The sequence below is a fragment of the Tauraco erythrolophus genome, chromosome 1, assembly GCF_009769465.1.
Source record: "Tauraco erythrolophus isolate bTauEry1 chromosome 1, bTauEry1.pri, whole genome shotgun sequence".
NCBI lineage: Eukaryota > Metazoa > Chordata > Aves > Musophagiformes > Musophagidae > Tauraco > Tauraco erythrolophus.
The window spans coordinates 46,146,677-46,205,646 of NC_141465.1; the positions used below are offsets into that span (position 1 = coordinate 46,146,677).

The 58,970-nt window shown below is 44.0% G+C and overlaps 2 protein-coding genes across 2 annotated transcripts in view; both read right to left on the minus strand.

Annotated features, from left to right (window-relative positions):
* Positions 1–4,267, minus strand: part of LOC104384324 (organic solute transporter subunit alpha) — an 11,102-nt gene extending 6,835 nt beyond the window's left edge. Inside the window, exons 1-4 of the mRNA XM_086608874.1 lie at positions 4,189–4,267; positions 2,705–2,856; positions 2,515–2,588; positions 798–956 (exon numbers count right to left, since the gene is read on the minus strand). Of these exons, the coding sequence (XP_086465000.1) occupies positions 798–956; positions 2,515–2,588; positions 2,705–2,856; positions 4,189–4,267 (464 nt within the window). The remainder of the gene's footprint in view (positions 1–797; positions 957–2,514; positions 2,589–2,704; positions 2,857–4,188) is intronic.
* Positions 4,268–31,137: 26,870 nt separating this feature from the next.
* ZFX (zinc finger protein X-linked) lies at positions 31,138–55,387 on the minus strand. Its single transcript, XM_086618703.1, has 8 exons — positions 55,344–55,387; positions 49,187–49,275; positions 48,165–48,731; positions 39,183–39,332; positions 38,843–38,986; positions 38,615–38,749; positions 36,439–36,579; positions 31,138–34,966 (listed from the first exon to the last, which is right to left on the minus strand). Exons 2-8 carry the CDS (start codon positions 49,245–49,247, stop codon positions 33,780–33,782), a joined length of 2,385 nt encoding a protein of 794 aa, XP_086474829.1. The 5' UTR covers positions 49,248–49,275; positions 55,344–55,387; the 3' UTR covers positions 31,138–33,779.
* Between the last annotated feature and the right edge of the window lie 3,583 nt (positions 55,388–58,970).

A 58,970-nucleotide genomic window follows, 5' to 3' on the forward strand; every position in this document is an offset into this window, starting at 1 on the left:
GGAGCAGCGTGTAAATGACAGGGTGACAGTAGCCAGAGGAGGAGCTCCACCAAGCAGTGCTCAGAGGAGGCAGGGTTTATGTTACAGTATATTGTCTCCCAGAGATGCAGCTCTCCATCCTTACCCCAATTCCCAAAGATGCATTACTACTAAGTTTAGTAGAAGAAAATATTTGCTTTTGCCTCACCAGACAATGCCATTTCATTGGAAACAAAGCTTTCCAGGAATTACTTTTTTGTTGTTGTTCTAAAAATTATTTTAATCTGAAGTAGTTTTAAAGTCAAAATCAGAATGAAACTTTTCAATTTCATCCAAGTAAGAGAAATTTCATTTCAAGATAGCCTCAATTTGACAATTCTACTTGTGAAAAATACCCAATTCGGAGGCATTTGTTCCCTTCTGGCATGAAAAGAAACTGAACTCTCAATTATTACAGTTTCTAGGGTAGAAATTCCTCCTCCCACACACCACTGCTTACTACAGAAACGGTTTCTTGGAAGAGAATGGGATTAGCCGGGGGAGATACCACAGTGCTCAACATTACTACAAGTGGGAACGCTGCACTTAGTTAAACTGAGAGAGCTCGTGCTCTGGACTCTTATGCAAAATTCTGCATTATAAAAATGAAATAAATCAGTGGTGGCGTACAGCCCCAAAGGGATGGCACTGTTTAAGAGAGATGGCTCGAGACTGACTTTCGGGAAGCAGGGAGGCCCTTTGCAGTAAGCCTGGCCTTGCCAAGTTGGCTGAACTCCAGCAGCCGTTTTCCAGCTGGGAAATCTTAAAGGGCAACTCACCTAGTGATGCGCACACGAGGGAGGCAAAGGCAGCAGCAGCAGCAGGGGCCAGTGCTGATCTTGAAGTGACCATTTTCAAACCGACTGAGGAGCAGCTTTTGACCTCCGCACTCTTTAATCATCATCAGCAGGAACTTGTGGATAACTATGGCAAAAAATCTAGGAGAGGAAGAAAAGGCCAGCTTGAACTTGCCTGTGTGTCTCTCGTATGCCTGCACAGGTCAGTGCCGCCTTCTGTCCAGGGTTTTTACAGCTCATGCTTTGCAATCAACAAAAATTCTAGCACTAGCTGTGAAAAACCTTCCACTTTCCCTCACTTTGGAGGACCAGAACTGCCCTAACCTCTCCAAAAGAGGAATAAACTGAGGCACAGAGGAGCTGTGGAATTTCCCAAAGCCACAATGGTGGCTGGTGGCGAAGTCAGTATTGAAGCACAGGCTTTTCTGGCCCAAGTCATTACAGCCATATTTTTTCCATCAGTTATCTAGTCCTGACTGGTCCAAACGTTTTAGAACAAGTCCTCTTCCTCCTCTAAAAAAAAATGCCCAAACCAAACATGGCTAGGTTCATATATATATTTAGGTATGACCGAATGTGCTGGCCGTGTCAGGGTGTGGTTCCTCTGCACCCAAAGCCAATCCAAGCACCAACTGCTGCAACCCCACCTCTCCCTCCTTTGCCAGCTGCCCAGTCTCAACCCTTCCCAGGAACTACAGATTGTGCTAACAGCCTTCCTGCCCTGTCCCAAACTGATTTAGGGATCTGACTCACTGAAATCCAACTCCACCAAATAAAACAGGTCCTCTTCAGCTGCACTGCCTCCTTGAAGGAGCTTGCGGTGCAGCTGGAGACTCTATGAGGCAGTGAATGCAAGTGAGGGGATGGGAACCTGCAGCTTGGGCAAGGGAAGGGGGGGATTCGGATAGGCTTAAAATGCCATAGGACTGGATTCGTGGAAGTTTTTGGTAATCTACACTACCTGCACAAATTGCTGCATGCTCACAGCATCCCTTACTACTGTGTTTTCCCTCCTTTTTTACTCTGATCTCCTAGCGAATGCAGTGTGAAAAGGGGTGAGGCTATTCATGAGAGTCTGTGATACTGTCCTGGAGTGCATTCCAAAATCATCCCAAAATTAACTGTGGAGTGCCCAAGGCCATGGTGTGCCCCCACCTGGCTCTGCCTGCCAGGGCTGTGCCATCACCTTGAGAAACAAGGACCATGTTTCTCCATTCCTCTTTGTGCATGTCACAGCTGTCATGCTCATACAGAAAGTGCTTTTATCAGGACAACTGCAGAACATTTTTACGTTGATATAATCATGGGAGGTTCACTTGCCACCATTAATAACAGACCTCCACGGCTCATCATTAGTAAAAGAGCAGAGGAGTCACAGGTCAGAGTCTTATTCCACATGACATGGAGAGAGAGGAAAGAAAGAGTACTGCTTCAAAGCTACCGTCAATCCGAGGGATCAATTACATGCGAGTCACAGATCTTTCATACTGAGGTTCCCACACTAGGGGATTGTAGCACTGGGAACTGCTTCAGCATTTTCCACCTCCCAGAAAAGAGCTGCCAAGAGATTTCAATTCAAACCAAAAATTACTAAATTGTTAAATTTACAAAATTACTGTGTTTACCAAGAGCAGCAGATGTTTAAAGGGAAGAAATTCAGGGCTTGGGCCAAACGTCTAGAAACAAGCAGAACACTCACGCTGCTGCTGTGAAATCTGTAAACATCGTTGAGCGAGGAATCCACATGCCAATGCATGAAGTAGTAGCGATCACCTACAGAGAAAGGGAGGAGGGCTGTACAAAGGGCAGAGATAAAGCAAGTTCATGTGGATTTTCAGGGAAACTGTATTTGCAACATTCAATTTTATCTCTTTTCCATGGTAACTTACTGGAGCTGCAGCATTAATCCAAATTAGGATTGATCTTTTGGAGGAGGGGATTTTCCTGTAGATGTAGACTGCTTCCTCTATGAACACCAGATTGGCAACTAGCGTCATCAGAGTCAAGATTGCAAACAGAAATCTCCCTGGTAGGTCAAGGCCTGCAGAAAGAGAAAAGAAAACAGTTCTGATTTATTTCACAAGCATTCCAAACATTTAATGTAAAGACACTGTCTCTGAGGGGCTTCTTAGCCCTGTTCCTGCAAAGACTTGCACTCAGCTATGTAGATGGATCATTGACTCCGCAGGATGATTCAACTGCTTAAACTTAAGTTAATGACTACATCTTTCCAGGATCCACAGACAGCACACGGCAGTCTATGCCTCCATGTTCTCAAAGCACTATGCAAAAGTCCCCTTCAGAAAGGTGTAGTTACAGAACAAATGTCCTTAGATTAATATAAATACATAACAGAATATTAATAAATAAATACATCATACATAATATAAAGAAATATGGTAAATACATATCTTGGGAACTTTTCCAGGCACATTAAAAGCAAAAATGTATTTACTCTCTATTAGTTCTTTGCTTCCCTTGTATGTTCATAGGCATGTTTGTGGATAACTTCCTTAGGCATGCAAACTTTTTAGAGGCTCAGTGTAACTTTGTGGGGCACATGAACAATGTAAGGATAAGCCCCTGATATATCTAGCCTGAGACAAAACTTGATGCCTTCACCAAATTATTTTTTACTTCTCCCTTAACACTCAGTATGAATATTAACATTTACCCACGGCTGACGGGTTATATACATCTCCCTTGACACTGGGTACTGGTACCCAAACCCCTTCATTGTTGGATAACAGTACAGATATAAACTTCTACCCATGGCTGATGGCTGAAGTGGATTTTCTCCCAAAAAAGGTGCTTCTGGAGACAAAAGAAAACACTGCAGTGGAGCCATGCTTAACTTAGAAGAAGTTCATGGTCATCACTGGTACAAACTTCCGCTGTGGCCGTATCCTATCTAAAGGCATCCTAAGCCTCTGCCCCAGCTTCTTTAACCCATCCTGCTTCAAAAAAATTCCAACGCCTCTAGACTTGGCTGCAGGCAGAGCCGTCCACACCACAGCTCTCGCCCCGGGAGGCAAGCCTAGGGGCTTGTTCAGTGCTCGGTTCGGCGCGCACCGGGAGGCTCCGGCGCTTCCCACCGACCGCAGCTCCGGGCTGGGGGAACGGGCTGTCCCCTCCTCCCTTCCCCGAAGTCGGCGGCAGCTCGGCCCTCTGCCAGGCGGAGGTCCGGCCGGGACGGGCCGCCGCCCGCCTCCGCCCGGGGGATCTCCGCGCCCTGGAAGGACGGCGGCGGGGCGGGCAGGGGCAGGGGCAGCCAGCGGCCGGCCGGCAGGCGGAGGGGCAGCCTGGCAGCGGGCAGCCCCCTCTCCCTCACGCCTCCCCTCCTCGCCCGGCCCGGGAGCGCGGCAGCACTTACTCTGGAGGAGCTCCTGCGAGTAGGGCGGCTCGCTGGCGCCGCAGGACGGGTGGAGGGTCCCGTTCGCTTCGCCCTCCATGGCGGCGCGGCCGCCGGCCTCCGCCGAGGTTTCCCTGGCAGCGCCGAGGGCGCTGGAGGGGGACGGGCGGCGGCGGGTCCCGGTGCCCGCCTGCGGGTCCCGCGGCAACCGCGATGCGCAGCTCGGCGGCGGTTAATGATCAGCCCGGGAGCCGGGGCCGGGCGGGCGGCGCGCAGGGCGCGGCCTCCGCGCTGCCTCCTGGCGCCCGGCGGCACCGGGCACCGGCGGGGGGGACGGTGCCGAGCCCGAGGGCCAACGCGACCACCTCTGGCTCCGCTCCATCTGCGGGGAGCCGCGTCCCGGCTCTTCCCGGCTTCTGTGCTCGGCCTCGGTGGAGGAGCTATGGCGAAACCACCGAGTCCTTCCCCTCGTCCCCTTCCTTCGCGGGCCCAGAGTGCCAGGGCAGCTGAAGTCGAGTCCCGCACAGGAGCGCGGGCTGCCGACCGAGGAGGGATGGGGAATCAGCCGAGGAGCGGGCTGGATTCCCCAGTGCTGCATCTGTCTTCGCCCCGGCCCGATCAGAGCAGCTCTGGCTTCTCTGCAGGGGCCTGTGGAAGTGGAAAGTTGCTTGGTCAATGTAGCAGACATTGAAAGGGCTTACCGTGGAGCCCTTCACCAAAGACTTCCCAATAATCTTGGCTGCAATGAGGTGAAAAGCTGCATCTTCTTCTGCACTGGCCGAAGAAAGGCGTGTCAAGAGTAGGAATACACCGAGGGATTCTCCGCTTTCCCACATTTCACCTGCTGGAAGGATCCTTTCTGGAGCCTGAACCTTTTCAGGCTGTTTCCAGGAGAATGGATTGGGTGATGAAATGATGGAGTTTGATGACCCACTGAGTTGTTCTGGACGATCAGACTGAAAGCTGGCTGCAAGAAGCAGCAAAGGGATTGTTAGACCACTGGGTGACAAAATAGCAGGTGACACTCTGCAAAGTAGTATTCAAGGGGAGGAGGACAACTCTAACTACCCATGCGATGATTACCTATCGCCACTCAGTATAAAGGTCTTCACACCACAGTGGACAGTCCTCAGAAATGACAGCTGAGGAATCGGCATTGGAAAAAAAGTAATGCCAGGAATTAGTGGATAAACAAGGGAAGACAAAAACCAGCTAAAATATGTATGGAGGCCTCCCTTCATCAAAGTGGTATTCCAGGAACTTGAACAAATTGAGAGAAGATGGGGAATTTAGGGACTGTGGACATTCATAGGGCCTTGTGGTAAAACTTGCCATCTTGCAGTTTTCACAGGATCCCCAAAGGTTTTATGGGAAAGACAGGCTGGACATTGAAACGCTGCCAGCAGGAACACAGGGATGCAGAGGAGAACTGAACAGCTTAGTGGCTAACACCAGCAGGTACTTGAGTGAGAAAAGGCAGATCCCTTCCAGTGCAGCAAAATTTGGGAGCGAGACAGAGAAGGCTACTGACAGCTTGTTCTGTTACTCTCAGGAGGGCTTGGTTGCAGACCAAAGCCGTTTATATTGAGTCCTCCTTGGCATTGCTGTCATTGTTTTCACTGCATTGAAAGGTGAAGAGGAGACCTTTACAGTTTCACCGAGAGGGATGTGGCACTATCTGGCTGTTAGAATGCTGTATCTGCCCAGTTTTCACAGGCTGCCCAGAGCATCCTCCATCCATCTGCCCAGCTGCAGAAAGATACAGGCAAAATTCTTGAAATATCGTTCCAGCTTATTTTCTATTTGGAACTCTATTAACTCATCCTGAAGAAACAGTTGCTAGTAGAGAGGGAAATAGCCTTAATACACCACACGTTTTTTTCCCAGTTTGCTTGATTTTTTTATCAAACTATTTGAAGGTGATCACGTGTTCTGAAATGTGACCGAATACTCAAGTTAGGATTTTCTGAGATGGAAAGATGGCCCAAGGCCTTTGAAGGTTCTTCCTAAGCAGAGACAACGGGATTCCCATCTGCTGCTAGTTTGGTTGCCAGGTCCTTGTATTCCCTGAAAGCTAAAAATAAAAATCCCTCTCCTGTGAATCCCTCTTTTGAATGAGGCAGGTTTATCAGTGCAATGAAATGAATATTTAAGAATGTCAATGAAAAAATAGTTAAAGAAATTGACACATTGAGTATAGGAGTCACAAAAGTCATGGCTATTCTACTGTATTTAAAAGAAACCCAGAGTCTGCTTTGACTCAAGAATTCATTGAAGAATCCACACAGTAACAATTTGGGATTTGACAGTCATATTTTAGTCATTCGGTAATACCAGTTTGGAGCAAACACTGCAGCATACACTGGATGTGGCGTTAGAGAATTTTCCATCTCAAACCTATAGAAAAGTGACAGGTTGAAGTTTAGAGGTTGAGGATTAATTCTCAGCTGCTGTTGTAGGGATGCATCCTACTCTCTCTTCTACTGGAGTCTCTTGCGCAGAATAGAGTCTAAAACCCACGGATGTACTGAGATTCCTTTTCGTTAGAAACACCATTTGCCATCTTTGAGTTGAATGTTAGATCCACTTCCTTAAAAGCTGCCATACATCTTTGGGGAATGTGCATCACCTCTTCCTCACATTCTGGGCTATTTCTTGGCACTGATATTTGCTTGACAGTCCTTACATTTAATAAATCAAACTGAAGACCATGCCGTGACCCCTCAGCTACCACAGCTGGAGGTCTGCTGCTCTGTGCACGCCTTCTTAGCAAAATGCCGGATCTCTACACGGACAGCAAACCCTTTAAATCCCCAGGAGCCTAAGTACATTTTCCTCCCAGCTTCACTATTCCAGTTTTTGGTTTAAACTTTTTGTTTAATACATGATATTTACCACACACACAAAAAAACCCACCTTCAGCAACAGAAAGGTATTTATAAATGGATCACCTATCTGTTCAGATGCATTGAGAGATTTTCACAGTTCCTCAGAATAAAAACCACCTGTGAAGGCAGTTCCCTGCCTCTGCTTACCGGGGGCTTTTGAGTACTTTGTGGTTCAGCCCGCTTCCAGATGCTGTACTCAGATTTGTTTCTTCTCAAAGAACATGCCCCTTTGCTTCCACCAGCGTTCTCTTCTTTTAAAGAGCACAGCAGATGTTTATCTTTCTTCTGTTTTTACGATGACTTTCATTTTCACCTGCCTTGCTGCAGGAATAACTGGATCGTCTTAGCTCTGTGGAACAGGATGCCTGTTGTGATCGTCATCCCCATGGCGTGTGGTCCGGAGGAGCTGATGCCATCTGTGGTTTCTCCCCGAAGGAGGCATACTGGCCTTCAGAAGGTGACACAGCCCCTCTATCCCATAATGGTGGGCCAAGCCTATAGACAGAAATCCTGACATCAGCCCTGGCTCAGAAACTGAACAGCAGGAGATCCTGCAGGCTATCAGAGGACAAGCATTAAGCTCCATCACATAGGATATATAGGACAGGCTGACGCATTTTGGTTGTAGGGAAGTCTAGCAGACATCATCATCATCAGTGCAGATGGGAAATACATTCAAAGACTTCTCCTGGGGCGCAAATTATGTTCAGTTGAGTTCAAGCTAACAAGAAGTGTTTGTATTAGAAAAATAAATCAACAATTTTTGTGCAGCTTCCAAAGGGATATGCAAGTTTAATAATGAAATTAAATCCTGTTTCTTAGCTGTAGCATATTATAATGTTGAATTTGGATGCGACTTGGCCTTTTCCACTATAAAGCTGTTGACTTTTCTCCTACTGCCAGTAATAAACTGCCCATTTCAGAAAAGGTGGCTCATTAATGTAAGAGAAGGAACACATATCATTGTTGAAGAAATTAATAATGAGATTTGCTTGTTATTTGGATTCTGGCAGCTACTGTAAAAATAAAGAAATTTAGTGACTACAGTGAAATAAATCAAGATAACAAAACTAAATTTTAATTTTTGTACCTATTCAGATGGATGCATTTGTACATGAAAAAGAACATCAGGTGTGCCAGAAGCTTTACATCAGCACTTTTAAGAGGAAAGCTTAGACAAAAAAATCTTATCAGTAGACAAGCAATAAAAGAGAGAGAAGTTTCATTAAATCTAAAGCTAACAAGTTTGATTTTATCTCACTTCGGAAGTAGCAAATCAGTTTCTGGCAGTCAATATAGGGGAGAAATATAAAAAGGCAGAATCAAACTATTATTTTTGTGATATATTGGTATCATCCAGATATGAGTAATTATTTGCCTTGTCTTTTTAAAGTAACTTTTGAGAAATTGGATGTGGCAGTAGAACAACAGAAAGGAAATTCACAGTACTTCATAGTAGAACAAAGAGCTGAAAGAATCTGATAAAATTAGGACCCCAAATTGGTAGTAAGGAGGGTAGCCAACAATCAGCATCCTGAGGGAGAAGAGAGGCGGGCAGTGCATTTTCTCTGCCATTGCTGCAATAAAGTACATATATTTGATTGCCGAGCTTTTCAGCAATGGGGGAAGTTTTTCCCGAAAGGAGTGTTGATGAGCAGTAAGACAACTATGTCTAAAGGACCAAGTAAGTGCCACTTTGTGAGCATCTCATATGTGTTCAAGGGCACTGATGGACAAAGACAAACCTCACAGATCTTCAGCATCAAAAAGAATAGATTAGGATTAAGAATTTCTTTCCTTAGGGTAAATTTCTGTAATTTTTCCTTCTTAGTCTTGATTTATAGTCCCCAACTTCTACAGGAGGGCTGTCAAGAATTTTGAGAAGTTTTTGTCTCAAAAATGCCAGTTCATCTGAACCAATGCTTCTGATAAGAGGGGTGGTTTTTAAGAGACTTATTGACAGGAAATTATTTTTTAAATTTGATTTATTTTTTAAATTTGATTTATGTGGAAACATTTCAATTTGACATTTTCTACATGAACCATTCTGCATTTGCTGTTCAATGCAAATTTTAATATCTGAAATGTTTTGAAACTCATTAAAAAATAAAAGTGATGAAAATCAAAATGCAATGTTTCAAAATGAAGAAATTGCACACAAACTGACTTTTTTTTTTTGTTTATAGAAGTTTCTGGTTTTCAACTTAATTCAGGACAGCAGATCTTAACAAAAGCTAAGGACCTCTTTATGGAATAGGATATGTAGAGTCAAGATGACTATGCTCGAGATCATGTTCTACAGCTGTTTCCTGGAGGGGAAAGAGCAGTCTCTTTAGAAGTTACTGATGATATTCTGACTGGAAGATGGCATCTCAGGCACACTGCCGTTACTGACTAATTCTGCTTTCCCACAACAGTCAGGCGCTGGGCAAGACAGATCATGCATTTCTTCCCACAGGTCATAACATGACAGAAATGTCTTTTTGCTCCTTTTATATTGCTGTTACTGGAAAGGGGGAAAAAAACCCCCACCAAAACCAGAACATGCACACAAAACTGTAAAACTGTAATATATTAATAAAAAAATAATAATAAAAAAAAACCAGAACACCCTCCAAAACTAGTGTGTTGTTTTCTATAGATAGCAGACCACATGTTAGCAAACAAGGTGAAAAAATCGTGCATGTATGAATGCAAAATGTTGTCAGCATGGGTTTTAGTCACCATAGCAGCGAGACTGCCTGTGCCAGTAGCCTGGGCACGGGCAAAAGGCTGGACTATCTACCTACAAAATCAATGCTACAGCCTGAAATTGTATTTTTTGCCTTTATATGAACACAGCTTGTGAAATTCTGAACCTCAATTTGCAAGTAATTTTACAAGTAAACATTATCTGGGGAGCTTAGATTGTGTGCTTCTATTATCTGTTTCTTCTTCCTCCAGAATTAACCTTATTTCTGGCTGGACATACACTCCTAAGGTTTTTCCCTGTGAGTAATTATTTAATAGAAATTAGATCAAGAAAGTTACAGTCAGAAAAAAATATTTTTTTTTTTTGAGTTTGATGTTATTTGAAAACTACCTCAAATCTACAGCTGTCCCTACAAACATGGGAAATTCATGGTTTTAAAAACATACTGAAAAGCCATAGGCCATGTCTGAGTTTGCACTGAGCTGTGAAGGTGAAGGAAGGGCAAAGCCATCCTTCAAATGGCATTCAATTATGAATTTTGGTCCTGCGGTTCATACGCAAACTGAGCTAACAGGAGCCGTGAAGAGGCTTTGGTAGAGAAGCAAGACCGTCTGGAGCACAGTTTGGCTGGAAAGGAAAAGCAAAACCCGTCAAATAAGCATTAGGCACATGTTTGTAATAGCTGAAAGATATGCTGTCTGCAGATGAAAAGGCTTCAGACAAATACCAAAACCAGACAGGAGTAACTGGGTGATCTGAGATGTTATGAAATAATACACGGGTGTGATAGTTTGATGTGTGGGGGGGTGTTCTGGTGGCAGGGGAGGGGATTTGCTCCCTGTGCCACCAGATCTGAGTCCCATCCCCCCCGGGGGAGGTTGAGCCAAGGCGGCGCCTCTGCGAATTGCCCTATTTAAGTTGGGACAAAGGGGCGGGAAGGGGCTTTTTGCTCAGGAGCGAGGAGAGAGCAGGAGGGCGCTGCCCTCGCTCCCGGCTCCCGGCCGAGCGGCCGCTCGGGCCCGGGCCGGCGCCATGTGCTCAAGATGGCGCCGGGGAGCCACATGGGGGACTCGGTAAGCGCCCCGCTCCCGGGGTGCCCGCCGGGCCGAGCTCCCTCAGAGAGGATTAATATCTAAGAGAAGACAACCACAACGACCGGGTCAGCAAAGATGGAGCAGGAGGAGGTGTACTGGAGCTGAGGCTTCCCTTGCAAATCGGTGTGAGATGGCAGGCGGCCCCCCTGCAGCCAGGGTGTACTCGGCGGAGCAGCGACCCACTCGTGGCCCGTGGAGAAACCCACGTCGGGAAGGAGATGCCTGAGCCCAGAAGAGGTCGTGGAGCAGGGGATGCGTGACCAGGTACTGTTGATAATGGGGCATGGAATGCACGACGAGGTCGTGGAGGCATCTGGAGACCGTGGGACGACCCACGCCGACGCGAGTGGCAGTAGCTCCCTAAGAGGCCGAGACTGGTAAAGCCCGAACTGGTGCGATCCATGGGGAAGATTGCAATCCTGCGGGCAGGACTTACTTTGGAAAAGTTTGGGGACTTTTTCTTTGTGAGTAGGGGATCCACCGAAGCAAGGGAAAAATGGTGTAAAGACTCCTCCTCCTTTAAGAAAGGAGCGGCAGTGAACAACATGGATGAACTGACCTGTACTCCCCCATTCCCTGTCTCCCTGCGCCGCTGGGGGGAAGGCAGAGCCAGGAACGAAAGGAAAATAGGGGGTGGGGAGGTGTTGTTTTAAGATCGGGCCTTGTTTTCTCTTTCTCCTCTCAAGTAACCGGTTTCGTTCCCTTTTGTCTTTTGTTTAGTAACTGTTAATAAATTGTTTTGTTTTATTAAGAAAGCCTGAGTCATGTTTTGCCCGAGACCATGTTTGGTGAGTGCTCCCTTTCGGTTCTTGTCTCGACCCTCAGTCCAAAAAAAAACCTCGACAACGGGTCACAGCAAGCTAGAAAAAAACCCTATGAAACTATTAGCAAACATGAGAGACTGTGTGGCTGCCCCTTCCTTTGTGCAAATGGTGTCTACACCTCTGATCCATGTGCGTGGGATGAACACATTCCAGCCGTGAAACAGCTAAACCAGGGGCAGCTCTTCTCTGGAGGCTGGGGTGTCCCGTCCAGGAATTACAAATCTTGCTAAAATGTTGGTGGTTCTGCAGAACAGAAAAATTACCCAGCCCCCTAACTTGCACGACACCCTGTAGCTTTCTGGTATGCACCCCGGGCAGTTCTTACATTTGACAACTTGTTGCAACTCGTGAGGGGTTTCACCTTCGGGAGTTGGTGTGTTTCGTGTGCCCCCACTGTCGCCCCAGAGGAGGGTTTCACTGACTCTTCCCCAGCTCACAGACACTGTCAGGGGCAGCTCCGGCTGCCAGAGGGAAAGGAGATGTCAGAGAAAGGGACAAGGTCCTTCCCAAGGGGGTGGCCATTTTCTGTGTTTTCCAGTGACAGCTAAATATTCACATCTTGTTAGTATTGCCTTGATAACGGGTTTGGTTTATGATATTGTTCTCTTAAAAGTCTAATTCTATCTGCATTTGAACAGAAATATGGGTCTTGTGAGTACAATGAGGGAGATTCACAGCTGTTGCTCACCAGCCTGGGCTGCGGCTCCAAGGATGCCGTTGCATCTTCCGCAGCCAGGAGGAAATGGATACCATAATTCCCCCTTTTTGTTTTACAGTTTTTTGTTTTTAGAGTAAAGTGAAGGCTTTACGGTGAGCAGAGACCCAGTCCATTCGTTCTGACTCCAGCACACTTCCCTCCCATGAATACCACGTTGGGGCTTGCGGCTTTACCTTCTTTACCGAAGGACTCTCGCTCTGGCCCTGGCTCCGGCTCTGGCTACTCTGGCTCCGGCTCTGGCTACTCTGGCTCCGGCGAGGGAGTCGCGGTCCTCAGGGTCTCTCAGATGTATCACGTCGGGGTCACCAGATGTTGCTCACCAGCCTGGGCTGCGGCTCCAAGGATGCCGTTGCATCTTCCGCAGCCAGGAGGAAATGAATACCATACACAGCAGCTGTGGTGTCTTCTTGGTTTTGGCAAGGATTTCTTTCATCCTATTGTAAAAGTCATAGAATCATAGAATCATAGAATAGTTTGAGTTGGAAAGGACCTCGAAGATCATCTAGTTCCAACCCCTCTGCCATTGGCAGGGACACCCTCCACTATACCAGATTGCTCAAAGCCTCATCCAACCTGGCCTTGAACACTTCCAGGGATGGGGCATCCACAGCCTTCTCTGGCAACTTGTTCCAGTGCTTCACCACCCTCAATGTAAAAAATTTCTTCCTTATATCTAATCTAAATCTGCCCTCTTTCAATTTAAAGCTATTGCCCCTTGTCCTATCACTACTTGCCCTTGTCAAAAGTCCCTCTCCAGCTTTCCTGTAGGCCCGGTTTAAGTACTGGAAGGCTGCAATAAAATCACCCTGGAGCCTTCTCTTCTCCAGGCTGAACAGCCCCAACTCTCTCAGCCTGTGTGCATAGGAGAGGTGCTCCAGCCCTCTGATCATCTTCGTGGCCCTCCTCTGGACTTGCTCCAGCAGCAACCTGTCTGAGTCTGGGCTTTTCTGTCTGTGCAATGACAAATCTGCACTTGCCTGCAGAGCAGAGCGGTGGAGGGGTCCCTCAGGTGATGGTTGCAGGACAAGAAACATTAAAGTGTCTCTTGATCACCATACAAGTAGACAAGTGAATTCTTCTGATTCTTTTCCTATTTGGAAATGTATCGTCTTTCAAGGATTCTTTAAAAAGTAGTCACCGAATTCAAATGTTGAGCTTTGTGGGGCAGAACTCATATGATTTATTCTAAAGTATAGGGTTAAAGGCCTCATATACAGAGAAAGAAATGCTGCTTAATTGTATTAGCTGTTATTTATATTAGCCAAAAAGTGGGTTCAGATCAGCTTACCCCTTGAGCGTAATGAACCACAAATGACTATAAATGTTCACATCCTTATCAGCACCTGTCACCTCATCTTAGCAGCTGATAGGGAGTACAACTAGAAATCTGTGACTGTCCAAAGCGCAAAATGGAGTCTGAAGCAATATAAAAAGTCATCACCAAATAATTGAAAAAATAGGTTCATACCAGCCTTAAAAAGTAAACAAACAGCATCACTTTAGCGAGCATACATTTATATTTAGAAGTTTCATTTTCTGTGTGCTGCTGCCCTCTCAAACCTTTGAATGGAATCTGAGAGCCATGATTTCATTTCTGATGCTTTAAAGAAATATGCTAAAAAAATGCCACCTTCTCCTAATGTAGCTTTGCCTAAGCAACACTGACATACTCCTGGCAGCGTTAATTCTTGTGATCCATTGATACGGAAGATTATGCATGAAGCGAAATTGCAATTGCCACCAGAAATGAAAAGCAATTTGAAGTGGAAAAGGTGTAATGAGTATTGTCATCTAATATGTACATATCTGGATTTTATCTGAATGCAGTTTTCTTCCACTCCTCACACACATTCATCCTACTTGGTTCAAGGTGTTAATTTGTCATCCTCTTCCATCTAGAGTAAATATACACATAGGACATAAGCACACACCACAGTCACCCAAACTGGGACACCAGTTCCTGAGTGAATGTGAATTAGGGCTTCAGTTTGCAGAGCCAGAAGTCTGCAGAGCAGGACTTTCAGGACATCGTTATCCGGCTTAACTCAGAGGGGTTTCTTTGGCAAAGGCTAAATACCTATTTCGTTAGGTAAAACTCAGAGCCTGTCTTTCTATAAGGAAGCAAAAGTAGTATCTGCCAGTAGATGGCTTGGAAGTTCCTGGTTGTGTCTTTCAAGCTAACATAGAAATTCCTGCTCCAAATGTCAGAGTTTTGGTACTCCTGCATTTCCAGAAGGTCCACATCTGACCTGGTGGGAGACTGAGGAAAAAAAAAACATATTGAGAAGACTCAGCTTTGGGTAGGGTACACCTTGCACATTCCACTCCCGCAGCTTGTGTGTGGGTAGGCTGTTCTGCCCCCAACACAGCCTGGCAGCCCATCCAGGTCCAACTGCCAGTGCTACGTGTGGCAAACATGGCACCAAAGTGGCATCAGCCGGCCACAGGCAGGCTTGCAACCTGAGAGGAGGATGTCACCCCTATGCAACGCAGCACCCACTGCTTGTAATTATATGAACAGTTACTCTGGCACTTTCCCAGCAAACTCAAGAGGGTTAGGAAGGCTGGGACCGAAGAGCAGAAGGAGAGATGTGTGCGATGTTTCTGATGAGGGCTGGGACTTTGAGTGTGCAAAACTTGCTTTGGGCTCTCACCCAACAGCCGGCAGCTGAGATTTAGCAGAAGACCAGCCACGTCTCTCCAAAGCTTCCCCACTGTCAGGCTACTCTGAAGTTAGCAAGCTGATTTCCATGGCATTTCTGCATGACTGAGGATAGCTGCAGCAGTGTGCGCCAGATGTCCAACTTGGTTTAGTGTCAGCAAAGCCTCTTCTCATGCCTGTCCCAGGACACTATTCTCCCAGACAAACCTGTCAACGTAAACGCACACGCTTTATCAAGGTGAATTTCATCAGCATCTGTTTCAGGAAGGAAGGAGATGCTTTAGAGCAACTAGGAACTGTACTGCTGGCCACTTTCTCTTTATTTCTTGAACCATTTTCAAAACAGCTGTTACATATTCCTCTTACATTTCATCATCTCATCTCAGGACATGCAATAGATATATTCCAGAGTTCCTGAGAGGGCAAAGATCATTATAAAGAGATTGTTAAAAAAAAAAAAAATCATAGGAAAGAGAAAGAAAACCAGATGGTTTGCATGCTAGTGAGTCAAATTTGTAGGAAGAGATAAATTTATTAGCCTGACTTGAGTAAGCTGGGAAAAAACAGGAAAGCTTTGAGATGTGAGGAACCATCAGAGACAACAGTGTGTCAGTGACATTTTAATAGATACATTTGCTTCCCCAAGAAAACTTGTGGCTCAAATACCGTAACCTTAGGCAGCTTTTTAACTGCAACTAGACTCAATAAGCAGAAGCAGTTTTAACATACTGTGAGCTAGCCCCTAGAGAGACCTTTTCTGCACATCTTTCTCTTGGTTTGACGAATTCGCTAAATATTTTCAGATACTGCTTACATTCCTGATAGCCTCCTTCTCTCTTCCCTCATCCTTTTGTTATTTTATTAGAATATCTTTTTGCTTTACAGGACAAATTGTTTGTGTTAACGTGTAAGTTGCAGGGTGTGTGGTCTATCTGAGACCCAGGAAAGCTTTCCTACTCTCGCTTGGCAGTTCCCATGGCAGCATCTGTTAGCTCTCCCTTAGTCTAACATCTTTCTGATTTACCTCCACTTGCCTCTTCTATTATCTCTTCTTGCCACCAATTTCCTCTTTCCTAGCATCTGACAAGTTGACTAGCACCTTCGTATAGCAAATATCACAGCTCCTCCAGCATCTTTCAGCCCTTGCTGACAGCTGAATAATATGGTATCTGTCCTGCTTCAGAACTGTCGTTCCCACATAATAATTTTCAGAGAATAATTTCTCTGATGCCCTTTGTTTCTTTTTCCTCTGTCTCCCAATTCTAGGTAGTCAGTTTACAGTTTCTCCAATATTTACTCCCTGGCAATTCATTCTGACTTTGTAAGTGGAAGCAAGAAGCTGAATAAGTTCCACCCGAATGCTGAGCTGTGTATTTTGAGGGGGACGTGTTCAAGTCTCACGACAGAAAGTTATTATCTTGTCTGACTGACAGGTAATACTTAGGGTCCAATTTCTGCAGCACAAACATTTGCATGGTCTGAAAGTAATTTATATAAACATTTGACAACAATTACTTGGAATTTACTATGGCTGAAAACATTCACATCAGTAAAACTAATTCAGTGAAATTCTATCTCTCTAGAAAGAATGGAAACTTCATAGTACTTGGTATTTTTCTTGAAGTCTCATTTTCTGCAAGAATCTCAGCTTTTGCGCAAAATAAAAGTCCATTTTTTGAAGATATTTTTATCAGAAAAATAAAATTGAAAATGTGGTCTGTACCCTAAAGATGAAAAAAAACCCCAAACCAGAACAACCCCAACAGAATACCTCATTAAAGGTATATATCTCTTTAAATGTCATCATTCTGTGAACCAGGCTTGTAACATCTTATTCCAATAAGCTAGAATACTGAAAAAAAGGTATTAAAACCAAAAGCATATATTTAATGATTCTTGGTCTATTTTTACAACACTTGACAAACCTGTTCTCTTTTTAAAAGTCAGGTATTATGCCTCTGGTGTTTAAAATTAGATCGACTTAAAGCACAGCATTGTTACATACTCAATATGGTTCCCAAATGCATTCCTGTGCTTCTAATTCTTATAATTCTGGAAGAAGGGGTGTTTTCTTGCCTTTACTTGCTTTACTTGCAGTTTCCACTGCCTGTAGAGGCCTTTGTGGAAGCTGTTTCTATCCCACTGGAAAGTTATTGGCTTGTATAAAACTATGTAGAGCTAAGAGTGTCTCTGGGAAGCCATGATGCAGCAAAATCAGTAACGATTTCAGGAGATTAAAGAGATGTCTGTGCCCAAACAACTCACTGATTTTGTCTGCCAGTGGAGAGCATCTCTCTCAGCTGTGTCCCAGTACCAGTTCTCCATCCACTCCTCTCACCCATGTGCAGGACACCCAGGAAACAGTGAGTGATCTTGTCTTAGAGAAACACCACGCTGTCATACTGGATTACGCAGAATTACAGACTGGCTGAGGAGAGATGGCACCCTCAGAGATCATCTATCCTGCTCAGGGCAAGGTCAGCGAAAGCAGGTTTCTCCGGGCCGTGTCCAGCTAGGTTTTTAATATCTCCATGGATAAAGACTCCACAACCTCTCTGGGCAACCTGTGCCAGGGCTTGATCAGCCTCACAGTAAAAAGTCTTGTTGTGTTGAGCGGAACCTCCCGTCTTTCTGTTTGTGCCTGTTGCCTCTCGTCCTGTCACTGGGCACCACTGAAAAGGGCCTGGCTCCATAATCTTTACTCCTCTATAAATATCATCAGGTATTTATATATATATATACACAGCACCACCACCATCATATATAAATACTATCAGGTATTTTCATATGTGGAGAAGATCACACTGAGTCTTCTCCAGGCTGAAGAGTTCCAGCTTTCTCAGGCTTTCCTTGTATATGTGCTATAATGTATACCCACCCACCATTTTATGGGATCATCTGCATCCCTGGAATATTCTTGTTTCTAAATGCTTGTCTATAGAACGTGGGTACTTCTCTGATTATTAATGTACCTGTATATGTTCTGCATGCTCAAATAATTTTAAAATGCCTTTATGTTCTTATCTCTGCATCTACAGCAGATACATGCTGGTCAACAAGAAGTAAACTACACTAGCAGGGTCTTCCCAGATACCTGAAAAATCATGAAAAATGACACGTTATATTTTGTGAATTTGATACAACATCAGTGGCAAAGCTCTAAAGCAAAAGTGAATCTCCACCATTCCCTGCAAGGATTTCAGAGGGGAAGGGAAGCCTAAAAAAGGACAGAAACCCTATTGATATCTCATGAAAAGAGGGTAGATTGAAAGAAAAGATCAGTGAGCGGGCCTGAAACCTGTTAGTATGGCTGATGCTGCTTCATTAGGTCTGAGAAGTGCTTCTGTTAAGAGTCATCCCCTAAAGTGAAGCAAAGCTTTTAATGGCAACGGAGTCCAGAAGTTGGGGCCAGCTGGCCTGCCAAAACATCTGGCAATAGATGGATGAGGAGAAGAGCCCCAGCACTGGGCACAGCAGTGCAGCCTGCCCTGAGGAAGGAGGAGTTGAGGAAGCCCAGGGGAGCTGCTTCTTCTTCTGGTCTGAAAAATGAGAGTAAAGATAAGGTCTTTCCTGTATGTCAGGGCAAGCTGGAGCGAAGTGTGGCTAATGGCACAAGGGCCAAGAGAAGATCCCTTCACACAGCTGGGATGCCAGCCTAAGCCACAGCACCTAATGATCCCAAACACCCAGGCTGGGGTTGCTCTTGGAGGGTACAGCAATAGTTGCCCCACCAGCGGACAGAAAGGGTAATAGAGAAACTTAGATAACTTATGTTGTCCTTTATGTTGACCTTGCAAATGTCTTCTTTTTTATCCTCAGCTAAAATAAGCTTGTGAAGGCAATCGATTTATGTCTGAGAAAGAGCTAGGAAAATGAGCTCCCTGAGCACGAGGAGGGTTAGATGTCATTTTCTCATGGAGGATGAGAAGGGGAGGAAGGGAGCCAAAACACCTCATTTGAATATGGCCCTTTGTCCCCCCAGCCAAGCCCTGGCAGAAGGGCTAGGTGAGGAAAAGAGGCACCTTTAGATTGCCTATCTCCAGCTATTGACTTGGTTTAATTTTGGCAGCTTCCTTGGGTATTACAGGACAGAACCACTCTCCACAGTCAGGGTTGTTCTGACAGAATCATCGTAAAGCCATTAATCATACAATCCTGTCCAGCTACTCCCTTGGGAGGGATATTTCGCTGCACTAAGAGCCAACGAACGAGTCAGTTCGTTCGTTGTGTAACCTGGGTAAAGTTCCAAAACCAAAGGCGCTCCATAAAGGGCGGAGAGAGTAAAACCAGAGCAAGCTCCTTGCCAGCAGCATCTGAGCCTCTGCCTGCTCCAGCAGGATTAAACCTGGGTGAAGAAGCCCCTCTGGATGAACCTGGCTGAGCCAGGATGGAGTTGCACACTCCCTTAAGCCCATGGCCAGGCTGCAGGGCTCTGCTGTGACCCCAGCGCTGAAGGAGACATTACACCAGGATGCCAAGGCCGTGCCACAGGTACGTTTCTGCCATAGCAGAGGCAGCACAGGGACACCACCACACTCAAGGCCTTACAACGTGGCAGCCACCACGTGCATGCAGGCGATGCTGGACTGCCTCCCACAAAGGGTGTCCATCGTGAAAATCATCATGGTGATTATCACCTGTCGTGGTGATCCGTTATCATCATGGTGACCATCTTCCACTGGAACAGGAACAGGGCAGGGAGGGATGGATCCGGGGAATTTGTCCCCCTTCCATTCCTAGCTAGTTTGCACATATGTGTGCACACACAACTAACTGCCAGGAAGGCCCTTCTCCTCCTCTCCTTCCTCTCCTAGTCTCCAGCACCCAGCTCCAAGGGCCCAGCACCAGGGACCTCTTACTTTTCACTGATAGAAAGGCCCTGAGGGCTCTTCTGGGGAGCAGAAACGCAGAGCGAGGAGGCGCTCCCTCCACCTAACCACAATGAAGCCCAGGAAATAACTACACAAAACTTGTCACTAGAAGATCTCCTCAGGAAACTCAGGTCCAGTTTTCTCATTTACTAACATGTCTGTGAAAACGAGTGGACCCTTCAATCTGCCCAAGTCTTGGATGAAGCCCTGCTCCCCAGAAGGCAATGCCTGGTGCTATTGAGGTGCTATCAAAGGTAGCACCCTGCTTTACCACACAGTATTATCACACTCTGCCTCTGAATTTCAGACCCATGTGCATATTTGCAGAATGAAGAGAGTAGCTTATTTTTCTGCAAATTTCTTTAATTTTCCCTTACTTGCTTTGACTAATATTTCAGCATGTTGGCATTTCGCATTCCCAAAGCCATCCTGCATGTACCGTTTGTTCTTGAAGAGTGCTTCTGTCTGATCACATTTCCCAGATCTCTTTCTTTTCTAATCCAAAATTAGACCTGGACAGTATTTCTTCTGTCACCCAAAAATCTTTTGATATTAAAAAAAAAATATTTTTTAAGCTTTGGAAAACGAAGGTCTTTGAAAGTAGGGTTGAAGACAGAGAAACTAGCTAGAAGACAAATGTTGGGGAGAGGCAGTGTGCAGGCTTTGCACAGAAAGCTCTGCTGAAACTGGGAAATGGAGTTGTTCTCTTGAAAAGTTTTCATTTTAACATATATGTCATTTTTATATTGACAAAATTATTAAGTAAAAAGTCTTAACCACATGTACCCCAGATTCCCTTCTTCTACAACTATGCAGTACCTTTCCCTCATTTCTCTTCAGAATACCAGTATGTTTTTCTTCTTGTTCTTCCTTTCTTAAAAAGAAATGAAGCAGAATAATATTCATAACTCCATAAAGAAAATTACTTTTGATCTTATTCCCTTGCATATTATTTTTGTAAGGGTCAGCCATAAATCAATCTCTCTTGCTGCATTTTTTCCTTTGCAAAGAAGTGGTAAAATGTGGAGTGCTCTGTATCTAGAAATGTTATTGTGTAGACATAAAAATCATATCCATAACCATCCTGTGGATACTTATCTCAAGATGTGTCTCTGTGTCCTTCAGAGCAATAACTGTAGCAACTGAGAATGGGACAGGGAGAAGTTAATGTTATGACTCACTTATTTCCAGCAGATGTAATACGCTTCAGAGAAACCATAGTGGTCATAACATAAGGGACACTCTCATGTGCTGGACAAGCTTTAAAGCCATTAAAACAAAACACAAATCATTAAAGATGCTCAGGTATTTTTCAACTTCTTATTTAAGGCACAGACACTGAAGATTGCAGTTCTGCTGTCTAATGTTTTTCAGAAAACTAAAAAGGCCGTGCTGTCAGGGTGCCTCTTCTGTAGGAATAAGGAAAATCAATCCAAATTGAGCACACATATTTTTGTGATGCTGTGATTTATAGTATTTGTGCTAGTTAGTTCAGTTAGGTTGTTTAACACCTTTTACACGTGAAGTAGTAGCACACTCTTCCCTCTTGCAGCGAAAGGATTTTTATTTGATACCAAAAGATAAACAGCGTGATGTGGGGTATAGTTGAAGATCAGGAGCCCAGAGGTGTTTGCTAAAGGAGGATCAGCCTGTGCCCAGTGCAGAAGGCAAGGGCCAGACCTGGAGGGAAGGTGATGTTGAGGCAGAGCAGGTGGGGAAGGAGCAGCTGGCTGGCCAGCCTGGCACTGGCACTGCAGCTGCAGCACAGAGCTAGTAAAAAATTGCCTTTTTTTTTTGCAACCAGTTGAGGAACTGGATGTGATTTTTGCAGGTGAGCTACGACACAGATGGAGTCTCTTTTCCTGCAGAACGACATGGCTTATAAATGACCTACAGAGCCATAGATAAAAGGAATGGTGAGACATGCAAAGTGTGCCATGCATGTTTCTGAAGGATAATTGGTGTAGCTAGAGACAAAGAATCAGACAGATGCCCAGTAAAGCAATTTGTTCTTACAAACTGTCTGAAGGAAAGCAAGACTGTAAATCATAGTCCCTTAGGAACATGATGAATATATTAGGAACATGATGAATATCTTTTCATGGGTATCTGCTGAGAAATGGTAGCTTTTGTTTATGCAGCACTGCCCATATATGTCGTGAAGAGAAAAGGTTTTTGAAGGCTGCTACTTTGGCATATCACTCCTTTAAGTGTCTTAAAATGATGATGAAAACTGTTACATAGCATGGAGAAAAATCCCTGCATCAGGTATTATTCTTCTCTAGAAAGCTATACTGTAGTTTAAATTAGCAAGGTGCTGCTGAACCCTTATTTAAAATGTATTTGCACTGACATCCCGAGAAAAGAGTTTCTTTATTTAATTGCACTGTCAGTGCCGATGCTTTCAGCTAAAACCATTTGGAGTTAGACCTTTTAATAGAAAGTGACAATTTAAATTGCCACAATAGCAGCAAAAACGGTGCTTAAAGTCATTACCAACCTGATGCTGCAGTTGGCTCCAGACCAGTTTATTAAAGCAAAAGAAAGGTGGAGGGAGTAAGGGAAGAGGAAATTAAGCGGTGAATCATTAATTCCTTCGATACTCGCTGTAACAATAGCTCTGATGAACGTATTTGCCTGCACGATGGAGACAAGGTATAATCCCATCCGCTCTTCGCATTAACCAACATCCCCTGTTAGCGAAGCGGCAGCACTGCTCCGAGCTTGTTTTCCCACGGGATGGTGGCCTGGTCTCCCCGCTTGCTGCCGTGGCCCACCGGGTGGGCATCTTTGGTTTGTCCCACTCTCGGGGTCTCGGCGGGGCGCCGGTTACGTGGAGCCCGAGCCGGAGTTTTGGGGTAAGGTCCACCTCCCTCCATCGCCAGTGCAGAGCCACGGGTTTAACTTCTTCCCGGGAACGGGGCAGCTCATGGCTGCAGGGGCCGATGCTCCCCTTCCCCGCGGGGCGACGCCGCTGCAGGGGGGTCTCTCCCATCCACCGAGGTGCCCTCGGCTCCGACACCCCCGGGAAACAGCTCCGCTCATCGGGTCCCCCGAGCTACCGGGTGAGAGCGGCCCTTAACGACGACCCTGGCGACCCTCCCGGAGCGGAGCGAGGGCAGGTGAAGAGGACGAGGGCTCGGGGTGGCGGGGCTCGGTGTGGAGGGTGGACTCGGAGGCTCTCGCCACCGCCGGGACGCGGCGGGAGGCGGGCGGGCGGCCACCGGCCTTATCCGGCATCGCCACCTAGCGACAAGCCCCCCGGCCCGGCCCGGCCCGGCCCGGCCCGGCCCGCAGCGCCGCCCCGGGGCTCGAATGGCCGCTCACCGTGCCCGGGAGCCGGCGTCCCTCTGCAGATCGCTTAGGCCTCGGCGAGCTGGTGACTGCGGAGCTCTGGCCGCGGAAAAGCACGGTGCTGTCGCAGAGGGGCTGGTGCCAGTAAGTCATAGAGTCACAGAATCATAGAATGGTTAGGATTGGAAGAGACCTTAAAGATCATCTAGTTCCAACCCCCCTGCCATGGGCAGGGAAACCCTCCACTACACCAGGTTGCCCAAAGCCTCATCCAACCCAGCCTTGAACACCTCCAGGGATGGGGCATCCACAGCTTCTCTGGGCAACCTGTTCCAGTGCCTCACCACCCTCAGAGTGAAAAATTTCTTCCTTATATCCAACCTAAATCTGCCCTCTTTCAGTTTAAATCCATTGCCCCTTGTCCTATCACTACACGCCCTTGTAAAAAGTCCCTCTCCAGCTTTCCTGTAGGCCCCCTTTAGGTACTGGAAAGCTGCTATAAGATCACCTGGAGAAAGTGAGCGGTGCAGAAGTTAGGGCGAGTGTTGCGTGCAGGGGGCTTTCCAGCTCCGCCAGAAATTCCCGCTTCACGCCCCTTCTGCCTCTTGGTCGTAATGGCTCCAGAACAGCAGAGCTCCCAGCAGCAGGAGCCTGGCAGGTCAGGAGCACCACAAGCTTTCCGAATACACATTGGCCTGAACAGCTGCACAGTCTTCTCTGCATTTGGAGACACCCCTTGACACCTCTCCTCAAAGCCCTCGAAGTACTGGCACGGGTTTGGGGGTCAGTTTGGTGTTCGAACCCAGTCTTTGCATCTGGGAGCTTCATGTGCTGACGGGGCCTCCTCTGCGGTCAGAGGAAAAGCCATGCACTCCTCAGAAAGCTGAACCATGCCATCGGTGGATTGGTCAGCAGGGCTGAGGGGATACCATTCAGAGGGACCTGGGCAAGCTCAAGAAGTGGGTCCATGTGAACTTCATGAAGTTCAACAAGGCCAAGTGGAAGGTCCTGCACCCTGGTCAGGGCAAGCCCCGGTGTCAATACAAGGTGGGGGCTGAAGGGACTGAGAGCAGCTCTGAGGAGGACTTGGTACTGGTGGATGAAAAGCTGGACATGAACTGGCAATGCACACTCGCAGCCCAGAAAGCCAACTGTATCCTGGGCTGCATCCAAAGAAGCACGGCCAGCAGGTCGAGGGAAGTGATTCTGTCCGTCTACTCTGCTCTCGTGAGACCCCACCTGCAGTGCTGTGTTCAGCTCTCGGGTCCCGAACATAAGAAGGACATGGACCTGTTGGAGCCGGTCCAGAGGAGGGCCACAAAGATGATCCGAGGGCTGGAGCACCTCTCCTATGAAGACAGGCTGAGAGAGTTGGGTCTGTTCAGCCTGGAGAAGAGAAGGCTCCAGGGAAACCTTATAGCAGCCTTCCAGTACCTAAAGGGCACTTAGGATAAAGATGAGGATAGACTTTTTATCAGGGCCTGTTGTGATAGGACAAGGGGTAATGGTTTTAAACTAAAAGAGAGTAGATTCAAACCAGATATAAGGAAGACACTTTTTACAGTGAAGGTGGTGAAACACTGGGACAGGTTGCTGAGGGAGGTGGTAGAAGCCCCATCCCCGGAAACATTCAAAGTCAGGCCAGATGGGGCTTTGAGCAACCTGATCAGTTGAAGATGTCCCTGCTCACTGTCAGAGGGCTGGACCAGATGACTCTGGTGGTTTAGCCTGGTTGGCAACTAAACACCACATGGCCGCTCGCTCACCCTCCCCTACCCCAGGGGATGGGGAGGAGAATTAAAAGGGAAAAAGGAAAGGAGACCTGTGGGTTGAGATCAGAACAATTTAATAATAATATAAAATTAAAATTAATAATAATATATGAATATATATGTGTATAATTATAATAATATATACAAACAAGTGATGCACAGTGTAGTTGCTCACCACCCGAGAACCAACACCTGTCCCATCCTGGCAAACTATTCCAAAACAGGTAAGTCCTCACACTGCAATCCCGGATGAGCCCAAAAAGAGAAGGAGACAGAGAAATAGCACCCCAAGAGTCCGAGAGAGCCCTTGGAAGAGCAAAAGGCCCTTCTTTCCATATATATATATCATCTATATACTGGGCATGACATTGCATGATATGGAATACTTCATTGGCCAATTTGGCCCTCAATCTTAAGTCCAAATTTGAATCATAAGGGGAGTTACGGACCCTTTGTCCCAGCCATGCTCCCCCCCAGCCTGTTGTGCTCCTGCACACTGGCAAGAACACAGCAAGCTGAAAAGTCTTTGAGGTCTCAGCATCAACTATAAACACCAGTGCACTATCAACGTGCTTCGCATAAGGAGTTCCAGACTAAAACCAAAACACTGAGCTCTTCTAGCTGCTAAGAAGCAAATCTAACTCTGTCCCAGTCAAAACCACAACAATGACCTTTAAAGGTCCATTCCAATCCAAAGCATTCTGTGATTCTATGGTTTAGCTTAATCTTGGGCAGGCCAACAGAAAACCAAAAGAAAATAGCCCCCAGTGATTTCTGTCTACCCCTTGAACTCGGCTCAGAGAGGAAACAGGACTCCTACAGGTTCCTATCACTGGTCCCACTAATGGGATCACCTATTTAAGGCTCACGAGCCTCTTAAAGTGCTAATGAGCTAAATACTGGCAGGTCTGATGAGGCTTTGCATGCAAGAATTTACTTAATCCTGGGATGGGGAAGAAACGCCCCCCTGCAGGGAAGCAAGATGCTTGGTTGGGGCTGCCGGCACAGGGGACATCGTGCAGCGGAGGGGTTGCAATGGTGTCCCCAGCCCCGCAGGGGTGATCTTGCAGCCCAGAAGCAGCCCTGGACATCCAAACCATACAAAACCCACCAAGATGACTGAAGGGTGGTGCTTTCAGCATCAACACTCTTCCTCTACAGGTCCTCTTCTATCGATCCAGCCTGCTGACTAAGATAGGCAGAGCCTTTGGGACAAGTTGTATGTTACCTGCCATTTCTATTACAGCTCGTTGTATGTTCTTCCAAAAAATATAAATGAATAAATAGAAAGGGGGGGAAAAAAAAGAAGTTGCTTCTTTTAGGCACTTGAAACTCAATTCTAAGAAGCTTCTCTGTAATCTGTTTTGTTTTTTTTTTTTACAAGTTTAAGAGTCAAGATCAAGTTTGTTCAGTTTTCTTTTAAATGGGGCCTGTGACACACTGAACAGACATCACTGCCAAATATTTTTGCATCTCCAACACTGCTGTATTTCACAGGTACGTGTATGTTCTGGGAGACATCTCTTACCTTCTCCCACTCGTACTTATTTAAACAGAGATGGTAAATCAAGCTCTGCCCTTCTCTGGGGAGCCAGGGATGTTCCTTCAAGTACAGGGGGTTTCTCTTTGTTGAAAACGGGTCTTCTGCATTGGGAAATGTGACACAGCTGGTGCCTAACTGCCGCTGTCCCCTTCCCAGCTTCCTTGTCTCCCTGCAGGAGGAAGGAAATGTTTTTTAGTCAGTCCTTTCTGTAACTGACTCCCCTGTAAGTGGTCAAACAAGTACTTGTGTTTGGTTGTGTGCAGCTCATTTCAAAAGCTCTCAACTACAAGAAGATACATCTAGTAAGAACAGGAGTTGCTGCTTAGCCACTCTTGCCGCCCCAGTGGCCATCCCTCCCTCCAGCCGGAGCCAGAGGAGGAGATGGGGTCAGCTCCTTCACCTGCATGCAGTCCTCAGGAGGCTCCACAACCCAGAAGTGATTTGCACTCCCAGAAAGGCAATCAAACAGGGATCCTGCTTGCCAGCCACACCGGAGCAGGTGCTTCATGCTCTCCTTACAGGGCAGGTTTTGGTCTGCATTTGCAGGTGAGAGCTACCTGGGCCTCAGTGATACAGCTCTATTGTCCCTCCTGCCATGGGCAGGAGCTGATCGTGCCCTCCTTCGGTGGTTGTCTTTAGGCTGACACAGAAATTCCAGCACAAGGCACTTGGAGCACAGGCTGTTTGCCTTTCTGCAGCGGCCAGCTTCTTCTGATGCTTCCCAGGCTCTGTGCCTGCACTTGTGAAGCATCTGAATTCGTGGTGACAGAGCCCCAGAGTTTGTGGTGACAAGCCCCGGAACAGCTCTAAAAAGAGGAGAGACGGGATTCTGCTTGCTCTGCAGCTACCATGAGGCAGTATCACCATCCCTGCTTGCTGGTGTCTTTGCAAGGTGTATGTTGTACTATAGAAAGGTCTGTTGTATGGCAATATAGGGTTGTGGGTTTGTGTTTTTTTTCCTGCACCTATGTTAGGTTTATTGTGATACTGGTCAACTGTCCGGTGAGATGGCAGCTTTGGGTACTGCTGCAAAGGAGCTCGGTGTGTCTGGTCAACTGTCACCATTGCTCTGACCGCCCACAGAGGCTTCACACTGTTCCTTGGCAGAGGCTTCCTAGCAAAACCACTGCGTCAAAAGCCTAACGAGCAAGGGAACTAAAGTACTCTCTTAGTAGGTCTGTGATAGGCAAAATGGTATGAATGATCCCATATTACATTTCAAAATATAGTAAATACAGAAAGTACATATTGATTTTCTCAGTTTCAAGTACTACTTTATTCTTAGCATGCTCTGCTTCTGCCAGTCATTTGACCTGCTGTAACATCCCAGCTCCCGTACCTGTGAGCGCTCGTTAGTTTTGATTCATCCTTTTAGATGGATATGATCCTGGCATTCCTCGTTTTCCTGGGCTGTGTCAGGCAAAACATGTCCCAGAACTTCTTAAAGCTGCCTTTGCAGTTATCAGCCTTAACAAAACTCTTGATTCATGCCAATGCAAGACAAAAATCAGGTCCATGTTAGCTCCTTTTTTCCACGTCACATAAACTGTCTTTTCATCCATATTTGTTTCAAAGGACTCACCTTGTCCGTTGGATGCTAGTAGGAAACATCCCTGGCGGATGTTGCTACCCTCCACCGTGGGCTCTGAGCGCTGTGGGAGATGCTCGAGCTCCTGGGCACCACATCACTGAGTGCGGGTCTACCCTGAGGCCTGTGTAGCACCTGGCAATCCCAAGACAATCACAGGTGGCTTTTGGTGCCTAGATGGGAGCACCTGAACTGAGACTATGAAGTCAAAGTAGGACAAGGCAGGACTTTTGGACCTGTGCCACTGTACTTGTAGGTTGTCCTCCAAGCTTCTAGCCAACATGTCCGACTTTGGTTTAAAAATCTCAAAATGAGCACTTTGTGCGGCTTTCTGTTTCCTGAGGCACAAACATCTCTGTGGTTCCTGTTGGAAATGTCCTTGTCAGTGCTAGTGCCCTCAGATGACCCGTTTGGGGCTTTGATTACAGAGTGTAAGTTTTCCATTCAAAAACCTGTTTTCAAGCACTTGGCTCTTCAACAGAGACTCCAGGATGCTCAGTCAGGCACCTCAGCCCCTGGCCAGCATGAGGGCATTGGTGTCTTGAGGCAGTGGGATGGACAGGCATCCTCTAGCCAGCGGGTGAGCAGAGACAAGCACCCCAAGTGGAGTTGCCTGTCCTGAAGCTCATGACATGCCACCCTTGGCTCCACAGTGGAGCTGGTTCAAGTCAGCCTTGATCAACAGTCAAACTACAGCAGAAAATAAGGCGAGGGACAGAGTGAGGGTGAGCAGAGGTGGTGGCACGTGGGGCTTGGGTGTGCGTGGGGTTGTGCTTTGATGCCAGCAATGGCTCAGCCTATGAGCTCTGCACTATCAAGGTGCTGAATCAGCTTGTTCAAAGCTAGGGCATATATATATATATATATGCTCTATAACATAGGATGTGTTCTTTGCGTTTGCCTCTTTTTCTTTTCCCTTCAGGTTCTTTACTTGGTCCTGATGGCAGCAATTCTTTATCTTGAAGTTTTCCCCAGGCTCGTGCTGACATGACCCTCTAAGTTTTGTCTTCAATACAACAGAAACATTTTTCCATATTTGTGGAATTCCTGTGGGATTCGGTAAATATTACGAAGCCTGTATGCTACATGGCCTCTGAACCACCTGTGCTTGCAGTTTTTCAAGCGCTCATCACCTATAGAAGTTAATAGCATGCTTGATTGCCACAGGTCCAGAAAAAAACATCCCCAGACTCATTTAATACTTCTGCTACTTTTAGAAAAGAAAAAAATATCAAAACGCTTGCCTTTTCTGCATCATCAGTTGAAGGAATCCAAAACAACGCTCCCTTCAAACTTCTCCACCTAATAAAAGGTTTTTAGCATGCCGGCCTTCTGTGTCTATTGACAACTACTTCTTTACTCCTGACCACTCTGCTGACCTGCTTATTGGTTCCAGGCAGCCACTCCTTGCTCAGTTTTCTACCTGTCATAATTGTTAACATTTTAATTGTGCTTCCTATTAATGATATATTATTTAATTTTAATTACTACCTTTAACACGCCAGCGAACTGCAGTGAGCTGTTAGCCAGATACTTCTCTTCCTAATTACTGGTACAGCCTTTTGGCTCACAAACAAGGCTGTCAGAGAACTCTCAGGTTGGCACCCAGGCTCTCCTGCCTCTGGGTGCTTTCGCTGCTGTGTCCCATTGAGGGGGATGTCACCCGTGCGGGCTGCAGGCACCTGGGCAAGCCTTCAGCAGAGCCTGGCAGGGAAGCAGTGAGGCTTTCACAGCGAGGAAATCCAAGAGGAAGGAGGGTAGACCCAAGGGGAGGGTGGGATTTGCTAGTCTGCATGAGCTAGAACTAACTCCCTCCTCCTGCCTCTTCCTCACAGCAGGCAGAAATAGGGATATTTGTTCTCTGGTGCCCTGAGCATCTCTGGTACTCAACGTGCAGTTTCATGACGAGCAGTTGAGGAACACCAGGTCGCTGGAGAAAACAAATCAAACCAAACCAAAGCAGATTGCTGACAACTCAGAAGCGTGACAGCTTCTTGCTGTGAAGAGTTGCCCAATGCCAGTCTGGCTGCACGAGGAACCAAGATGAGGAGTGAGTGAGTCAGCATTTCCTAAAGGCATCCAGCGAGAGTGAACTAATTGGGCTAACTATCCTGACGAGATCTGGGCCAGCAGACACGCCACCTCCACGCTTCACCTCCTTCCTTCTCAGGCAGGTGCAGAGCGCAGTGACACCCAACAGCACTTCGGCCATTAGCTTAGTGGGGGCAGAGGGTTGACATTAGGTCACACGCATGGTTAAAGCAGGATGACCTGTGCTGGAGGAGCTATTAGCAAAATAGTTCCCACACGGGCAGTTTAATTCAACTGGGCTGAAGTGTTCCTAAACCAGTGGGAAAACCAGCCGTAAGCCCTCTCCATCCCTACTGGGCCAGTGCCAGCCCCACCAGGGAGCAGAGGGCAGAGGCGCTGGGGCAGGGTGGCAAGGAAGGGCACAGACCCAGCCTGGGCATCTCACTGCCTGAGCTACACCGCGCTGGCCGATCCCAGCAGGAGGGGAAGGGAGGGGGGCTCCCGCCAGCCCCAAGGGCAAGGGCAGCACCCGTAGGGGCTCACGCACAAGAAGAAGAGGCACCAGGAAACATCGTTTATTGATTTAGCTTCAACGACAGCGGTACATCTCGTTAGGCTCGAGGCTTGGTGGAGGCTTTTTGGGACAGGGGAGCAGCACTTGGTAGGTAACCACCTTGCTGAAAAGCATTAAGGCATTATGAGACGTTTAACAGACACAAATCCTTTAAATATAAAAACAGGCTTTAAAATGGATTTCAAAGACCTACCGTCCCTGCCTTTCACTTTTGCAGACTTTCTCGTAAAGGTACGTTTCAACCGAATGAGAGACGGAATCACCCGCGCCCCAGTACTACACAAAACGAGTTGAAAAACAGGGAGCAGAAAAATAAGCTAAAGTGCATCAGAACTGCAGATGACCGTGTCCCTCAGAACAACGCTTGATCTCCGTACTGGCATCGAATAGACTAAACGTTCATTAACAGGAAAATATTTTGAATTTTATTTTTTCACGTTATTATCAAGTACACAATTACAATAATGTCACACATCCCTATATGATTCTATGTATTTTGTTTTTTTCTTTTGTCTTTTTTACAAAGTGTACAGAGGGAAGGACGTATACAATATTTAACAGGGTATTTTCTACAGAACAATAATTTATATTATGTCCTTGTAAAAATCTGTACCTTTTTTAAACATTAAACTGAAACATCCATTTTATAGCATTTGCTAAGCAAATTATTTAAGAATTAAAACTAACCTGCAACTAATGTCAGTACATTAACAATAACTATTTCATTTTCTCTTTATACAGACAAATACATTTTACAAAATCCACTTGACCAAACCCTTAATTATTAAAAAAACCCAAAACATTGTGCTTTAAAAAAAAAAAAAGTGTGTATGATTCCAGGCTACGTAACAGAAAGAAAATGCATAAAATTGTGTTCTTTGTCTTTCAGCTTATTTAAAAAAATAAAGTTCAAAATGGCTAAAATCCTCAGCAATGCTATGGGAATTTATGCAGATTTTGTACACTTTTCAGGTTCCCAGTTAGAAAACGCTTGAAAGTAAGAGGGGGGAAAAAACAAAAGTCGCAGGAGGGCACTCTGCAAGACGCGAATGGAAAATCTGTACTGGGTTTTACGGCATCTGATTTGGCAATCAGTAGGCAACGGACAGCTACGGCCATGTCGGAAATCCGCTAACTCCTGCGAGGATTTCAACGAAGGCACAGTGCAGCACGTCTAGGCATCGCACACTAAAGGTTCACGGCCTGTTAGCAGCGGTATCATACAAGGGCACGCTGGGCAAGTCTAGGGGCACTGTCAAGCAGGCATCAAAAGGAAAAAAACCCATACAATAAAGGTAGTGGCATGGCATCCGACTCTCCTGAACCCCAAATTAAACACAACTATTTCAGCTTACAGTGCAACAGAAGGGCTGAGCAGTAGGAGCAGGGCTCAGTGACAAAACACAACACAGAAGGTCTAGAAGATGCACATCCAAAAGGAAACCTTTGTCCCTTTATCACCCCAAGCCTGAAACCACTGCTAAAATTCCTGTTCGATTTCAATGGGAAGTTTACCTGCCTAGAAACAAGAGTCAGCGCTGGGCCAGGTGCTGAACCCTTTCCATCAGCGGATTGTCGGTTTCAAACCTACCCTAATCTGGCAGGCAGCCGGGTTCAAATTCTGCAATCCATCATCAACCAGTGGCTTCAGTGGGGATTTGAGCAAGGGGAGTGGGACCGGGTCCTAAAACCTGGCATGTCATTAAATGGTTTGTTTTTTTTTTCCTCTCCACAGTTGTTGTCAAGGTACATGACTCTGTGCTTGGTATGTTTATGCTGCCATTAGCAAAATGATATGATGCTGTTTTATAATAGTCTTCAGGTGGGAAAACTGCATATAATAATTGTAATGTTATCCCAGCTGTTTATAAACAGATTAAAAGAACTGGGTTAATTCTGGATACTGTACTAATTAATAAACGGCAGCTTAACACAGCTGCTCAGGAAAAACATTCAATTTAGAAACAGTTCTGCTACCATCGTAAGTTACTCTTTTTATTAAGGATATCTACATTAAAACACCTCTGCTCCTTATGAATGCATCTGCTCCACTCCACCCCCCGCTGAAGCTCTTGCTGTAAATAGCTCATTTCCAAAATCGAGGCACCTCTTGGTCTTAAATTTTATTCTAAATCAACTCACAACAAAAATGTGACTTGAACGACAAACTGTTCTTTCAAAGACATTCTCATATACATAAAAGCATTAAGTTTGAGGTACGTTTACCGGCACGTACAGACAGTTGTGATCTATTAACTCTGCAAACGGAACAACGGCATTTTACGTTTCCAACATTAAGACAGCAGGAAATTGAAAAAAAACCAACTCATTTGTTACACGCAAAACCTTGCAAAAGACAAAGAAGCACACAGAACAATAAACATATCATTTGAGTGTACTGTTAAATTTGCCAAAGAAAGATAACAAATGCCTCAAACCATCTTCTAAAATTTTTTCCCTCTGAAACCTGAATTAAAACGCAGAACAGCTTTCCCCAGTGAAGTCGGATGTGTAACTCCTCAAATGGAAAATAGTTAACCTGCCACAAAGTCTGTATAGTCAAAACGAGACAATCAGGTGGGCCTTAGCGACTCCAACATCGCAATTCCCCATCTTATACACACCTCTGACAATTTTATCAAGAGAAATTTCATATTTTCAAAATTCACGACAAAACTGCATTAACATGGACACTGTGAGTATCAACGAGGTCAGTAAGATAAATATACTTAAATAAACTATTACGGTTGAAAAATTCAGTAAGAGACAGGGTTTACTTTATTAAATGCAACTTTATTGTTGCCATCTTTTCTTCATTTATTAAACAAACTGAATAGAATTCAGAACACGCTATTGAACAAAAGGTATAAAAGTCAACTAGAAGCAATAATCCTATTTTTATACAGCAACAAATCAAATGCACAGTATTTTTTTTTTTTTTTTTTTTTTGTGTGTGTGTGTGTGTGTGTGTGTGATCGCAGGTGATTGGCTTTAAAATAAGCTAACTGCCTGGAAGGCAAAATTCCTTTATAATTCCAGCCGTCAGTCTGTGGAAGAGACTTTAAGGCAGCCCAACATCTTTATGATGCCGCATAATGTGCTGGTTCTTCTCTGAAGGCCTTCGGAAACCTTTCTTGCAATACTCACAACGGTGAGGGTAGTCTTTTGTGTGAATGGAAATAACGTGCCGTTTGAAGCCCGAGGCGTCTGTAGTGCTATACTCACAGTACTCACACTGATAAACTTTCCTGCCACTGTGTGTTTTCATGTGTTTTTTCAGCTCGTTTTGCTGCCTGAAGCCCTTTCTACATCTCTTGCACCTGAACGGGAGATCCTTTGTGTGAACTGAGAGTATGTGGCGGCTCAGAATGAAGGGATCTGCGATCTTAAAGTCACAATGTCTGCACTGGTGCAATTTTTTACCCTTGTGAGCCGCCACGTGTTTTTTCAGTTCCGAAGGCCTATGAAAGCCTTTATCACACATATCACACTTATGAGGATAGTCTTTCGTGTGGACTGAAATTATGTGTCGTTTCAGATCACTCGAGTTTGAGCTCTTATGGTCACAATGCAAACACTGATGCGTTTTACTTTCTTGATGCATGAGCGTATGCTGCTGTAACTCTTTGGTATCTGAAAAAGTCTGGAAACAAATATCACACTTCAACGGCGTTTCCTTACTGTGTTTAGTCTTTACGTGAGTTTTCAAGTTAGAAGAGTCGGCAGATCGGTATTCGCAATATTGGCACTGGTAGGGCTTTTCACCAGTGTGGATGCGCATGTGCTTCTTGAGCTCTGACGGATGGCGAAATCCTTTGCCACACTCCACGCAAATATGAGGAAAGTTCTTGCTGTGGACAGCTAAAAGGTGATGACTCAGCAATCCTTGTTCTGCTGTCTCGTAATCGCAGAATTTGCACTTGTGCATTTTATTAACTCCTTTGTCCCTGTGCACCATCTTGTGAGTAAATAAAGTTCCTGCGTGAGAGAAGCTTTTCCCACACTCATCGCACTCAATAAGCTTTTCTGTTTTGTTGGTCAGCTTATGACTCTCCAAGTGGTTATGTAAACTTATTTTTTTATTCGTAGTGTAATCACAGTCTGTGCATCTGTATTTCTTCTTGGTAAGAAGGTGCTCTGGGTGGTTTTTCATGTGCCTTTTCAAGAAACCTCTAGATTTAAATTTCTTTCCACAAATCATACAGGGGTAGACTGTCAACGGATGACCATCAGGGCCAATGATTATTGCTGAAAAACAACAAAAAGCCCTTTATCAATATTATAAAACAATATTCCACCTCAATAAATGCCAAGTTTCAACCTTAACAATAAGCTGAATTGTTAAACGAGATCAGAGTCTGACGCATACACTTTACTATACAATATATAAGCTTGTTACTGGGTTAGGTAGAAGAAATTGAGGGAATTACTACTTTCATTCATTATTATTATCTGGAGAAAGGAAATACTGTTTTTTGATGGAGACACCAAAGCATCACCCAGGTGCTCTTCACGTCAAATAACTCTACTTTGAAGAATTCTGACTGAATTCCCTCATCAAATACACACAGAAACTGACGCTGGTGCGAAAAACGGCAGCCAACTTTGTCAAATTGAGTATTACATAGTAAGCACAGCGCAGGATCGTCTTTGATTTTCCACGAATCTGTAGATAAAAGTTTAATCTGGCATTTTAATCACCTACCGCTGACTACAATCCACATGTCCCCAAACTAACACCTCTTTCTTGTGCCATCTGTCACAGTTACAATCTGAAGAGGCATCAAGCAGGAATCAGGGAGAGCACATTTCACATGCGGACACCTCAAAGCTTTGGAACTTATTTGCACTCCATCCATCAGCCTGATTTGCTTAACCTGAATTTGTCTAGGCATGCTAAAAAGCTCTTTTTTCCAAAAATATTTTAGAAGGAAAACTGACTAGGTAGCTGGAAATAGAAAAAGCAAACTCTAAATTTGCCTGGTTTACTAATTCAGTGCTAGACAAAACAGAACTCCTACAGTTAAGTCATGATTTGAAAAGAAACTTGTAGTATCAATTAAGGCAAGGCTACTAAAGAAAACAGTCGTGTGCTTTTTCAACTTTATCAGACCAAATAAATCATTCAGCCCAAAACACAGTAACAGCAGAAACCACATAATGCCAAAACACCAAAACAGCGCATCTGTTCTTACAGATGCAAGTAAGAACATTGGCATGAACATCAAGGCAATTTATTTCACAATTAAAACAGAAAAGGTTATAGAAGTCCAACTACCTACTCTAATATATAATGTTCAGATTTTCCACTTACTTGGTGAGTTGATATAATGAAACTTATTGTTCCATATGTTTTCAATAAAGACAAAAAGAGTTTTTAAAAAGTGCTATTACAGAACACTGTTTGTCTAACATCATCTTTAAAAAAGTTACATTAAAGATTAAAATTGGTGTGGCAAGTTAAGTATAGAGGTTTTGAACCTTTTGCTATGATACTGATATTTTTCCTGTCAGAGAGCTTCCTTTGAAACACCCCCTGCGATCCAAACCAACTTTAAAATAAAATATGCACTCATTTATGATGCAGAAGTGTTATCAACAAAATAATTCCCCAAATAATCAGGTTTTTTACAAGACATTGCACATGCTATCAGCAAAGCAAATCTGTTTACAGTAAGTGCCTAGAGGAATGACAGTACAGCCAGCCACCGGATACGCACCTGTTTGATACTGCCTAGACTCAGGTCTCCGTTTTTTCTTTGGTTTTTGCTTAGCCAGTCTCCCAAGTCCAGCTGACTCATCTATGTGCAAAAGAGCACTTGCAGTGCCATTCCGACTTTCAATGCCATCATTATTATTACCTAACAAGATAAGTTGAAAAGTTACCTACTGCCATCACTCTATGGATAATTAGAGCAACAAACTCTACAGTGACAATAAAAGAAATTATAAACTATTATCTGGACATTTAATCAAACCGCAATAATGTACAGGATGAGCTGCAAAACTTCTCTGTAAGCAACTTACGAATTATGTTTGTTATGAATCTGGAAGCATTGGCTTAATTAATTAAACCAATTTTACAGAAGTACACAATTTACAGGAATTAATGGTTTTCCATTTCACAAAGAATTCTCCTTTAAAATTTTCTGCATTTCTTTGAAGGCTAATTATGCCCAATACGTTTAGCATCAGTAAACAACAGCATGTGGCAGTATTTACAGTGCCCAATTTTCTTCTCAGTCCCCAAAATACATTCATGTGTGAGCCCCCATTCACTTCTGGACATCTGAATTCACCTGACTGAAGTTTCTCACACTGTGACCACAGAATTGTCCTGAAGAGCCCACAAACTTGCACACAAGGTACACTACTTACTATTTGCACACCTGATGCTTTAACACTTACGAATTCTTTCTACTGAGAACAAAGAGCATGCTCGGTATTGTACAATAGAAGGAAACAATCTGCCTCACAGAGCTTCATGTTTAATACACAAATGGTATCACTGGATGCAAAACAAACATGAAAATTACAAGTAAATATATCTATATAGTCGAGAAGGTATTTATTGGCAATCAGTTTAACACTGGTGATTTAAAGGCGTAAGTAAATTTTAATAACAAATGTGGTGGTTAAGTATGTACTTGAATCAACAGAAAGCAGCAGTTCCTAGGGAAGGGAAAGCACACAAATAAGACAGGAAGATTGAAGTGGAAGAAAGTGCAAGACGCTCAATAGCTGTTCCCTTTATAGAGTACTGAGAATGAATATTCATGATTCTTATATTCTCCTTTCAATTCCCTCTCTCTGTTCCATCTCTCTGATACACTCTGCCCAATTTTCTCCTCCTCCAAAATCACTGAATGTTCAGTCTACAACTGTTGTTTCAAGTTCACTTAGTATCGTTTTTAATAGCTACTCAACCTGGCTTCTGTCCTTTCGTCTCCACTGAAACTGTGCTCACCAGTATATGGTCAAAGAAAGGACTCTGGGTGCACTACCATCCATCTCCTAAACAACTTTTAACACACGCTGCTCCCTGAAAATCTTGCCCTCCCTTGACTTACGTCAGTGATTCCAGTCTCCATTTTGCATTCTCAGCACTTCCCTGCCATTTGTTTGCTGGCACCACCACCACAATTCACACCATGCAGGCACATAACCTAAGTTTTGTCCTCTACTCCATCATTTTTTCTGCTTCATTTACTCAAAGTATGTTTAGAAGGAGAATGTGGCAACATGGAACACCACATTTTGGTCTATCAGATTATGTAAGTTTTGGAAATCAGTCTGTGCACCAGTTGGTGCTCCGATACTGATGTTCAAGATGCACAGCTCAGCATGCTGGAAATATTCTCAAGGTTCTGCTATGATTTTAAGATGTCTCCCTCTAGCTTCTTTTTTGTTAATAAATTATTTCCATTAGTGAAATCACATATTTATATGTTCCTTCTAGAAAGCATTTAAATCAATGCTAGAGGTCAGTGTTGCTTTTCACTGCTACATTGAATCTTACATATTCCCATCTGCTTTTTTTTTCCCCTCTCAAAATAAAAATATTCAGTTCTATTCCCAAGCCAGCTCTTACTGTGTCCTAAAACTGTGAAGGACAGATGTACTTGAGATGCAATTTTCCTGCTGAAGGCTCGTGTACTTTCCCTTCCACATCATGAAAATATGAAGGAAAAGGCCTGTTAAAATAGGAATAAGCAGCAGCCTGCCTTACTGCTTCTCTCTTTAATTTTAAGGCTTATTATGTGCAGAAACCATTCTTAAACTAAAACTTCAAGAACAAACACAAAAGCACACATACTCCATCACCCTCCAAAATACAATCCCCAACATTTTGGTATAGACAGCATCACCAGGAAGAATTTTTTGAGTATTACCTACCATAAGCTGCTGCCCAAGCTATGGGCATGAAAGTTTTAATTTCATTGTCATCAATTTGCTGTTCATGGGCTGCTGCTGCATCCTCCTCTCCTACAATCACTTCCATATAAACCTCATCAGCTATTTCTGCAACATCTAAGAGAAAAAAAAACAAGAAAAAAAATTATTAGGAACACTGCACTGTTGAAAGTGAAAATCCCTGTTCCCAAAGGAAAGCCACCTACTTACTTAAGTCTTCGTCTTCATGCTGAGAATCATTTACAGTCATGTAAACCATTTTCTCCCTTGGAATACGAATACTGCTATTTTGATCAAGTAATCCAGCTGCATGGTCATTCTCTGGCTCGCTCTCCACAATGTCAACTGTGCCCCCTAATTAGGAAGACCAGAGGAAATTATTTTAAACACACTTTGTTCATATTCTGTGCTAAACCACAGAAAACAAAGTTTGTGACTCTTTAACATTAGACCCACAGCTCTTTACAGATGACTTGAGAGAAACCACAGCCTCTAATTATGCAATATTTCAAATGTCAGGTTGGAGTATTCTAAAATGAGTATATTTTACCTAAATCATCTTCTCCAGGATCTGCTTTGAATATATAGACCTTGATGACTTCTGGACAAATGCCATCCACTTTACAAGAGCCACTTTCTGACTCTGCTTCCATGGTAATTTCAGCAGAACCTTCGTGTTCTATCTTACCAGCATCATCCACTACAAAGACAAGTTATTATAATTACACAGTTATACAAACAGACAGGTATGAAAGACTTTATTACTCAAATTTGGAAGCAGTTTAAAATTTAAAAGTTGTGATAAAGAACCTACCCATAATTAGTTTTTTCATATCCTTGAAACCAACGACAATAAACACAAAAATAAATTCAAGCCTTATCTTCTAGTTAAGGGGAAGTGCAAGAATGCTGCAGTGACATGACTAGAAGCATGAGCACCGCACCAGGCAACTCTAACAGCAAAACAGTGATCTGCAGCAAGATGATAGTAGGAAGAAACTGCACATTAGTACTTACTCTTTGGCATAATTTTACTTATTCTCAGTTTTAATTGCTTTCTCCTTCACAACTAATAAGCTGTTAACTGTTTTTTTTTTTCAAAAGCATTATCTGTTTCTCGACCCTGTCTCTTAATGCAAGCAGTGCTATTCCTGCCAGTCAGACATGGTTCCTTGCAAAGCAGTGTTATGGATGCTCCTTCAGCTGGTTAGAGAGGAAACCAAAATGAAAACTACAGGAAGAAAACCCTCTCGTTCTCTCATCCACTCAACAGCTGAGGGATCGAGTACAGTGGCAAGGTGCTGCCCTGATGCTACAGCACAGGTGAACCTATTTAACTGATTGTTCATCATGCCCTCACTGAAAGGGACTTGCACTGGATTTTATGCCATAGCCCTATGTAAGCTCCTTACTATTGTCTTAAATTTTGCTCTCATCCTTTCAGAACTGCACCGACACCACGCTTCTGTTTGAATTGCCTTAACTTGCCCAGGCCTCCCACATAAACATGGCCAACAGCCAGCTTCATGAGGAACATATTTCTGATTTTTTAAAACATATTCTACATAGGCAAGTGCACACACATACCATCGTACTTTACCAAGTGTGGATTTTCAAGAAATAAATACTAAATATGCATTCACAAAAATCAAATCCAGCATCTCAAGACCTTCAGAGAATCTCCCAATTTCAGAAGCCTGAGAAGTGTCTCGCATGTTGAGATTACTTAAGAGTTCTTAGCATGATAGCATACTTTTGTAATTTGTGACTAAATTTATTGTTGAAAAAGTCACTCTTGGAGGCTGACATAGCTCCCTCAGTGCCATGCATAACTTCAATTCATGACAAGATGACATTAAATTTATCCTAAAGGAAGTGTAAAAACCGTCCCATAAAGGCTGTAGAATTTTTAACCACCATGCCTAGCACATACAAAATACTTAATAAAGAATGCTCATTTTACTGACAGTCATTAAACTACCCTCATAACTAAATCATAGCTTTACTACTCAGTAACTGCAACTCCTCCATTTACTTTAAGATCTACTTTTTTTAAAAAAAGCTCAAAATGTAATTACTATTATTTTCCTACTGCGAAGTCAATAAATTAGCCTTTAATTAGACAAACTAGTACATGTTCTGTCTCATGTATCAATTTAAGTACAGTTTCTCAATCAGGCACCATTATTCACAAAGAAATACGAATAACATTAAATTATGAAGCACTAAAATAAATTAGTCTCTCTCTCCCCTCACCAAAAGAGCAGCAGAAGAAACATTACATACTCTCATGGCAAGTTCACAAACAATGGCCACCACATAGAATGTTTCAAGCAGTATGATGTTTAAAAAATGATTCTGTGCCACAGGACAATGTAACATCTTGTAGCTGCAACCCCAAAGCATTTCAAAAGTAAAAACCTTAAGAGGTTCTTTTGAATCATATTAACAACATTAACTCCACAGTGCACATATTCAGTTACTGAGCAGACTTTCATAAATTGTTTGGCATGTGCATGAAACACCAAACGTCACCGGAACTCTGACAAAAAGAAAACTTGCTTTCATTCCTACACTAGATTTATGCAGTTGTTCTCCTTTAACTTGGCTGTTCCCAGTGTCACGCACGTGTACTTGGAAGGCTTTCAAATCAGCGTAGACTGATTTTACACTGCTGAAGCCAAACGGGAAGTCCGCCACCAAGCTCAACTGATGCTGGAACATGCTCAAGAAACAGAAGTTGTGGCCCAAGCAACCAAAGAGAAAACAAACCTATGTGCACCACGTGAAACAGGCTGGCTTCTTTTAACCAAAACAGAGTTTTTTACTTCCATACATATATGGAAGTATCCATTGATAACATTCACACAACAGATGAATTCTGTATCTTAAACATATGCTTCATTTACTCTTTGAAGTAAGTTCTCCCAGGTTCAAAGCCATCTTTTAAATATGACTAAAATAAATCGTTACATAATTTAGAGTTTGTTTATCCCCGATTTCCCTGATGTAGGAACATCAGGCCAACTTTTCTCATTCAAAAGGAAAAAAATTCACTCTTGACAGGTGGCAATACTTGAAAAACTAAAGTCCCTGATGAAGGGCCTGAAAAATAACAGTATTTGCAGCAAACAGGTAATAGGAAGAAAAGTAGGGTGGAATGAAAAAGGTAGAAAAAAAGATAAAAATCAAAAGAAGAGACAAACAAGGTGAAAGAGAACGGGTATCTATCACACAAAGCACCATTTCCATGGTATTTTGTCCTCTGGCTACATAAGCATTTCTCTACACTGATTCACTGATGCTGTGGCAGCATTTATGAAATTTGATTTCTGTTTAACACTTTCCCTAAGTTTCTGCATTCTCCACATATCTCAGTCTCACAATCAAGAGAAAATTATATTCATAAATACTTGACTGATCAATGTTTGAAGTTGGAACTCTGATGATGTCTGAATTTTTCATTCAAATTCACAGCCCATCAAGCGATCTCACAAATACCATGCACGACTGATCTCCTCTCACATTGTTCCTCTTTGAAATTACAAAAAAAAAAAAAAGTACTTAAAAGTATTAGTCAAGCTGATAAAAGACCATTTCCTTTCAAGGACAGATACTGGGCAGTTACTAAACTAATCACAAGTCACATGCTAGAAAAACGCTAAGACTAGCATTATTCCAATGCTATCATACCTTGTGCCTCCATTTAATTAGAGAGATTAACTGAAAACTAAAAACTTTAAATGTTTGTGTTTTTTTTTTTTTTTTCCCTCTACTAGCTGGTAGCTTTACTTCAGTAAACAAGTGGATTTGGACTAATTCGCGAAGTTAAAAACAAAAAAGAAAAATTATTAGAGACAACATTATTTTACGTAAAGCCAATGACAAGAATGCTTTCTACGGTGAGTTTGCTGACGTTCCTCACAGACTTCACCAATTAGAGGAGCCTGCTCTTTGCATACTATAAGCTGTAAGAAACAACTGAAAAATGGATGTGCTTCTCCGATGTTGCAATAATTGCTTCCACATACAGATAAAGCTTGAATTTCTATTAAAAGTACAAACAGATGAGAAAGGTGTCACACAACATGAAAGACATGGCATATTTAAAGTCTGTCTAGTTATCATTTACATTACAAGGAAATCACAGAAAGAGACCAACAGATAAAAAAAAAGGAATAAAAAGTAAAGCAAAGAAATAAAAGATGTGGACAACATTAACAAGATTGTTTATTATGTGTTCTATCATGATGACAGCATTTGTCTCCTAGAAAATATTACATCCAACTAAAAAAATCCTATGATGTCATAAACTACAATGTCCAACCAATAACTATCTCCTACATCTTTGCCCTCCTATTAAAACATGTCCATTGGCATTTCTGGGACAGAAACAAGCTCCTTTGCACTGATAATAAAAATAATATTTAAAACCCAGATGAGGCCAGTTTCCCCACATGGAAGCATAAGTGCTAGCCCAAGATCCTGCATCCTGCATTTGCTTAAATGGTACATCTTTTGTTTAACCCTGACACATACACTTTCCCAATAAGTTGTTTTTAGGTTTTTATATCCAATACTTAATGCATCAGAAGATACAGACTTTGTAGCCTTGCAGTCTTTTCTACTCCTAATTAGAAAAATGCAAATAATCTGTAACTGTCTTTATTTTTTTAATAGTTTCCATACGCTTTTATATGTATTCTTTCCTACCGTTTCTCCTTTACATAGGATTAATTAGGAAAATAAAAGGGCCGTAAAAGATAAAATTCACTTAAGCACTAAGAAACTGTCCATCTTTTTCAAGTACCCACTGCTTACTGCTAAATAACACACTGAAACAATTCTTACAAACATTCTAAGAAAAGGTCTGTCTCTACACCAGTTTAACAGATCTCAAAATCCGTCTATGGAGCAATCAAGACAAGAATCATCTATTCCGTCAGCCTTTATGTTCCCAAATTATTTTCTTCGCTGTTAAAAAAAGCCTATCATGGGATACTTACTTGCTTACAAAATAAATAACCCTATTTAACCATTCTTCATGAAAAAGACCACTAACTCTTCTGTTTTCTCTAAAATAGAGTAAAAGCATGCTGTATCCCCCAGAGAGACTTTGTTCAGTTATCTGTGATAGAAACATTTCACTTGTACTTCACTTGATAGCAGAGAATTCCTGAAGTTCACTGAAGAACTTTTTACTGTCATTTCTTAAATGGCAAAGCAGATTTCCTAACCTGTGAGAAAACAGAAATATGTTCTGTTTTGATTTTAATGCCATTAGCATTACATAGGCGCAATGGCATACCCTGGGCATCTGAAGCTCCTCTCAGGGCAGCACCTAGCAGAGGAGAACTTCCTGAGCTCCAAACTGGTATCTAACACTTGTCGTCCTTGTCCTGCTCTCCCCAGCAAACAAATCAGACTAAGCTCTGAGGCACCACTCAGCCCAAGGGAACTCTCATCTCCCTCATCACTCACAGTGACCTCCTGAGCAGCCTCGGCTGCAACAACTGTGGGTACCATTCCAGAGGTCAGGCAGGACCACGGCAGCAAGTTCCACCTCACAGAAAGAAAAATGTGATTTCCTGCATTTTTAAGAACCTCCAGGGAAAAAGAGGGAGGTACTTATTTATGCTAAAAAAGCAAATAAAAGCATTTTGGTTTCTTGACTAGAAGCCTACTGGATGGCCCTAATGAAGCCATGAACATTATGGCTTTGTTGATCAGATCCATTGCTTTCAACTTAAACGTGCAACAAGGATGAGAAAAGAAAAGTTTCATCTACAGCTATGAAAAGATGGCAGTTATTCCCTCTTTGAGTACCCTGGGTACTGACTCCTGTAATGAGAAGCGTTAATTCGGCTACAACAAACAAAAGACATGTCTAACCCAGAGCAAAGAAGTAAGGATATGGATGGACATTACATAGCTCTTGTATCTGCAAACATCACAAAACTTGCTAAAACTGCAGCTTAAACTTTGCGAGGCTACTCTTCCCACTCTCCAGACTCCCCTTGTCAAAGCTCCTCAGCACCTCATCATTTTTATTGCAATCAAATCTGAGTATATCAGAGTAAAACTTTCTGTTTATGGAATGAGTTCATGCCAGAGGATGTGTCTTACTTAGCTAAATGGAATAAAATCAGACAAGAAAAAAAAAATCTTAATTTCCATCTTATGGCCAAGTGTAAGGCATGACTTTTCTTGGTTACTGAATGCTGGGTGTTTTTTTGTTGTCTTGACAAACACTAGCTAATCTCGTCATTACTGTTTCACTTACGGAGAAATGATTTTCCAAGCCTTAAAATTTGCTACCAAATAATCAGCATCAGCATGAGCCAGAAAACAATTTATCCTTTCCTTACTCAACTCATGAACTCGCTTGTTATTGCACATGTGAAAGAAAAACTGATCTATCAAACCTCCTTGCATCCTTTTCAAGCGACTAACTAGTCGCAGTTTGCATTCTTTGTTGAATGAGTATCTGATTCTGCTCTGCCAGAAGTGCCCCAAATCTACCATCGACCAAAAATGAAGCTTGAGGGCAAAGACAAAGCATCCAAGAAAATAGGTGAATACATCAAAAGGTAAGGGATAATATAAGCTGTGCCAAGAAACTTTATCTTGGAAATGAAAAAAAACAAAGGCATACCAACGCAAAAGCTAAATTAAATCTAAATGGGAAAAGAAATATTAGAATACTGAGTTTATTGAAGTAAAGTCACAGAATGAAACCCACAGGGACTTCACTCTTTGAAAAGACAAACCAAGAAAGCCCGAAACCACAAAAGAAAGTAGCAACACAACTTTTAACAAAAAAGCACATGTAGATTAGTCATTTCAAAACAAGTATTTTCAGGGTAAAGCTAAGAAAATTATCTTATTTTAAGAAAATCTATGTAGACTCAGTTCATTAGGAACCAAATCAGAAATACTTAAAGAGAGCCATAAGATAGGAAGAAGATAGCAAAAAAAATTTTGCTAAAAAATTCCATTGAAGAATATAGACTGAGAAACTTATGACAGAAAAAAACACAAAGTGCCATCCTCCGCTTGTAAGTGAGGAGATAAAAGAAGACACGAAAAAGCATCCTGAAGAACAGTCTAGCTGCCAGATCTAGGAAGCAGCTACACTGGGCTACTGTAATGGCAGATGAAATTACATTCCAACATCTGCCCCAGCTGTTCAGGGAGGTCTGCCAGAATCAAGCACAAATTCACAGGTTAGGATGAAAAAAATCAAAAACTGATGTTGCCACCTTTTAAAAACCACGTAAATTCAACTGAAGAACTGAGACAGTCAACAGATCAATAAATACATACACTGCCAATGCAAAAAAAAAAAAAAAAAAAGGGAAATTAATTCAAATAATGTTTTCCATACAACAAAGAGACTATTTGGCAAGACAGTTTTTACTTGATGGAAAAGCATCAGACTCTGACTTCACAACCAGAAGAACTTGTTATGCCGGCTTTAAACACAGTAGGTGGTAATAGGGAACTTCCATTTAAAATGAACTGTTGAACATACTTAACATTTTAAGCACAAATAGAAAGGATGCATGTTTTGTAGTGTAAAAATTGTTTTAAATGCTGGCTTATTTAAGGCTCTGAATCTAAAAAAACTACATCGCAAGACTATCAAGAGGTTTTTAGTATTAACCAGAGTATGAAACTGCAGAAATACATGACTGAAAACGGAGAATATCCCAGCACAGCTGAACCATTACACTCCTGTGTTTTCTGCCAGTTACCACCTGTTGACGACTGGTACATCTAGGAAGACTTTCTAGCTGAGTATTTTAGGGATCATGCAATATGGTATCTACCAAGACATTCCGTCCTCATTCAGCCACTGGCAATGGCTGAATGGGACATGTATCTACCCACCCCCTCACTCGAATGTACGCACACGCAGTTTGCAAAGTGCTCCTGTGACAGCAGCCCCAGAGGCCTCACTCTGCTGCCCATGCTGCGGGATGACAACCTGCAGGAACAGGTGACCACAGAGACAGGAGCAACAGCATCTTAAAGAGCTACAGTCATGGATAAGAAACAGGTAGGGATCACCACCAGTCTTTACACAGTCAGGCCTCAATTATCCACAGGTGGACTATCCACTTTGTTGCCTAACTATGCTGCAGGTGCAAAAGCATTTGAGCCACTTTCATCTGATCTAACTCAGGTCCAGAAGCAGAAAGTTCTATCTGTACCATGATGTACAGAGTGCATTTATTAGTTTCAATAAATACTATTTCAGAGAGCAGCATCCCTGATCTATTTCACCTCAGGATGATCCTGCAGATTAATTTTACAATATTTTGTGTTATCCGTATTTTGCATTATCCCACTTCATTGTTTTCCCAGATAATAGAGAATTAACTGTACCTCATATAAACTCAAAACATGGCTGCACAAGGTTACTCAAGGAACTCAAGAGATGATAAATTAAGAAATGCAGTGATCCTAGGTAAGGAGAAGCAACATTAAAATCCGTAAGTATAGAATATAAAAATAAAACAATTTATACATTTTAAAAAGTGTCTAAAAGGAAAAAAAAAAAGGAAAAAAAAGGTAACTGAAGCAGAGCATGAAGTAGGCCTCATCAATGGACTCATTTAATGCTAGACAAAGCTGAAGTGCCTGAAATGGCAATTAAACCAAACAGCCTAACATGTCTACAACAAACAAACATTGAGCAGTGACACTTTGATGTTCCTAGGTGCTGCACTGAGTAAGCACTATAATAAGTAACATACTTAAAGTAAGCTCTAGTTCACACCAATGGATATCCTCAGTAGAAAAAGGACTGATGATATGCTCTGTTTTTCTCCACCCTCTACTTTAAGTCTTTTGAAACATGATTCAAACGGATTGTGCCATTGTTCCTAAGGGAGATTAAGATATTCACAGTTGCTTCTCAGCTATAAGCAGCAATAGCTACTCTTTTTGTTAGCAGCACACCTCCCTCTTTTGCTTCATCAAGAGAAGAAAACACATTCTAACAACAAAGAAAACCATATTGTTGCCTGTAACTAACTATAAATGGAGCGGAAGGGGTGGGGGCTTAGCGAAAACAAGACAAGGATAACAAACCGTCATTTGGACTTCCAAAAACCAGTATTTTTTTTACTTCCCCTTTTCCATGAAATAATTGTTTTCTTAATGTCTTGACAGTAATCTTGGTAACCTGCATATACATGCATTTTCAAACGATGTCACATTTATTTTCTTTCAGTTCTTACTACTATACGGCATTTAGTTTACCGCAATTCTTATTCCTTTGTTCATACACTATAAAATGCAATAGACATCAGACATCCATTTGCCAGTATTTCTCTCCATTAGCTTCACCAGAATTTCATGTTCCTAAAAAATACCCCCATTTGAGTACGTTTGTGAGATTTGCATTTCATTAAATAAAACAGAAAATCTGGTTTTGGTACTACTGTAAGCCCTCCTTCAGATATTTCAAGCACCACCCAGGCCCATATCATAAGAATTTGGATGGCTTTACCCAGACACTTACAGGAAATCATAAGGTAATCTTCACAGTTGCCCTTCTCGTCTTGATGTTCCACAGGGATTCCATTGGCATCGATAACTGCCTCTGATGCACAGTCTGCCACCAAGACTTCTTCAGAAACAACATCTGTTCCCAGAGTATCAGTGACAATATCTGCTTCTTCAACATTATCATGAACCACATGTTCTACATGTCCAACTTCAGGCACATGCATTGACTCACTTGTCAACACGTGTTCTGGTATAGACAGTGCTTCTGCTGTTATGTCAGAAGCTAAAACATCATCTGGGACAGTGCAATGAGCCAAAGAAACCTCTTCGGCCACGTCTGTGTCCAGCACTTGTTCAGGAATAATGACAGTTTCAGATACATCTGGCTCCTCCATGATATCTGGGCACTGAACATCCTCGATAACAACATCCTCAATGACGTCTTGGATTACGACAGAATCTGGATCATCAGGAACAAAATTATGCACGGTTATATCTGAGTCGACTACATCTGAAACAAATACTGTTTCCTGTACTTCCACAACAATCTGATCTCCGTCCATATGCCCTGCATCAGCTCCTGAAAAACATAATTAAAACGGCAGTTAAGTTGTAAAACTAACTCAGATGAAGTGGTTAATAATTGAAATTACTTCTATTTTACTTCAACATTTAGGCTATGCTGCAATTTAGTAAAACAGGCATAAAAGCCTATAAGCAATTAAGATAGGCAGATATATGGGGAGCTGATAAAGTAAGTCCTCAGTAGGTGCTAACATAACTAAGATGAACAACATTTTCTCTCCTGGAAAAGGTAACCAATTTTTAGACTCTCCCCCAGTATCCAAACAACTATTACTTGGCAGAACAGTAGCTCATTCATATTGCTCGGAGTAATAAAAACAACCAAAAATCGAAAGCAACTCTACAAAAGCATTGATGTAGCACAGCACTTTCAAGTAAAGACAAAAACAAACGACAAAAAGTCAATAGCATCTAATGAGAATGCTCTTCTCTACATATTATCTGACAGACCTGTTGGATCAAAAAATGCATTTGGCTCATGTGGCTGCAATTCAAGCCCATCTTCATCCATGGCCTTTAACTCTCATCAGTCACAGCGTCTGTAGGAGGTAAAGAAGAAAGGTTATTTAGCTCATATTATGCTGTGAAGGTTGCCTCTGCCTGTGCACTGAAAAGAGGAAATTCTGGGCACATGGAAGTGAAGAGGTAACACCTCTTGACTTTAAGATGGATCAGACTTCACTCAGGGTACCTCTGTTTGGAATTCCAGAAATACTACTCTAGAATACCAAACACCCAGGGTCTGAATATGAGGAGTGTGAGTTCCAGCACTCCCGGTCCGTTTCTCAAAACCCCACAGCTCCACAAACACACATCAGAAGCAGTTGATAAAGGGATACGAAAATAGGATTTCCTTATTACCTGGCAAAGAATAAAAATTAAGACAAAGCCTAGGCGAGCTCACACTCAAGTCTTTTTTGCATGGTGGGGAACATAGCATTGTCAAATCAATAAAGCTCAATAAGGTAAGTTAAAGGTAAATGGCTAATAATCTGAAACACACACCACTTTTGATGTCCTCTGTGTTCATACTTGGGCAGTCAGGAGAAAGTTACTCTTATGTCACTTAAGGAACTGAAATCATCAATGTGAACTGCTTCCAGAACACATCACCAGATGTTTTCAAACCCCAGATGTGTGACTATTTTAAAAATTCCTGCCCCAAGACAAAGTACCTATTTGCTTTTTTATTAAAAAATATCACCAGTTCTCAAAAATTACAAAATGTCACATTCTACCAAATTTCTTTGAACACAATGTCAACATTTCAATGCATAACAACTTAAGATTTCAATCTTCTTAACAAAAGAACCAAACACGACCACAAAGTTAAAATACTAAAATTGAAACTGCATCTAAATTTTGCTGCTTACATATGCGTGTTGTAATCGGGATCAGGCAAACCTAGTTGGGTAAAATGTGATATAATAATCACTTAGTCCAACTAGTGCAGAACCAGCAAAAGGCAACAGAATGTCACTACATGTTTCTGCTTGTGTTTCTGTACAAGTGGAAGACGTGATTCTTCATCCTCCAAACATTTTTCACAGTGACAGGTAGAAATCTCCCCATTCCTACTATACTTTCACAAAAGACCTAGAAAAAACATTAAGATTCTGCCCACAGTTTTCGTAAGAATCATAACCTTTCCAAATTACATCAACCAACATTTACATTAATTCTTCATGGGGGAAACTGCCATACAAAAGAAAAAAATAACAACTGTTCTAAAACACAAATCTACAACTATAATCTGTAGCAAGTATCTTCTAGACTTCACCATTTTTCCAGCTCAACTTTTCTCAACTCTTTGCAGCTAACCAACCAGCTCATTTATATATGAGAATAATGTATTGTTAGAAGTTGAGGAGAAATAGACCCAGAAATTGAACTGGAGGAAAAGCAGCAGCAGTCTCATAATTTTCCAAGAGGTCCCATATTTTTGTCATGTTCAGTTAGAAGGCCCATGTATTTTAAAGACAGCTGAGCTAACAAATCATCGTGATGTCCAGCTGGACATACATCACCTCACAATTATTCTAACCATCAAGCATTCTTGATGCACCCGTCAGAAGCACCCACTGTTAACAGGAACAGCTCTTTCAACAGATGCTTTTTTCAGAACCAAGAGCCGAGGAAAAGCGTTTCTCAGCCTCGCATACAAGGCATAGCTTGACTGACGGCAATCAACTTCTGCCATGCCACAGAAACAAGAAGATAGTAACAAGGTTTCATACGGTCATTTATGCAAGAATTATTTATACCCAAATTGGTTTACTTCTGCCCACTCAGGATACAAACAGCCAGTCTGTTACAAATGTCTTTCCTATTCATCTTGTCTGTGTTGTCCTCAGTGTTTAGTTTCTTATCTTCTGTTGCTTCTTCAACTTCTTGTGCACCTGTACCTATACTATGTTCATTACCTCCTCACCCACTCATCTCATCTCTCCAGCTTATAACTACAGCACACTCCCATCATTCACACAAAGCCATGCTACTCATCCATTTGTAGCAGACTGTATCAGCAACTCAGGGATTTTTTACTTTTTTTTTTTTTTTTTTTTTGCAGGAGGCAAAGGGGATTAAGGGTTGGCGGAAATAAATTGCCTCTCTCCTTGGGCAACACAACATAAGAAGCCACCACTCTCTGCCCAGGTCTCTGGGAAACGTCAAGACGCTGGTTCTGCCTGTGCTTTTGAGGATGGCACTATCATACGTATCAGCCTCTGATCGGCTGGGACCCAAACAGCTTTAAGTGCCAGGTCACCACTAGCTACTGGAAGAACTGGCATTGTTTTTCTCCGCTTCCTGTTTTCACCAACCACCTGATCACCACTCCATCACAAGTTCCTACTTCTTATGATTGATGCCATGTACTTTCTCTATCCCATCATCTCCCCAAATTCCTCACTGTCTCTATGAGTGAGGCTCTCCCTCATTACCCTTCTATCCTCTTCACCCATGAGACCTAGAGGCTGCCACCACTACTTCCCAGCTTCCAGAACGTGCCCACTGATGCCATCTCTTCACTGCTGCCCAGGTTCCAGGCAACAGATGCTAAAACCAATGAGCCTCTGTGGTGTTCATGACGGCGCAGTTTTGTAAAGACACTGCCACCAGCAGCGACAGCCCAGCAGACCTTCAACTGCACACTCTGCGTAACAGTGTGGCCTCTTCTGTACTGGCGAGGCCCTTCCACCAACGGGGGCATAATATGCTGCAAAACGAAGGCTCATGTTCTACACAAACTGAAGTAGTCTCCCACACACCTGGGTTTTCAAGACCATGTCTTAAAAAGGCCACAGATTTATGCTTTGGTACTTGTTCCAAAGAAGAAAAAAATCCCAACCCTTTCACTGCACGAGTTTCTTCCTAAACAAGGTTCCTCATAATGTGCTTTCGCACCCAGAGCCAGCCAACGAACTAATGTACACAATCTCCTACCCCTGTACAGGACCATAGCGTCTTTAAAAGTGCTCCACTAGGGCACAGACCCCACCTCCACAGAAATTTGCTGCAGAAAGAAGACCAGGAGAGGATGCCAGCATTCACAACAGGATTTAACTGAACTATCTAAAATGATAAAGGTGCCTAAATCAAAATCTGCAGTCCCAAAAGGCATCAAGGCATTTGTCCATGGATGGGGAGAAAAAAAAAAAAACAAACTTAAAAAAATTCCTGAAATCATTTCAGGGTTTGAGCATTCTAACTGGTAGATGAGAAAAATACTGTGTTTCTTCCTGCTTGCTCTTCTTCTGAGCAGCGGGCCAGCAGAGGGGCCCAAGATTTAGCGACACAAAGGAAGGTATGCCACACCGTTCTGTATCAACTGGCAGCTCCATGAGAAAGGCAGGCACTGGTCTGCAACACAAGAAATACTAGAGCTTCTTGTTGCAAGCACCACACCAAACACCTCCAAATCCCTTGGCAAGTACCCTAAGCTCCATGGCACCATAAGGCAAAAAAGCAATTCCAGCAGCTCCCTTTCCTGCAAGATTTCAAGAAGGGCTGAAACTCCTCTCAGTTCTTTCAAAATATTCCAGTCGACACTTACCTCAGGAGCAGGTTCTGGCACTGAAGCAGACAGAATCAATTTTCAGTTCCGGTCTGGGAACCTAAACCCTCAAAGGGAAGCAGGTGCCCAGCCATGTCTCTACACTTAGTCCTTCCCAATGCCCAAATCTATGTGGCTCTTTGTTCAAATCTCAGTAGTTTGGGAACTGCTCTTCTACCACTACAACAGAAAAAGCCTATGCATCTAAAACCAGGTTTTATACCTCTGAAAAGAACTAAACATCTACATCTTTTACTTGGCTTGGGTCTATGCCAGCTTCACATGGATCGAGAATTAATAAAAGTCTGAAATACACCTAATTCAGTTTGCCAAGTTAGTTCTTACAAATTGATTTTTATCTATTTATTCAGAGACTCGGCTGGTTTTGGTTACAAATTGATTTTTATCTATTTATTCAGAGACTCGGCTGGTTTTGGTTTTATGAAAGTCAAGGCAATATTTTCAAGTGGAAGGACAGATAGAAAACTATGTATTAATGGAAGAAATGGTATTAAGCTATTAGCAATAAAATAACCTCCCAAATTAAAAATGCGTATTTGCCATACATCTGATCCATACAATCAGTCAAGAGAAGCAATGCGCACAGTGCACTAGTCTTGCCACATTACAAATCCTTGAGTCAATAGGCCTAGCAAGGTAATCAAGATGAAATAGACAGACAAGCTGTCATGTTTTAAAGAGAGAGCAACTTTAGAGTTCCTTAGAAGAAAGAGCTTTAATATGCCACAGAAACTGTCACTTCCTCTGCTCTCACTTAAAAAAAAAAAAAACACAAAACAACAACAACAAAAAAAAAAAAACACAAGAAAATTGGGAAAAAGGAAAAAGAGAAAAAAAGAGGAAACTTCAGAAAAGCCATCCATATGAAAAAGAAATATATAATATAGTCCTTTGCCTACTCCTAAGGAAAGAACAGTACATTTGTTTATTTGCTAAGAGCATAAACCAAATACCCATGCAGCAAAACTCTTGATCCTTCCCAGAAAAATCAAGGCATAAACAGGAAAAATTCCTCACATCCAAGCCACGGCCCCTACCTACACTGAGATGACTTAGTACACAACTATAACCAAGTTCCCATCGTGCCTTGCTACATTACATTAAAAATTGCAGCACGCCTTGCATGTCCCAATCGGGTTAGAGCCCCGAGCTACCCGAAGCTTCGCTGTGGTTACGAGACGACTGTGGGTTCGGTCCACACTACTGCTGCAGTGTCACAACTCTCCCTACGTGACCCACTTACGGAGAATGCGATGTACGCACACGCTTTCAATCACACACACACGAAACGTAAAAAAAAAAAAATAAATTACACTCCTGTAACACCTAATTCTTTCTTGGAAAGAAGCCCCACAATTATTAGGTGAGTAAATGGAAGAATAAAAACAATGTTACAAATGTGACAGTGTAATAATTTCGCTGTTTATTTCTTGATGCATCTCCCTCGGTTTCGGCAGGAGAATCAGTACTGCCGTTTTCATTGCGATTTCATTAAAAAAATCTCAAGACTTTTACTCTTTGTTGTAGTTCAGTAGTGCATTCGCAAAAACTGGTTAAAAAAATGTTTTTTCTCCAGATTTCATAGCGATGTAGTGCATCAGACGATACCTAAGCTACTTCTTAACGAAACCTAAATGAAGGAAATAACCAGTCCCAGACGCCCCTCTGAAACCACTTTCCGCTCGGCTAGAGGCCTCTGCAGGAGAGGGGATAGCCAGAGGGGAGGAGAAGCCAGCACCAACGCGGGGGCCCAAAGGAGCTGGGGGGGGGGCCCCCGCGCCCGGCTCCTCACGGGGCGGCTGGGCGAAGGAGGCTCAGGGCGAACCTCACACCGCTGCCCAGCCAAAGTCCCGGCCGGCCAGGAGGAGAGGTGACGGCGGGGCTAGCGCGCCGCGGCAGCAGGGGGAACGGCTGGCAGCCCTGGCACAGCCGTACAGGAAGCCCGCCAGGGGCCGGAAAGCGCTGAGCTCCCCTGCGACTCGCTGGCTGGCAGGCGCCGCGGCGGGGAGGAGGGACAGGCGGGGGAGAGGGGGGAGAAGCGGGGGTGGGGAGGCTACGGGCTCTCCCTCTCCGGAGCCTGCGGCCCGGCGCCGCGATGAGCGGGGCCAGGGGCTCCCCCCTCCGGCCCGGCCCGGCCTGCGCGGAGGCACGGGTTATGGCGAGCGATTAATTCAAGATGGCGCCGGGCGCCCTCCGCCTCCCCCCCCCGCGCGCCGCCATTTTGTCTCCTCCTCCAGACACTCTCCGAACCCCCCTCGGCCGGGCCCGGGGCCTGGCACCGACCTCGCCCACCTCCCCCCGGGCCCGCAACCACCCCCCTCGGCTTCCGCTCCCCTCACGCCGCCGCCCCCCGTGCCCAGGGCCGCGCCGGGCGTCCGGAACCCGCCGGCCCGGGCCCTGCGGCCCGCTCTTTTGCCGGAGCCCTGGCGCGGCCTAGCTGCGGCCTCCTCGGGGCCTGCGCTGCGGCCTGGTGCGGGCAAGGGAAGGCCCGGGCCGGCCCGGGCGGCGGGGCCCAGCCCCGGGGCTGCTTACCGTGCGGGTGGCGGGCGGCGGCGCTCGCCTCGGCGCGGCCTCTCTCAGCGCGACTGGGCCGAGCGCGGCGGCGGCTGCGGCGGGGCGGGCGGGCGGGAGGGGAGGGAGGGGCCGAGCTCGGAGCTGAGTGGAAGCGGCCAAGCTCCCCGGGCCGGGCCCGCCGTCAGCACGTCACGTCACTGCCCGAGAGAGACCCAGGAAAAGGCGGAAGGGAGCGCGCCGCCGCCGTTGCCTGCCGCCTCGGGCCAGACACTCGCCGGGGCCGGGGCCGCCGGGCGGGCCGGGGGCCGCTGCCGGGCGAGGCGAGCCGAGCCGGCGCGGGTAGGGGTGGCGGCGGCGCGGGGGGAGGCGCGGCGGCGCTCGGCTCCCCGCGGCTCCTCCTGCAGCCGCCTCCGCCGCAGCTCGGCCGCGAAGCGCCGCTCGGGGCTCGCCGTGCGCCCCCGAAGCGCAGCGGCTGCCCCGGGGACCCCCCTCCCCTCCCGGCCCCTCCATACTGGCGCCGCCCGGGCGAGCCTCCCCCGCCCTCCTCCCGCGGCCGCCATCCCGCGGCGCCGGCCGCCGGGCCTACGGCCCAGGCCGGCCTCAGCACGGGCCGGCGGGCTCGGCGCTCCCGCTGGCGTGTTTAACCCGCGTCTGCGCGCCGGGGGACGGGGGGGTGGATTTTTAGGGTGCGGATACTCCGCGCTGGGGCGGACGCGGGCCTTGGGCCGGGGCTTGCGTGGCTGCGAGTCGCCTCGCCTCGGGGCGCGGCTCCCGGTGGGAATTACTGGGAATAACGACGACAACGAATAACGACAACAACGATGAGGCGGCGGGGCTCGGCGGCGGCGGGCGCAGCCGGAGCCCCCCGTCTCCACGCGGAAGGCGGCCCGTCCACGCGTGCCGGGACGGCGCTCCCCGCGGCCGCTGGCACTTATGTAAGGGGCTGCCGCCGCGCCCGGCCGGATCTGCTCCCCCCCCCGGGAACGGCAGCGCGGGGTGTGGGGGGGTGGTGGGGGGGGAGGAGGGCATCGCCTTTTGTGGACAGTAGAAAATTTGAAATAACGTGCTATCGTGACCGAAGTCCTAGCTAGTGGTGTTTTCTCATTCTTGTGATGGAAGCTAACCAGATTTTTTTTTGTTGTATTTTTTTTTTTTTTTTTAGAAAATAATTGATATTGATCCATGAAAGATGCATCCTAAAGTTTTCGAGGCATCAGAAATTACAAACCATGAGTAACCTCAGGGAGATGAGGAGGGACCTTCAGTTCGTTGGAGTTCTTGCGTAATTGTGGGGTCAGGGCTTGAGGAGGCTACTTCATGTTCTGTTCTTACCATTTCAGTAAACTGGAAGGACATTGGCTGTTGGACTTATCAAATGATGCAAATGTGACTTATCTGGCCACAAACAGCATATGTGCGGTGTTTACGTTGCGAATGACCCTTTGGGTTCAGCTTTGACTCAGCTTTAATTTTAGACGCTTGTCTTTTCTATCCTAACACGCAGGCTTAAAAAGTAATTTGGGCAATGCTTGTAGTTTATTTCAATATAGCGTATGGTAAATGTGTACCCTGCGTCCTACAAATTTTAACCATGATACTGAGAATGGAAGAGGAACCATAATACTTCAAATATTAATTCCTTTTATTTTATTCCATGAAGACTGTAGTTAAGCTACAGGCCTATATTGCAGGGGAGAGTCCTAAAATATTTACCTTAAAAAGGATTGCGGAGCTTGACCTTTCGTGTGATATTAATCTACAACAGTCTAAAGTAAATATTCTTGTCGAGACAGAAGAGGCCAAAAGAACAAGAGCAGAGAAATATGATGGTAGATTCATAATCAACAGCAAGGTAGATCTAATAGAGAAAAGTGAAAAATGGTAAAACTATTTGTTGGTTTTATGTATGCATTGATAATATCCTTGGTTGAAACATGTCTCTAATAGCTTGTATTACACAATGCTTTCATAGAAGCTAGGCCATTAAAACGGTTAAGAGACTGGAGCATCTGATGTATGAGGAGAAGCTGAGAGAGCTGGGACTACTCAGCCTTGAGAAGAGAAGGATGTGTATAAATACTGGATGAGGGAAGTAAAGATGGCAGGGCTAGACTCTTCTCAGGGGTGTTGATTGAAAGTACAAGAGGTGATAGATAGCACAAACAGTGCTAAATTCAATTTAAGTGTAACGAGCTAAAAAAAGACCACGAGTTTGTTCAAACGGTGGAACAGGTTTCCCAGAGTGATTGTGAAGTCTCTGTCTCTGGAGATAGTCAAAACCCAGCTGGACACAGCCTTAAGCAACCTGCTGTAGCTGACCTTGCTCTCAGCATGAGAGTTGGACTAGGTGATTTGCAGAGGTACCTTCCAAGTTGAATGATTCTAGGATTTTTAAGCCATTTTTTTGCCCAACAAACATAAAATGCATAGAAAATCATAATGAACAGTGGGATATCATGTAAGGTCTTTGGTTCCAAGGATGTTTTAATCAATCTGTCACACAGGGAATGTAAGTCCAGAGTACAGGACACATTGCCCTCAAAGATTCAGCATATCCAAATGTTATGTCGTTGCAGGGGAAGACCTCAGAAAATCTATGATGCCATTGAAAGGCAGATGGCTAGATGTTTTGTGAAGGCCTGAATCTTAATTTATCTGGTTGGCCATTCACCCTGTCTGCGTATAACATTTTCACCTGTATCTCCTTGTTCTTTACTACTCAGGGGCCAGATGCCAGCAGCTTTTGAGTCATTGGAGACATTTTGTGCTGATGCAGCGATCGCCTAAATGTTGTCCCCAACCACTATGGTTTCTAGTAGGCCACAAACACCCCGGTATGATCAGGAACAGGGTAACTCCCATCGGTGGAGCTGCCAGAAGGGAAGCCATGTTTACAACTGATACAGCCATTTCTGCTCCCACAGCTAATGGAGGAGTCCAAGGGCAGAATCTGCTTGAGAATGCAGATACAGTAGGTACGCTTGCACCACTTTGTAACAACACAGGTTAACTTATTTGCACAAATGTTTTTTGTAACCTGCGCTTTTTGGAGTGGAGCAGGCAAATGGTAAAAATACATTGTAAGCTATAGGATTTCTGACCTTACTTGGTGATTAGGTTGGGTCAGATTTGATACACCAGACACAGAATATAGCTTGTATATAAAAGTTCAATTGTTCACAGTCCTGTGAACACAGCCCTTACCTTCTGAATCTAATTTTACCTGCAGTCCAGTATTTCTTTGTATTTTTCCCTAGAGCTTGTTTTCATGTCAGTCAGCAGTAGGTACCATGTTGTATCTGATTTTGCCCTCACAAAAGCGAATAAAGCTGATGGCTTTTTCTGAATGTCGTCTTAAAATTATACCTGTATTTAGCAGTCATGGAGTTAGTTCTGAAGGTACATGCTGGTAATTTCTTAGTTGGACACTTAAAATTATCACATTGGCCATTACGATGTTATGATCAGGTTCCACCTAGATGTTCTTAAAAAGAGTTAATGTGTCCTTCAAGCCATGAAAAATGGGTATAGCTGTAAGTCAATGTGTCTGATAATGTTTGCATCCATTTCACTGATAATATACATGTAAATAAATTGTAAAAATTAGTAAAGAGACATTTTCAGTCACAGTTCCTTCCTATTTAT

Excerpts from the sequence above, each read along its gene's own strand:
- ZFX (XM_086618703.1), bottom strand. The coding sequence starts at position 49,247 with ATGGATGAAGATGGGCTTGAATTGCAGCCACATGAGCCAAATGCATTT. Across the intron at positions 39,333-48,164 it reads AGATTACCTTATGATTTCCT|TGGATGATGCTGGTAAGATA; the intron begins GTAAGTGTCTGG and ends TTGTCTTTGTAG. Across the intron at positions 38,750-38,842 it reads GCATGAAGACGAAGACTTAA|ATGTTGCAGAAATAGCTGAT; the intron begins GTAAGTAGGTGG and ends TTTTTCTCTTAG.